This window comes from Leguminivora glycinivorella, chromosome 19 (genome assembly GCF_023078275.1).
Source record: "Leguminivora glycinivorella isolate SPB_JAAS2020 chromosome 19, LegGlyc_1.1, whole genome shotgun sequence".
Classification (NCBI taxonomy): Eukaryota; Metazoa; Arthropoda; class Insecta; order Lepidoptera; family Tortricidae; genus Leguminivora; species Leguminivora glycinivorella.
In genome coordinates this window covers 14119163-14188009 of record NC_062989.1, presented here as the reverse complement: position 1 = coordinate 14188009, position 68847 = coordinate 14119163, and the positions used below count along the sequence as shown (strand labels likewise).

Genomic DNA, 68847 nt, shown 5'->3' with positions numbered 1-68847 from the left:
ATTCTATTATATAACTCCTTATGGTGGCTTTCAATTATTTATTTATTTATTTATATTCCTTAAATTAACATTAACAGCCCTAAACATGTCAATCGCACAGCAGGGCTATTATGCTGCCAATTTTATCACTTATCCACGTGGATAAGACATTTGTCACTCTCAACGTACTTGTCAGAACGTGACGGATGCTTTATCCACGTGGATAAGAGATAAAATTTCAAGCATAATAGACCCACAGGAGGGTATAAACATGATAGGTACACTTATTTACATAAAATAGTACTCACAAGTGGATCGAGCTTGGAGTCATGATAGACTCCAAGTGACGGGCGCTGATCGCAAGGAATTGTGACTCCGTGCTGTGAAACATATCCAGTTTCCTGTCGCTGGCCAGTATGTCATTGAGAGGGTTAAATTAAACAAGAGCTTCTATGCTTCATGTGCAATATCACTATGTCATATGACAGGTCTTATGACTAGGCTTAGAATAATTTTAAAAGTGGAAAATGTATGCCTTGTTTGAGATTTGAACTCATGGCCTCTGGGTCGATACTGCAGCGCTCTGCCAAATGAACCACCAAGACTTCAACCAAGCCAGCGAAATTTTCCACCGTTTAGGTCAATGGGACCAATGGGACCCGTAGCATCTAGTGGCATCGATTGCAGACGTTTCTGCTAATCAAACGTTAAAAAAAGGTCATGTGACTGTTCCCCTTTAAAAGAGGCATCGGGTTGTTGTAAATAGTTCCCGTGACCTGTCGCTACTATTCCATTTTATGCTACTAAATCCCATTTTTCACATCCCGGTCATCCCGGTCGGTACTTGAAGTAAGGTTTACTCGGCTAATTCCGAAATTCGGGATATTCCGAAAATTACTAATATCTACTAAACGCGGCTACATAATTTGCTCTGGCAACGCACCCTATGACGTTCAAGTATCTCCCTCCCACCGTAAGTTGGCTCGAGACGCTAGCGGCGAAACTACGCTTGTGGCGCATCAGATTAGTGAGCGAGTGAAAAATTCCCGCTTTTTTGTCATTCGGAATTAGACGACCATCGCTAACTCTGTACTTTGGTGAGTAAATAAATTGACTGCCTTTGTGTTTGAGAGATTTTCGTTTTTTAGCCATTTTAAATCGGCTTAAACTATTCTAGCTTGAATTTTATTACATTTTCAGATTAACCCGAAGTGGGGAATTCCGTGTCACAAAGTGTACCGGAATTACCCGACCTTGTTTTCTCAAAGTAATAGCCAGTGGTTCTCAAACAAACAAAATTAAGTTCTTCTGTTATTTGAATATAATGATTCTAAAATATACATTACAGTACATTTGCCTTCAGGTCCGTTCGGTGAATTTCAACGAAGCACGTGTGTCATCAACATGGATTGATAAAAGCCTACTCGTAGGAGGTCTTCCACCTAAGTTTATGTGCATTACTTGCGTCTTATTACAGGTTAAAGACTAAGCCTTTAATATGTGGATTTTTATTAAGTAGGTACATTATCATAAGGCGACCCCTTGGAAACTATTGATGGTGGATATAAATGTGTCATTAAACTTTGAGTACCACAGATTCCTGATCGGGTAAATCCGAAATAAAAGCTTGACAAACACATGTATAAGTACTCCTATACGCCAAATCGTGATAAAGAGCCGGGAGGGTAATTTCAATTAAAAAAGTAATATGTTTCTTATGCGACATACACATAAAACTCGTTTTCAAGTGTATTCGGATTTACCCGAACCAATTCGGAATTGCACGTTTGCAACGAAAAATCAAACTAGATTTGAAATGCTTGTATTTTAAAAATCTTACATTATTTATGAAAAATTCTGTAATCCATTGTTAGGCTATTCCATCTAGTAAGTGTGTTATTCACTATTTCCGTCTAAAAACTTTGCTATACTGACTGGTTCATGGAAACACATACACCTTATCAACTAGTACAAAAATCATTCGGAAATACCCTAGTGCACCTTAGGTAAAATAAAAACGGAATAATACCCACTATATTCTGTGATAACATAACCATCAAGTTCCTAAAATGTAGAGTTTCATACATACATACATTTATAATCACGCCTGTATCGGATACTCGTAAAGGTGTAGGCAGAGCACATGAAGTACTAAGTTTCAGTGCCACTCTTGGCAAAAAGGGGTTGAAGTTAAAGGAAAAAAGGTAAAAAGGGTTGAAGGAAATCCAAATTGTGACATTGCAGTGACAGGACAGTGAATGGAAAGGACGACAAGGCCGAAGTTGCAGCTCACTGTTTCAGTAATAGCCTATTCACTCTTGACTTGAATACACCCAGATTGTATTCGGCCGGATATACAGATGAGGGGAGCATGTTCCATTCCTTAGCAGTTCGCATTCGGAACCTCATTATAGTAACGTTCAAAGATGATGATGATGATGATGAGGATCATGATTATGATGATTAGATCCTGTTGCTCTTAGGAACTTTCAAAAGGTGTTAAAGTAAATTCTGTTTAACCCCCGACGCTAAAACGACGGGGTGTTATAAGTTTGACGTGGCTGTCTGTCTGTCTGTTTGTCTGTCTGTCTGTCTGTGTGGCATCATAGCTCCCGATGAACCGATTTAGATTTCTTTTTTGGTTGAAAGCTGAAGTCGGGAGTGTTCTTAGCCATGTTTCGTGAAAATCGGTCCACTATATCGAGGTCGGGGTTTTTTTCAAAATTTTAATTTTGTGGTTAGGTTATTTAATAATTATTCATCGATTAGCTGGTTTGACATCGGAATCTAACTCGCAGCACAGGATGGTACCCTCTCTGTCGTGCGCCTCCAGCCGGCGTAGCAGCCGGCCATACTCCCGGAAAGGCATCCAAGAGTGCTCCAGCTTGTTGTAGTCCACTTCGAACACGTAGGAACCCTGGAGAAAGGGATAATAAGGTGGAGGTACTGGAAGTACTTTAGTGCTTAACATATCAACAGAAAATATTTATTTGACAGCAAAAGTAAGCAAAAAGCAAGGTACCTAAATACGCTTTCCGTGGTGAATGACATACTTACAACACAGAAGGGTGAAACGCCGGAGTGGGTTTATTGGGTAAGGCCAAGTTTCTCCCCTCTCGCTAGAGGAGGGGAAAGAAACGGCGAGTCCCACACATCGTGCATAACTGCATTCTCCGTCAAAAAAAGGAACTAGGTCTTATTGGGAATTAGTCCGGTTTCCTCACGATGTTTTTCTTTCACCGAAAAACGACTGGCAAATATCAAATGACATTTCGCAAATAAGTTCCCAAACACTCTATGGTACATACAAGCTGGGGTTCGATCCCGCGGCCTCCGGATTAAAAGTCACACGCTCTTTCCGCTAGGCTACCAGCGCTTTTGAGGAACAATGCTCATACCTTTTTTAGGGTTCCGTAGTCAACTAGGAAACCTTATAGTTTCGCCATGTCTGTCTGTCCGTCCGTCCGTCCGTCCGTCCGTCCGTCCGCTGATAATCTCAGTAACCGTTAGTACTAGAAAGCTGAAATTTGGTACCAATATGTATATCAATCACGCCAACAAAGTACAAAAATAAAAAATGGAAAAAAAATGTTTTATTAGGGTACCCCCCTACATGTAAAGTGGGGGCTGATATTTTTTTTCATTCCGACCCCAACGTGTGATATATTGTTGGATAGGTATTTAAAAATGAATAAGGGTTTACTAAGATCGTTTTTTGATAATATTAATATTTTCGGAAATAATCGCTCCTAAAGGAAAAAAAGTGCGTCCCCCCCCTCTAACTTTTGAACCATATGTTTAAAAAATATGAAAAAAATCATAAAAGTAGAACTTTATAAAGACTTTCTAGGAAAATTGTTTTGAACTTGATAGGTCCAGTAGTTTTTGAGAAAAATACGGAAAACTACGGAACCCTACAGTGAGCGTGGCCCGACACGCTCTTGGCCGGTTTTTTATTATTATAAATAAATGGGCTTACTCTTGGCCAGGTTGGCCACAGATTAGCCAAAGGCAAAGACGTTGTCTAGGATAAAGTGAGCTCGCCCAGAAGATGCCTCTTCACCCTAGATTTGAAGATTGCCAGGTTATATGAGCTCGGAAATACAGCCCCCGGCAAGGAATTCCACTCCTTGGCAGTGCGCGTAAGAAAAGAAGAAGCAGAGCGCTTCATGCGGATTCGCGGAATATAACATAACATACATAACATACAATCACGCCTGTTATATCGCGTAAAGGGGTAGGCAAAACACATGAAACCACTAAAGCTTCAGTGCCACTCTTGGCAAATAAGGGATTGAAAGAAAACGAAACTGTGACATTGCAGTGACAGGTTCGCGGAATATCTACCAAGTAAGGCTGGAAACTGGTGGAAGCGAAAGTGGTGAGCGGCGGCCATACATTGGAGCGAGACACAGCGATGGTACTTTTCATTCGCACGTATGGTTGCCGCTCATCGCTGTCGCGCTTAGACCAATGTCGTGGCTGGGCCGTAAATGAAGAAGAATGGGGACTGTGGAATAAGCTCGTGTAGCTCTTAAGCACACTCCCTCAGTTTACCTTAGGAACTGCACACGTCTTCTTATTATGTTGCACGCCGAGGAACTCGAGCATTATACTGATCCATTTGCTGCGACAGCTCATGTTCTTTGCAATGAAGGTCGTCTGCCATTGGCCGTCAATGTAGTACATGTCTTGCATGGTCACCTGAAGGAAGCGAGAAGATAAGATTAAGATTATAATATAAGATTAGGGTAAACGCAGCTATTAACGCCCCCCTTAAGGCAATTTTACAATCGGGTCTAATTATTAAGTATACACGTTGTTCAAACATTTTATTTTCCTATTATATGTGATACTATGATAATTAAAAAAGGTAAATATTGTGTTACTTGTACTCAAATTAAACATTATGATATTAAAAATCTATTTTTAAATTACTGAGTCGATTGCTACCATTAGCGACCCATAAAAATGCATATGAAGCTATCAACGATTTTTAAGCAAGTACAGCAACACCTAGTATAAAGCCTTTAGCTTGCTCGAGTATCATTATTAGATAGTAGGTATCAATATTTGTACGTGCGGTTAAACAACAAATTTGCCCCCTTGTAAAACAAATTTAACTTTTGTCGTGATATTTTTTCCTACAGTGCTGCAAGAGAGGCACAACTCAAGAGGCTGTATTAGGCAACTCTTCTTGGTACCAAAGCCACATTTTTGTTAAAACTTGTATGTTTGTAATAATTGTATGGCTTTAATAATATCCTTAATATTATAACCTACTTATTTAGGAACGATCGGTCATACCTTCTCATGGTTTGTAATAGCGATTTCTATGAGTCGTTGAAAGAATATGTAAGCACTAACGTAAAATGTATGACCGACCCATATTAAACAACATTATTATTGTTATTTTATTATTGTTGTGAAATTTAATTTCATGTTTTATGTATGTTAATGGATGTTTTTTAACAAATCGTGATAACCAATCTATAATTTATAAATGACTGAATATAATTAACAACAAAAGTAAATGTAAAATAGTCAATTGTTAACATAAACGTCTTAGCCAGATATGTCAAATCCTTACTTGAAAGTGCAAGCGCCAGTATGGAATGTCCTTCTTCTTCGGTACCCACGACTTGATTGACGTATTATTATGATTTCTCGAACTACCACTCAAACTAATGTAACACTACCCTATACTCAAGAAATAAACGCTTTTAGAAAATAACCTACCTACCCTCACGTTACTAGTGGCAACGGATAAATGCCGAATTACTTATTAGATCGGTAATACCTTCCGATTTTCGATGGAGCGTTAATAGCTGCGTTTACCCTATGTCTGAGTGGACGCTCGGTGCGAAGCGTAATGCGGGGCGTTTTTAATTTTAACTGATTCTGAGTAAGAAAAACATAAAATTTACCTACCTTAATTTTTTTTTCTACCTTAATTTTTCTCGCGAAAATGCCCTTAACATTATTACCTTTTACCCAACGTTTCGTTTCGGCCAGTACTAGCCGTGGTCGCGGAAGTTTGACGTCCCAGCGAAATGTCAATGGAGATGTAGGTAAGCAACACCAAATATCGGGTAGTGTAGTTTGGTATCTATGTATGTGTCTTAAAAATGAGCTTCCATTGTTTGACATGCACTCCTCACGCCGTGAGATGCAGTCATGATGAAATCGATACTACTTAGACAGTGTATTGTACCAAATCAAAAGAGCAGCAATCTCTTTGGCATTCAAATTCTATGTTTATTTATGTTACTTGCCTGTAGATTTTTATTGGTCCCAATGATAGTGAAGTTTCCTTTAACGATATTGTTCTTTAAGCTGATATCTAGCAAACTTTTCGTTTGCTTCACGTACGGAACCACAGGGTTCTTGCATGATTCTATAGTTTTCAGGACAGTGATATATGAACCCTGAAACATCGTATAAATAAGAGATTGTTTTATATCTAAGGCGAGGGCGTAGATACAATCTACATAAATATTGAATCCTCAATGTAGCAAATAAGGTTTCATCGTAAATAGTTATTTGTTTTACAAGGGGGCAAAGTAGTTGTTTAACCGCACGTGCCAATATTGATACCCGAGCAAGCGAAAGATTCCAATATTGAACCGCGAGCGTAGCAAGTGGTTCAAAAAGTGGAGTCTTGAGCGTTGCGAGGGTTTCAAGGTACGAAGGTTAAACAAACTTTGCCACCGAGTGAAACACAAACTTTTTCACCACACCAACACGTACAAAATACTGACTATAAAACATGAAACTAAATCAAATCCATTAAATAATTCAATATTTATGATTCAAAATCATCATTTATAAGTAAAAACTACCAACCCGCTTAAGACCTGAAGTTAAAATTTGTATGAAATTACTTTGCACTCTTGTGGATAAAAAGCAGTTTTGCTATCTGTTTTCCAATAGCAAAGAAAGCCTTTATCGGTTGGGGTGGTGAAAATAATTTGTTCCCTACATCGGATGGTTTCAATAGTTGAATCCTGTCAACCTAAGTGCGTTTTCACATTATCCCATCCGATATCGGATGTCGGACCGATATCCCATGAGTACATTACAGGCGTCATCTTGATTTTTTTCCATTGAAATCCTTCCGACATACGATATCGGATCGGATAATGTGAAAACGCACTAACGCTCAAAGTGTATTGTATTGTTTTGCGTTTCTTTCTCAACAGTTCCAAAATATTTTTAACATTTATTTATTTTATTTTAATTTTAACATATCCAAAAAAGAAAAAAAAATCTTTCTTAAAACAGATAAGTACTTATTACCTTGATTCCTTATCATATTAAAATTCGTGTATAATATCTATTTCAGTTATAATAAGTATGAGTTCAATTTATATCAGTATAATAATGACAACTCCATAGCTCTCTTACGTCCTAGGACGGTCCTATCGTGCAATAAATCAACACTTACCGATGTCTCTTTAGGTTTGGAACTAGTCTTAGCTGCTGAGACGAATACTAATAAAAAATCACAAATTGTTATAACAAGTAACCATTTAAAATTCATTTTTCGACTGTCCGCTAAAGCCTCAAATAATGCTCGTTTAACGTAAAATGATATTTACAATGATATTAAAAACATATTAGACGTAGAATTTTGATCAATATCAGTGCTTGCATGCGGAAAAAATGGTTAACTTAATGATATAATAATTTTTCTTTACAGTTGCTATTTTTTTAATATAACCTGTCCGGGATAAAAATTTGACCACCCCCTTTCTTCCAGTGAGTGTCGTAGATACCGACTATGGGATATGGGTTCATTTGTGGCATAGGCGATGGGCTAGAAACTTGTCACTGCAGTACCTACCACAAAGGGCGTGCCAGCATAAGCTACACAGTAATTAATGTGCAAATTTTGAGCATTCTAAACTTTACAGTTTTTGTATTAAAAAAGAAAACGAAAAAAAATTATTTTCCTTTGATACTAACCTTTTTTCTAGTTAACCGATTTTAGTATAATTTACATACTTATGTTGTACATTTAGCCAAGATAATTATATCACATAATAATATTTTCATTGTGTCATAGCAAAAAATAAAAAAAGCTGACTAAACTTTTTTTTTAATTACTTACAGGTTAGAGACTGCTCTAGTTTTTTCGCCAAGTACCTACAACCACTAATAACCTACAACATATATTTTTTTCAAAATTTTATCTGAGGGAGAACATAGAGATATCTTTACATAAATTACTTTACATGCATTTCCTAAACTCGTCTTTATATAACATAGTATGAAATGTATGCAACCTCTTTAGAGAAACGTGCAGATTGCAAACCTACATAAGACTGGCCAGTGGCCACTTACATTTCGTAACGTTAAATTAAAATAGTATTTTCTCAAACATGCAATGAAATATTGTCTTTACGTTCTTTAAAATGGGCTGGGAAGTATCGCTTTTTGGGCGTAACAACTCGAGAGGACTGTAAAGGGATGTCATATTATTTTTTAGGCCTAGGCCTGCAAAGTAACTTTTTTTTATAAAATATTGTCCTTTAGAGCATTTTTTATTTATTTCATTGTATGTTTGAGAAAAGCACTATACATGCCTCGGCGTGAAAACGGATTCCCGGCCTCGTATCCCTATCCGGCCTATATACTCACTTGGCCGGAAATCCTCATTTTCCCGGCCTCTGATGTAATGTACTATTTATGCAACAGGCGTTTAAAGGAAGTCAAAAAAGTCGAGTGGCGTGGGTAACAATTTGAGGCGAAGCCGAAAATTGTTACTAAAGACGCCACGAGTATTTTTTGAGTTTCAGTTAAACACCGTTGCATACAATACTTTTTCTACGACCATGCACTTAGTTTTTAATAGTTTTCTTGAATAACTTCGTAAAATTCACACTGTTTCCTTTATTTTGACATTTTTGACGCAAAGGTTTGCACTGTCAGCTCAGCTGCCTGAAGCCTTCCCGCGCACGCGCGCAGTATCGTAATAACAATGCGTTGCCATGGTTACAGAGCCAAACAATGCGTTTTCAGTTTTTTCGATACTGCGCGCATGCGCTGAAAGCCGCCGGACTCTGGCTTTGGGAATAGACTTTTATGTACGGTTTTAAAGGTCTATGCACGACCCTGTAAATGATGAATAACAGTTCGGGAGTAGAAAAAAAGTTTAAAAGTACAAAATATAAAAAAACTAATTGTTTCTTACTACTCCTAATTCCTTTCGATTATAATACATTAATTGACCTAACCACAAAATTTAAATTTTGAAAAAACCCCCGACCGCGACATAGTGGACCGATTTTCATGAAACATGGCTAAGAACACTCCCGACTAACTCAGATTTCAGACAAAAAAAACGAAATCAAAATCGGTTCATCCATTCTAGAGCTACGATGCCACAGACAGACACACACACAGACAGACAAACAGACAGACAGTGTTGTAAGTTTGACATGTCTGTCTGTTTGTCTGTCTGTGTGTGTGTGTCTGTCTGTGGCAGCGTAGCTCCCGAACGGATGAACCGATTTAGATTTAGTTTTTTTTTGTCTGAAAACTGTGTTAGTCGGGAGTGTTCTTAGCCATGTTTCATGAAAATCGGTCTACTATGTCGCGGTCGGGGGTTTTTTCAAAATTTTAATTTTGTGGTTATTCCGAAAATGTTTCATAATGTGTTACTATTATTCTTTGACCAAAAAAAACAATAAATACCTAATCGTGCATCAAAATCTGCAACTAATGCATTTTTAAACATTTACATCCAAAACATACTCATTTAACAAAAAAATATATCTCGCTTCTTTAGTAAGGAAATGTCGTTTATTTGGTTACAATATTTTGTATTTTGCATCATTTTTGTATTTGTTCGTACAGTAAAAACTAAAGCGAAATCTCAAGAGACTTCGGTAAGAAAATCAGAATTCTACTTATCTTATCACATCACTTTTTTAACCCCCGACGCAAAAACGACGGGGTGTTGTAAGTTTGACGTGTCTGTCTGTCTGTGCGTGTATCTGTGGCATCGTAGCTCCCGAATGGATGAACCGAATTAGTTTTTTTTTCTGAAAGCAGAGTTAGTCGGGAGTGTTCTTAGCCATGTTTCATGAAAATCGGTCTACTATGTCGCGGTCGGGAGTTTTTTCAATATTTTAATTTTGTGGTTAGGTTATTCATAAGTAGTATACTGTGGTTAGGTTATATTAAGGCTGCTTTCAAAAAAAACGTCAAAAGAATGTAAAATTGATAGTTTTAGTCGGTGAAATACTACACTTTCCGTTATCCAATAGATTTATTTAAATCAAGTTCCAGTTAGAGCATCTTATTATCTTGATTTTTATAAGACTGGATTTTTGAAAACTAACTCACTAAATTAATTATGAATTTTTCTCTAATGCACGTTTAGAAAAACGCACGTATAGAGCTGAATCAGTCGATCTTATTTGTAAAATTTGGACAATTTTGAATATTAAAACGTGTAAATTTATAATTCGTATATCCTGTACCACGATCATTTCAGACTAGATTTTTATTTTAAGTTTTTGAAAAAGAGTAAACTAGCCTAAGGCAAATTCAATTTTTTTCAGAAATTACCTAAAATTAAGTGACAATTTCTTTGAAAATCTACATCACATCGAAGTAAGTTTTGTACTTAATTAATCTGCAACGTTTACTTAAATTGCTGTTATGCCTTAGTGATTATAAATTTCTATTATTGATTTTTGCCAATTTTTTGAAAACGAGCCTTCACCGGTACAATTATTACCACTTTTGGACATTTTCTCATATTTTGTTAGACCAAGTAGAAAAAGTCCTATAATGTGATATATATTTATAAACTACTCGCAAAGCCCTTTAATTTGATACCACAAACAGTATGATCGAGCGTTCGGTTGCGATTTCACTATTTTTAACACGAAAGCCCTCTTAATAACAGCGCCCTCCTGACAATAGTCATAAATTTCTGGTCAGGCTTTACCTTCGATAAGGATTCTATGTATTTTATAACTCTTTGCTTCGCTCAGAATTCAATTTGAATTCTTTACTTCGTTAAGGACTCAATATACTCCCTCGCCTGATATTTTGCTCACATCACTTATGACACGGGAAGTAATCAAAGTGGCACTTTTCTTCCCTGCCATCCCTTGTGATCGTGGCCCGTTTCTCGAAAGGTACAAACAAGCCTTGTATTACAAGTGTGTTTCCATGACAACCCATACGATTTGACAGTTCGCGCACTTGTAATAAGGCTTGTACCTTTCGAGAAACGGGCCCCTGGGGGCCGATTTTTAAGTCTCACGCGTTCGAATTCAGAAAATTGTCACTGAAAATAATAATCAACTCACCGTTTTCAACCGGTATTTTAGTGACAAAATCATGCGGGATTCAAAAATCGCCCCCCTGGGGTACATTTTTTTCTTTTTTGCATACATGCATACAATCACGCTTGTATCCCATAAAGGGGTAGGCAGAGCACATGAAACTACTCAATTTTCAGTGCGACTCTTGGCAAATAAGGGGTTGAATGAAAACGAAATATGACATTGCAGTGACAGGTTGCCAGGCTCTCGCCTACGCTACAATTTAACCCATATCTTACAGTCGACTTTTACGATACCCACGGGAAGAAAGGAGTGAAATTCTTAACCCGTCACCACACGGGACTTTTTTATTCAAATAATATCGGTATTAAGGGCGATTTCAAAAAATCGGCCAAGAGCGTGTCGGGCCACGCTCAGTGTAGGGTTCCGTAGTTTTCCGTATTTTTCTCAAAAACTACTGAACCTATCAAGTTCAAAACAATATTCCTAGAAAGTCTTTATAAAGTTCTACTTTTGTAATTTTTTTATATTTTTTAAACATATGGTTCAAAAGTTAGAGGGGGGGGGGGACGCACTTTTTTTCCTTTAGGAGCGATTATTTTCGAAAATATTAATAAATTAATAATATCAAAAAACGATCTCAGTAAACCCTTATTTATTTTTAAATACCTATCCAACAATATATCACACATTGGGGTTGGAATGAAAAAAAATCAGCCCCCACTTTACATGTAGGGGGGGTACCCTAATAAAACATTTTTTTCCATTTTTTATTTTTGCACTTTGTTGGCGTGATTGATATACATATTGGTACCAAATTTCAGCTTTCTAGTGCTTACGGTTACTGAGATTATCCGCGGACGGACGGACGGACGGACGGACAGACAGACATGGCGAAACTATAAGGGTTCCTAGTTGACTACGGAACCCTAAAAATTGGTAACCGAAATTAGTGACAGTTGTTAACAAAAATTATCTCAATGTCAGTTTTATTTGTACTATTCTATATTCTGTGGTTTTATGACGACAATTAAAGCTCGGCCACAGATGCTGGCGTTGCGCCCAGCGGACGCCGGCGGGAACTAACGAGCGCGGATTGCGAGCGGAATGCGCGCGGATTGCGAGCGGAACGCCAGCGTTCCGCCGGCGCACCGCTATCAAAACGCTTTATGTGTGGCGGAGGCTTTAAGCATGAAATTTAATAGAAATATTGCTTTTGTGTTAATTACAGTAAACTATAAGCAATAATCTACTTTGAAAAGATGAAAAAACTTGGTTTTTACACAAATATTCTTAATTTTGTTATAAAATTTACATCGGGTTAATTTTTGTTAACAACTGTCACTAATTTTTTGTCCAATTTCTGAAAATGCCCTTAAAACTTAAAATAAAATTTCCTCGATGATGTATATATTAAAGATTTTTTTTCAGAGTTCATACATTAATGTACTTACTCGTATAGTGCCATGCGAGAAGACTGTCGCACCCCTCATGAAGAACCCATATGGTTTTATGGATGTTCGCGTCAAAGATAATAAACTTACAGGAAATGTCACTTTTACTGGGAAAACTAATAATATACAGGCAAGTAAAGTAAATATATATTTTTCTCCTCACTAGCACGGAAACACGTGTTTTGTCCTTTAATACCAGCGGGTAAAAACGCATTTTATCCACTAGTAGGTAAAGTAATTTGACCTTGAATAAAGTCAAATTAACTGCTTTAAAATTGATAAAAGTAGGTGAATCTAGTCATAAAGATGATTTACCACCTGTGGAACTACTGGAAGCAGTGATAAACGCATTTTTTGCGTTGTAGTTTCCTCGCTATAGTGAGGGGAAAAGTTTTGTGTTACACTCGGGTGCAAATGTATTTTACTTCTCGTGTGTTAAAAAATTCGCAAGTTCAGGATTCTATTCTCGAACCACTCGCTTCGCTCGTGGTTCAACTATAGAATCCTTTCACTTGCTCGTAATGCTCGTTTTTCAATTCCAAACTCGGCGTTAAAATACAACTTTGCCCCCTTGTATAACAAATAACTATTGTCCCACTGGTCGCCAAAGGCTTCCCCTGTTTTCCGCCACTCGTCACGGCTTTGTGCATGGTACCGCCAGGGGCCTATTTCTCGAACGATATTAGGCTAATATTATTAATTAAATCGTTTGGGTTACCATGGCAACACACTAATATTATTAGACTAATAACTTTCGAGAAATCTCTGCCGCCACAAAATTAGTCCAGAATTCCTGATATTTCCGCCATCTCCTCGGGTAATTTGTGCATTATATTAGATGCATCCGATCCGACAGACGTGTCCTGCCCAATCCCACTTAAGCTTGGCTGCCTTCACACCCACATCTGCGATACCTACCTACCTGTTTTGGAGCGCAACCCCGTGTTCCTTATCCAATCGGACTCCGAGTGTGCTGCCATGATGCGCTTCATAGTTTGCTGGAAAATCTTGAGTCGGGACTTTTGAGTTTCTGTTTGGGCGCCATAGGTTACGATAGGCAGGATACACTTGTCAACCAGATTGCGTTTTAGTTACATTGGAAGGTTGCCCTTCATTAACGCCTTCATATACCTCTATTGCAGGCATTTTATCATGTCGAATTCAAATTATGATTTGGACATTTTGGACACAGTAGTCTGTAAATTATTCCCTCCCTAGTTATTTTTTTCTTAAATTATTGTTAATTTATTTTTTATCCTCAGGCCACTTTAAGAGACATGTACTACATAGAAGATAAATGGGAGACGACGTTCATCGCTAGAAACATGAGCTGTCGCAGCAAAATCATTGCCATAATGATGCAGTTCATAGGTTTGCGGTTTGACAAGAAAAACTGTACGATACCTAAGGTACGTGGATTAGTTTCATCACCATTTCGGAAAGGGGTCTTTTCTTCTCTGCTAGGAGGCAAAGTGGCACTTTTTTCCTTGACACACGGAAAGGACTGGTGAAATCAGAACCTAATGAGTAAGGGTATTTACGTAGCCGAATGGCACAAACGCTCACAAAACGAAACGCTCGTATCTCTTTCCCAATGCCATTCGGCGACGGCACCAGATTTGAAAAAAAATTTAAATTGAAATTTATTTATTGTCATAGAAACGAATTAACAAATTAGCAAGTAGGATTTGATTGTTTTTGTTTGATGTGATCAATTTGTTTGATGTTTTTAACCTCATGGTTATCAATAAAGTTAGCAAATGAACGAAATCTAATTAAAACTAAAACCTAACCTAAATCGCCGTCAGTGGGCAAGGTATCCAGAAGGCTGGCCGTATAAATTTTCTCGCTGTATTGCAGTACTTAAACGTTGTGTGAAATACTGGCCAGCTCTCTGCGTGCGTAGCTCTCGCTCACGAAACGAAACGCTCGCAGATATCTATCTCTGTTGCTCTTTCGTATTGGCGCGACAGAGCCAGACCACTTTTCGCGGCGTTTCGTTTTCGTTTCGCGTCGTAGAAATGCCATTCGGCTACGGGGCTTGGTCACCCGAGGTCTCTATGAGACGAACCGTTATTGGTTAATATTTTTTTTCCCTCACTAGCTCGGAAACACGTGTTTTGTCCTTTAATACCAGTGGGTAAAAACGCATTTTATCCACTAGTGGGTAAAGTGATTTGACCTTGAATAAAGTCAAATTGACTGCTTTAAAATTGACAAAAGTAGGTGAATCTAGTAATAAAGATGATTTACCACCTGTGGAACTACTGGAAGCAGTGATAAACGCATTTTTTGCGTTGTAGTTTCCTCGCTATAGTGAGGGGAAAAGTTTTGTGTTACACTCGGGTGCAAATGTATTTTACTTCTCGTGTGTTAAAAAACTCGCAAGTTCAGGATCCTATTCTCGAACCACTCGCTTCGCTCGTGGTTCAACTATAGAATCCTTTCCCTTGCTCGTTTTTCAATTCCACAATCGGCGTTAAAATACAACTTTGGCCCCTTGTATAACAAATAACTATTTCAGGGTTCATTCCTGTTCGAGATCGATTATAACAAGTTGGATCACCTCTGGGTGCCTCTTCGTGCGTACGGACGGATGGTACGGCGTCTGGAGGTGTGGTGTAAAGCTGGAACCGTCTTTTGCAAAGATTTCGAGTCTGAAGTCAAGCCTGCTAATTAATAAAGAATGAGATACAAGCTGTCTTTTTATAAGTCTGTTTATTTTTCTCCTTTTTCGTATCCTCATGGCTGAGGGATGTGCGACTGAAGATAATATTCACCAGTGCTCTCCTAGACGGAGAGCTGGCAGGATTTTAGAGTACGTCCTTGAGGCAACCTGGAAATGTGCTCAGATGCTTCTCTGGTCATAGCCAACATCAGGTCTGCGAGTCTGGCAGCTGGGGAGAGGGGCTTTATCTAGCTATGAATTTGGGGCCCAACAAAGGTGTTTGAGGCAATTCTGGGCCCTGTGCACGCTGAGAGAAAAACAACCAGTTTTCATGTTCGTTCAACAAGTTTTTTGGTTAAAATAGCGCCTACGTGCTCTTTGGTTCAAACAACAACTTAGATTTTGTTAAGTATGTAACTTGGTGTAACTAGTACATTCTACAAGGTACTCGTCATTTGAATCAACAATATATTACAACGTGACACATATTGTTTTAAACATAATGTTTGGCTGATTCCATCAAATATCTTTTAAGAAGTTTGACCTTGTTGCTCGAACAAATTCTGCTTGTACAGTTACCGGCATAAATAAGTGATGATTTATGTACCTTGTCACATTAACATCTTGTTTGAAATGTCATACAAAGTTGTCAAATGATTAAAAGTGACAAGGTACAGAAATCATCACTTATTCTTTCCGGTGACCGTATCATCAATGTTGTGATTTATTCCGTTTACTAAAATATATGTTTCTTTCAAACATATATTCCCACAACAATTCAAACTTGTTAAATTCATAATCCAAACTCTCAATGCATGCTGCCGGCGTACCATGCTTCCAATTTTATCACTTATCCACGTGGATAAGACATCTGTCACTCTCACACTGACATACTTGCTAAAGCGTGACAGATGTCTTATCCACGTGGATAAGGTGACGGACCCAATCATGGACAGTTTAAGAAAAAAATTCGCCTGTTTTTGATATTTCACTGATAAATGTAAAAATTCTACCGCCAAGCGTGTTAAATCTTGAATGTCCTATCCTTCTTCTACATTTCAAGCGTATTGCAGAATAGATACTCCTATTGGTACCTTCATAGTTAACAAATTAAAACTAGGTGTTTTTTCTCCAATTATGGACGGCAGTTCTCCAGTAATGGATCCCCCATTATGGACAGTGAGATAAGTTTAAAATTTTACTTTTAAAGCCAACTGATACGCAATGAGTCAATTTTATATACCATAAATACAATTAGTTTGGGTTATTTTACCATAGGATTGTTTCTTGTAAATTTTGGTTTTGTAAATTGTTCCTTGTCCATCATAGGAGGTAGGCAGTTTTTCGGGTCCAGTAATGGACACTCGCAAAATAACGTCATTTCTTTATATCTTTGGAGCAACAAACTAGTATGTTTTATACCTTATCTCATGCTTAATGCAGTAAGTAAAACGCATTCAAGATTACACCGTGCGTTATTTTTTTTATTATTTTATACATAAACTCATCTCTCTTAGCAACATTACTAAGAATTCGGCTTGATATTTTTTTCAGTAAACTGGTGAATTTTATCTTGTCTCCAAATCTTTCAGAAATAACCGAATTAATTGAAACTTCAAAATTAAACAGTTCTAGAACTCTAGTTTATGGTACATAGCCGTCAGTTTTTAGAAACTTATTTTAGATACTTATTTTTAAGGATTTGTGTTTTTTTGTCCATAATGGCATCACCATCCATTATGGGGTATTTTACCTTAAGTGATAAAATTAGAAGCATGATACGCCGGCTGGCCTACAATGTGGTATGTCATAGACGTCAAAATATGTTTCTTTTCCTATGGCTGAAAGTAAACTCTCATATGTTTATCATAGAAATATGATCATAGGTCTGTATGCCTCCCTTTTTCTCCGTGAAGAAAAGACGGCATCTTGCCTATGATCATATTCCTATATGATATATATGATAGTGGACTATCGGCCTACGAAAAGATATTGTAGGTAGCTATAGTTATAAGCTATCTCTATTGATCTCTATCTTCCGTACTGGCGCAACAGAGCCAGACTGCGTTTACTATCAGCGTCTAGCGTCAACGATTGTCATTTGGCTAGGCCTGGCTGAGCTCTTTCTAAGAGTGGTTTAATTTAAGTATCTCACATACGGAAGTGGCACTAAAATTATTGCACTGCATGGTCATATACCAAAAGTGAGTACGGATTTTTTTTCTTTTTTTTCCTATTTTGTTTACAACTTAGCCCCAAACTAAGCAAAGCCTGTACTATGGGTGCTAAGCGATGATATACATACTTAAATAGATAAATACATACTTATATACACAGAAAACATCCATGACTCAGGAACAAATATCTGTGCTCATCACTCGAACAAATGCCCTATCGGGATTCGAACGCAGGACCGCGGCTTAGCGGTTCCCCTTGTTTTGGCATAATTTTTCAATCGAGAATTCTTTTTGGCATAATCTATATTGGCATAATTCACCTTTCGCATAATCTGTTATGGCATAGTATAGTTACGCATAATTTGTCTAGGCATATTTTTGTTTGTCCGAATATATTTCATGCATAAAGGTTATTCGCCGAATGGTTTTTATGCATAAATTATTTCTGCATAACATGGTTTAGTGGAAATTTACTACGCAGAATTTTTAGCATAGGTAATACTACTATATTAATGTTGCAGTTCTAACCTAACCTAACCGAAATTCTTGACAAAATGTTTATTTGTTGAGGTCGCAGTTCTAACCTAACCAAACCGACTCTCTTAACAGCATTTAGTATGGGTGGATATTCTGATTTTAAGAAATATGCCAAATACAATTATGCGAATTAATTTTATTCATAAAAACAATCGGCGTAAACAGAATTATGCGAACTTATTTTCGGACAATGTGTTATTCGTATTATTTTCGATTATGACAAATAAGTTTTCTGCCAAATTAACATTCGGCGAAAATCGATTATGCGAAGTCTGTTATGCGAAAATCGTTTCGGACAATTAAAGTTATGCCAAATAGAGGGAACCCCGGCTTAGCAGGTAGGGTCACTACCGACTGAGCCAGACCGGTCGTCGATGTAATGCGGAAAGAGTTTCCTTCGTATTTTTCCGCAAACGTTCGTATTTGTCATGCTAGTTCAGTCAATGTCAGTACATCTTGTACTGAGACTGACTGAAGTAGCATGATGCGTTCGTACGTTTCCGTAACAATACGAAGGCTCTTCTCACACTACATCTGGGTGGCTAGCCGAATGGCACAATCGCTCACGAAACGCTCACGAAACGAAGCGCTAGTAGATATCTATCTCTATCGCGCTTGCGGATTGGCGCGACAGAGCCAGCGGCGTATCGCTTTCGTTTGGCGTCGGAGAAATGCCATTCGGCTACGGGGCCAGGGTGGCTAGCCGAATGGCACAATCGCTCACGAAACGCTCACGAAACGAAGCGCTAGTAGATATCTATCTCTATCGCGCTTGCGTATTGGCGCGACAGAGCCAGCGGCGTATCGCTTTCGTTTGGCGTCGGAGAAATGCCATTCGGCTACGGGGCCTGTAAAGCGATGAGTTATCGGCGGTAGAAACGAACAAAAGATAGTCGCTCCAGTGTAAACATAACCTAACCACAAAATTAAAATTTTGAAAAAAACCCCCGACCGCGACATAGTAGACCGATTTTCATGAAACATGCACACATAGAAAAGATATTTTAGTTTAAGACGGAAAACTCTCTCAAACACTGTTATTTAAAAAGAATAATATAATTCTTCATCTAATAAAATGGTCTTAACCTAAAGGGATATTTCATTTTCAAAGAAGAATCAAAATTGTTCAGTCGTAACTTTATATACATGGCTAAGAACACTCCCGACTAACTCAGCTTTCAGACAAAAAAAAAACTAAATCTAAATCGGTTCATCCTTTCGAGAGCTACGATGCCACAGTCAGACACACACAGACAGACAAACAGACAGACAGACAGACCCGTTTTTGCGTCGGGGGTTAAAAAGAGAGAGCGAGTGATTTATAACTAGCTTCGACGGTATTATCGTAAGCGTTTATGCATATTTTTTCTCAAGCGATATCGAGTCATGGTCATCAGGCCCCGTAGCCGAATGGCATTTCTCCGACGCCAAACGAAAGCGATACGCCGCTGGCTCTGTCGCGCCAATACGCAAGCGCGATAGAGATAGATATCTACTAGCGCTTCGTTTCGTGAGCGTTTCGTGAGCGATTGTGCCATTCGGCTAGCCACTCAGATGCGGTCTGCGATATTTTGAGGTCCTAAACGACTTATAATTTGATGTGACTATATCTAGTTATTCTATCGATGTTTTGCCGATTTGTTATGGATAACGATAAAGCATACCGATGAAACATCTACTAGGTACTAATGTAATTTTAAACATCTGCATTCAAAACATCATTATATAGACTAAAACTATCGTAAAATCGTAAACAATCGTAGTAAAGAGATGTCGTTTGGCTGTTTTAAATTTTTAGTATTTTGTACTTTTTTGGTGTTTGTAACCACAGGGAAAACTGGCTCAAAACCTGAAGGATATATGGTAAATAATTTTTAAGAAAAAAAAACCGCCTCTGCTGGGGTTTTGGTGAAAGATATGTTTGCGAATGTTGGATTATGTAGAAATGTGTATTTTTAAAACTGCTTTTAATGTAAATATTTGATTATTTGATGGAAATACAAATGAGTATACGATACGTATACCGTTTAGGGTTGAGGAGTTGCCTCAATTCCTGATGAATCCGACATCCAAATATAAGAAATCGAGCTTGACAAAATTTGTCTTGAAAACTCAATATGCTTAACAAACATAACAAAAAGAACAACTCTCCTAACATTAGCTATGCGTCGCTGAGGAGTAACGTTCTGATCATCATCAGAAGTTCCACTTCATCAAATGTCACTATTGTTCATCTAAGTACTTGGGTTTCTGATAAAAATACCAAAGCAACTATAGGTGTACCGTTCAGATTTGAGGAGTTCCAATGTGATCATCACCCAGCAGTTCCACTGCTGACTGCACCAAATGCCACTATTCTGAACGTTTATGCATGCTGTTCTGATAAAAATACCGAAGTCACTATAAGTGTGCCGTTCAGATTTGAGGAGTTCTGATCTGATCATTATCAGCAGTTCCACTGCACCAAATGTCACTGTTCCAAACGTAAATGCATGCTGTTCTCATAAAAATACCAAAGTCATTATAAGTGTGCCGTTCAGATTTGAAGAGTTCCGTTCTGGTCATCATCAGCAGTTTCACTGCACCAAATGTCATCAAATCACTATAATGTATGCCTTTAAGATTTGAAGAGTTCCCTCTATTTCTCCAGGATCCCATCATCAGAACTGGTTTCTGATAAAAATGGGACAAATCTGTATATACATTCCATAAAAAAAAATATTTTATAATAAATTTGTGCAGTAACGACGGAGTATCGAATAAGAAACATTAAAAAAAACATACAGACGAATTGAGAACCCCCTTTCTTGAGATTTGGGGCGGCGGTTAAAAACATGATTGTTTTTCAAGGGAGCAAAGTTGTTGTTTAACTGCACGTGCCAATACGGTTTCACTTTTGTGGATAAAATGCAATTTTGCTACTATTCGTTTTTGAAGTATCAAGAGAGCCTTTACCAGTTGGTGTGGCGAAAACGTCTTTTCCTCCACTAGCTCGGAAACACGTGTTTTATCCTTTGATGCCAGCGGATAAAAACACATTTTATCCACACTAGTGGATAAAGTAATTTGACCTTGAATATAGTGAAATTTTCTGAGTTAAAATTGATAACAGTGGGTGAATCTAGTGATGAAGATGATTTACCACCTTGTGGAACTACTGGAGGCAGTGATAAACACGTTTTTTGCGTTGTACTTTCCTCGCTGTGAGGGGAAAAGTTTTGTGTTACACACGGGTGCAAATGTATTTTGCTGCTTGTGTGTTGAAAAATTTGCAACTTCAGAAATCTTTTCGCTTGCTGGTTTTTCAATTCCACACTCGGAGTCAAAATACAATTTTGTACCCTTGTATAAAATAACTATTATCTACCTAGATTTTATGTTGACAGTTTGCTTTAGAACCTTAGGTGGGTCTTAAATGTAATTCCATGATTGTACAGTCAACCAATTGGAACCCTAGGCCGCTGTGGAACTATGTCATAGTGACGTTAAAAATCAGATTGTAAGCAATTTCTTATATACCGCTTGTCATTTTGACATAGTTGTGGAGTGGCTTGGTTCCAATTAGTTGACTGTACCTATTATTGTTTCCAGGGATCGTACATTAATGTCCTACATCGAGTAGTGCCATGCGATCACCCTATTAAACCCTACATGAAGAACCCAAAAGAATTTATAGATCTTCGAGCCAAAGGCCAAATTCTCATTGTAAATTTAACTTTCACTGAGAAAACGAATAATGTCGTGGTAATTAAATTTTTTATTACTCATTAATTATCATTTTGGAATAAGCTTTTCTTCGCTAGAAGAGATCAAAGTAGTATTTTTCTTCTTTGCTACGAGGAGGTGAAGGTAACAAGAACACTGCTTTTATCTGCCGGCGTATCATGCTTCCAATTTTATCACTTGTCCACGTGGATAAGACAACTGTCACTCTCACACTGACATACTTGCCAAAGCGTGACGGATGCTTTATCCACGTGGATAAATGATAAAATTGGAATCATAATACGCCGGCTGCTGTACCACAGAACATATAGTCACAGTAATAACTCTTCTAACAAATTTTGCACCGCGCGGTTTGTCCTTGAGTAGCGCTCGCACGCAGCCACAACGCAGCGAGGTGCAGAGAGTACATGCGGAACCGGAGGATGCCGGTCGCGTCAGTTTGCGCGCCGTTGCGTGGCGCTGCCGTGTCGCGAGGAAGCCAAATACCGATCGCGTGACCGCTGCAGGAGATTAACTACTAAGTCGTCCTTATACTGTGATATAGCACAAGTACAGAAGGCTCACTGTCAACGGACTGCACGTGATCAGTCGACATTGAGTTCTATTGCGCAGTAAGAAAGTCGTCACAAACTTTATGGGCCGCGACGTCGGGGCCGCCGGATATACGAAGGAAAAGAAATCGAGTTCCCTATGTTACAAAGTGTTAATTCAACAATTCCCGAAAAGTTTGTACATTTGGATTACGTGAAATTACGAACAAGATTAGGTTTCCCAAAATGTCCCCGGTAGTTTGTATGAAACTTTCCTTTTTTGTTACCGAGAATGTATAGAAATATGGGTGCGTAGCCGAATGGCACAAACGCTCATTACACGAAACGCTAGTTGATATCTATCTCTATCGCTCTTGCGTATTAGCGCGACAGAACCAGACTACCTTTCGCGGCGTTTCGTTTTCGTTTCGCGTCAGAGAAATGCCAATCGGCTACGGGGCCTGGTAACAAAAAAGAGGGTTTCATACAAACTACCGGGGACATAATGGAAAACCTAGTGTATCTTGCTCAGTATCATAGACTCTATCAACCTACCAATATTTATCATAATCGTAGATGTACTGCAAATGTACAAACTTTTCGGGAATTGCTATATAGTAGCTTTATATTTTCAGGCCACTTTGCAAGACTTTTACTATATCGGCGGCAAATGGCAGAGGACCTTTTTCGCCAAAAACATGAGCTGTCACAGCAAAGCGATTGCTGTCATACTGGAGTTTATGGGTTTAATATATGACAAGAAAATGTGTTCGGCACCTAAGGTAAGTAGAAAATTGGTATTCATGAAATTATATGAAATTTTCAAAATGCGAAAAGAAGAACAAATGATATGCTTCTTTATTTTGATATCATGACATCACGTCTATACACATTTAGAAAAATTAAATTTATAGGCATCATCAGTGTACTTAGATGATAAATAAACAAATACAAAAATACAAATACAAATAGTATTTGATATGTGGCGCTAAAAAACCGAGGTACGATTCTTAGTATGAAGTATGTAAACCCTATATTATAAATCATTCTTGCTTATACTATTGTTTCAGGGATCATACTGGTTTGAGGTAGATTACAATAAGTTGGACCATCTGCTTTGGGTATCGCAGCAACGCACGTATGGACGGATGATACGGCGAATTGAGGCGCGCTGCATGGGTGGGACCATCTTTTGCAGAGACATTGAGTCCGAAGTCAAGCCTGCCAGTTAATAAAGTCACCATAAAAGTTTAAATATAAATATAAATATTAAGTATAGGACATTCTTAAGTGGGACTGGGCAGGGCACGTTTGTCGTATGCCGGATGACTTATGGGCTAAAACGACAACCAATTGGGTCCCATCAAATCGAACCCGGGGTCGCGGTAAACCTCGACGGCGTTGGCGAGATGACCTTGACGCTTTTCATGAGAACTGGTGGGAAACGGGTCAGGACCGGGATACGTGGAAAGGCCTTTGCTCAGCAGTGGGACACTCTAGTCTAGCCTCATATAAATAAATAAAAAAAGGACATTCTTACACAGATTGACTAAGGCCAACGGTAAGATCAAGAAGGCTTGTGTTGTGGGTACTCAGACAACGATATATATTTATAATAAATACTTATATACATATGTACATAGAAAACATCCATGACTCAGGAACAAATATCTGTGCTCATCTCACAAATAATTGCCCTTACCGGGATTTGAACCTGGGACCGCGGCGTAGCAGGTAGGGTCACTACCGACCGACTGCGCCAGACCGGTCGTCAAAGTTTACGTAACCTTACGCCGGACTGAAATATCTTAAAGGTCAATCTTCAAGAAGAGATCGCGTTCTTAATGGCCGGCAACGCACCGCCAACCATTCTGGTGATTCGGGTGTCCATGGGCGGCGGTGATCGATTACTATCAGGCTATCTGTCTGCTCTTTTGCCTCCTATCTCATTAAAAAAATATTTTTTGCCTTTCTAAATCTTAAAGTTTTTCTTTTAATGTTTGTGTCCAAAATTTTTTTCGTTGGTTAAAATAATTTGTAAAACCTATTAATAAATACTTTGAAAACTTACATGTGGCATTACTTAAGTACTTACATACTTTTACAATTAGAATTATAGACGGATATAGAAATCTTCCCAAAAAATGGCGCGAAATTCAAATTTTCTGTGCATAATTTAAAAAAATTGCCGAGTCGCGTCGCAGAAATGCCATTCGGCTACGGGACCAGTTCGTCGAGACTTCCAGGGCAGACTTTGGAGGGCACTCCTGAACTACGACATATATGGACACAATTATTATGTTGAACGGTTTGCAATTCGGCGCCACAGTCACACCTAGGCGAATCAATCCAGCCACAGATTGAGCTGAAACTTTGCATACCTACATATGTACATACGATGACAATGCTTATGAAGTTATGATGACGTAGCTGATCTGATGATGGACATGGGAGATGCTTATAAGTACCTACTCTATGATAAAACAACGTAAACCGTTTGAGGTTTTTAGAACCTTTAATCTTTAAATCCTGATGTTGTGGAATCACTGCTTAAGATAACGAAGAGACGTGCAGATTTGTTAATGTATTTAACTTCATTATTGTTTATTGATTCTCATGCGCGGATCCAGGGGGGGTCATGGGGATCATCCCCTCCTGGGGCCCCGGGCCTTTACCACGTGACGCCCCCCTGAGCACGAAGCTTGATCCGCGCTTGTTGTTTCTATGAAACACATCGTTTATGACTTAATAGTTATTGAATTGCAATTCTTAACTTACTGGAATTGGTGGAATACAGTTTTCAAATTTGGATTATAACCGATATAGTGGACCGATTTTTATGAAATAGGTATGGCTTCCGACTAGTTCAGCTTTCAAATAGAAAAAAACTAAATCCAAATCGGTTCATCCATTCGGGAGCTACAATGCCACGTCTGTTTGAAGCCCAGGTAATATTTTAGTTTGAGAAAAGCTTCCCATTATTTCATTAAAACGTTAAAACTTAGTCCACTGATATTACTCATAGTGACCAAAAGTGGTATTTGGAATACGACTCGAGAAATCATTTGTTTACGTTTTTGTTAGTAGATTAGTTAGTTAGTACTGTTAGTAGTTAGTAGAGAGTTAGGTCTTGGCATAATTTGGTCCCAGCTCCCAGGTACAGGTATAACGTATAACGGTCTAACGTATAACGTTAGACCGTTTTGGGACGACTTTATCAACTGACAGGCTTGATGAGCGGTGACATTATTAACTGACAGGCTTGACTTCGGAATCAAAACCTTGGCAGAAGATGGTCCCACTGATCCCACCTACGCAGCGCGCCGTATCATTCTTGGGTGACTTTATTGATTGACAAGCTTGACATTTGGTGACTTTATTAACTGACAGGTATACAATACAATACAAAGTATTTATTCATGATAAACAGTCATAAAATACAAACAAATAGTTAAAAAAAAACAATATAAATAATGTTTACCACGAAATGGTCCTGCCTCAGCATATTGCTAACATTTGATATTCGGTGACTTTATTAACTGTCAGGCTTGACATTCGGTGACATTACCAACTGACAGGCTTGACATTCGGTGACTTTATTAACTGACAGACTTGACATTCGGTGACTTAATCAACTGACAGGCTTGACATACGGTGGCTATATTAACCACGGAAGTATAACTAAAGCATGGAAGCCATGCTAAAATAAGAGCATGGTGATATGAATCTTACTCACAACACACTATTACGTTTTGTTTATGAGCGAATGCGATAAAAATCCGGAACTTCTTTCGTTTTCCCGAAGGTGGTCACTAAACGATTGTCAAGTGGTTGCCTTTTGGTTGCCTTTTAGTAGTTACAATACGGCTAAATTAAATATGTGTTTATCTTTCACAGTCGGTGTCCACCTTTGACAACTGTACATAGTCGTATTATATTAAGTCAAATATCTTGGCGGTCATCTAGCTGATTTTTAATTATATTGTGTTTATTCCTAATATATAGTCGATTAACCTGCTATGTTACTATTTGTGATCTATTCAAGTTCCTTATGTGACTGTGGCCTGTGTGATTAAGGACTGTAATTCACGTACATGGTGAAAAGAAAACTGCCAAGAACATGTAACCTTTCATTAGTGAATTTCGTTCAATTATTGATAATATTATTTGTAGGATCTAAACGAAACATAAAAAACGATATTGATAGTTTATATATAACTAATGCCGTATTAAATTCTGCATAGTTTTATTCATGTTTTTTCGATATTTCTTCAAACTGATTTTAGGTTATGTTTATATGATAGTGATGTGTAAATTGTGTAATTTTTATCGACGTCAAGGATAATAACCCTATCGACATTCATTCAATAAAAAGGACATGAATGTTTATTGGTAGGCATCACGGACCTGGTAATGTAACAGGTCTAGCGAACACAACTATTAATATTTTTTAGTTTTTCCAGATATTCTCATAGATGATTAAAAGAAACTAAAAATAGTTGAAACTATTGAAATAATAAATTATGTCACCTACACTGCCGTTTGTTTTATTTTCCATTTGGTAGAGAAGATATTATTGAGGTAAGTAGTTTCTGAGTGGTGGACTTCACATGAGATAGATGCTAAATAAAAGCATTTTACTTAGGTCTTTGCGTAAAGAGAAAAGAATGTATTGATTTCTCATATAATCGTATTTTTTACACATACTATTTAGGCCGATATTGCACTATCATTAGGGTGTTTCATATTTGTATGGGAAAAATAAAATTGTGATATTTTTTCTGACTTCGCTCGGCTTTCGGTTCTAGCTTATCTTAAACGCCTATATACCAAATTTTAAGTGATTTGGACGTTGTTTAGAGGTCGCACTGTATGAACAGTTTGAAAAAAAGTCGCTAAAATGTAATGTTACTCAATTTTATTCTCAAATAAAACAATAGAGTAGTTGTAACTTATTTGAAAGTAAAAGTAAACTTATTAAACTTAAAATACAACAGTTGTAACATCCATTCTTGATAAAATAAGTCATCATCATCATTTAGCTTACATTTGTAAGCCGCAACCTTATCTTTTCTTCGCAAGTAGTAACGTATTTTCTGTGATGTTCGACGACTTTCAGCGAGAACCGTTTTGCTCTTCATCTTTGACTGGAGCGTTAATTTTTATTATTAATATATAGGTATACTTACTCTTCTTTGCAGTATGATAGACTATTGTTAGACTATCGACCAAGTCTGGTGTTAGGGCTACAATAATCGCTAACATCCTGGACATTAAATAGTTCGAAGACAAAAATCAAAAGGATAAGTAGTAGGCGGTCAATATACTTATGTCAAAGAACGATCTTGTTTTCTTCTTTGTCGTCACACTCTTGGCAGAGTGGTCGTGGTCGTCACATCAGGGGTGGTAGCAAGCTTAACAATGCATCGACATTCCTTACGCATTCGTAGAGTGGGCCACTAAGTGCAGCCTTGACTTGGCTGGTCCATCGCATCTGAACCTTGTCCAGGTTACTCTTAGCTTTCTTTTGCAGCACCACATTTCTAGGAAATCTATCTTCTTTTCCCTTGAAGTCCACGACGGGAAAATTGGGAGATACTAATGCCCTGACAAGTCGCATTTTAGTGGCATTACTGGCATTTGTGATGAAGATTCTCCATATTTTGCCGAGCCGGTCCATGGCGGACCTGGTGATATCCAATGTGCCGCTTGATATCATCCACCTATCCTGTTATCAGTGTCCCGAGAGGGCCGAGAGACCACTGCTTCATGCCAAAAACAGGACAAAAAACCAAAAAAACTTGTTCCTTAGAAGGAAGTCGAGCGTCCAAAAAAATACCATAAGGAACCTTGCCTAGAAACTAAATGCCACGTCAACTAGTAATTTTTTTAAAAGAACTTGCTTCAATATAAAAAAATTTCATTAAAATAACTTTTAAACCACCTACTACAAAAAGTTACATAAGTTTTGTTTCTAGCCTTTCCTGCGCCCATACTAACTTCTTCAGACAAAAGTTGCCACAGTGTGCGACCTCTAAATATTGTCCGATTTCCCTGATTTTTGGTATATGGGCTCTGTATAGGTGTAGAAACAAGAAGAAAAGCGAAGTCAAAGATAAATCAAAATTTTGGAAAAATGAAACACCCTAACTATCATAGAAATCACATGATCACAGACAACATGCCGTCCTTTTTCTTCGCGTTAAAGAGGAAGGGAGACATACACATCTATGATAAAATATATGTGATAATGTGATATGGGCCTTAGTAAGAGAAGAATAATGAGCGGTTATGTAGGTATTGAGTACATAAACAAACCATTTATTTGCAATCCGTAGGTATGGTTAGATTGGTTAGCCAAAAATACAGTATGAATATGTGACTTTCATGGTCAAAAAGCCATAATAATCCTAATGAAATATTTATAGATAATAGATATTGTATGTTTTCGTTACTTTTATATGTATCAACTTTATATTATTTTTAAGGTGAGAACATGAGTAAGCGTGTATTTTATCGATAATAGAATCGACAAAGTAACATCCCTAGCAAAACAAGAACCTACTGACCACCTACCAAAAAGAGAAATAACTAGCACATATCCATCCCTTTTCAATACATTATCTAATTCATAAAGAAGTCAAGGATGAGTATATGCATTTCACAAACTTTGTTATTAGGGAGGCTTGATATTAACTGACAGGCTTGACTTCGGACTCATACTCTTGGCAGAAGATGGTGCCACCCACGCAGCGCGACTCAATACGCCGTTTCATCCGTCCATATGAACGCTGCGGTGCCCACAGCAGGTGGTCTAACTTGTTGTAGTCAGTCTCAAACTGGTATGATCCCTGAAACAAAAAATAATGTGTGGAGTCCCTCCTCACGGAAGAAGTGACACTTCGTTACATAACCTCAAAAACATTCTGTCAAGTGACTGTCACGTTTTGCGTTTAGTTACTTCCATATTTTTACATACATACATACAATCATACATTTTTTTTTTTTTTTTTTTTATTATTCACAAAAAATAAACTTATAATTAACAGTTTACAGGAATCCTCGCCAAACTGTAACGTTTGATGGCGAGAGGCGCTCATTGTTTTAGACATTAGTTACTTAAATACAGTTTTGATATAAAACAGAAACGTAACTTAATACTCTAAGATTAATATTTAACGTTTGTATCTTAATACTAATTTAAACCCTTTTTTTTTTTTTTTTACTTTTAACTATCGAAATTATTACAACTCCTGGTTGTCCTCTGATAGATAGGACTTAAGTTTAGTTTTTAACATAGTTTTTGACATTTTTGGAGTATGTCTTAAAAAATTAATTTTATTATAAATTCTTGGCACTATATATGAGGACATTCTTTCACCATAGTAGTTTTTAGCACTTTTTTGTACTAATCGCTTCTCTCTTACACTTCTGGTATTATACATATTTTTAACAGTTAATTTATACATATCTTTGTAGTAATACTCAATGGCTATTAGGTACTTTACCTGTTTGTCTATCGGTAATATTTTACACAAGGAAAACAATAAGTCATATTTCTTATTACACTTGTCTTTGACTTTTTTCGTAACTAAAAACTTTAAGAGCCTCATCTGAATGTTTCGTATATCATTGATATATGTCTTAAATGTTCGACCGTAAACAATTAGCCCGTAGTTAATTAACGAGTCAGCAAGTGCGTAGTACACCACACGCAATGTTTTTTTATTTATTGCACCATTTAGCTGATAGAACTTTCCTAAAACAGATCTTAACCTATTACAAACCTCGGTGACGTGCGGCCTCCAGTTAAAGTTTGTGTCAATTAATAAACCAAGATATTTAAATGTTTTGACGTACTGCAGCTTATTACATATACAATTTGCTTTTTTGTCATGTAAGCATTCGTACGTATGCCCTATAATATCTAAGTTTTGCGCACTAGCCATTTTAGCCCGCTGGTTGTATGGCGAGTGTATATGCATGCATTTTGTTTTCGCAAAGTTAAGAATGATTCCGTTATCATGTGCCCATTTGTGTAATATTCTGACCCTATAAATACCTAACTAACATCAATTACCTATTTAGTTAACCTATATAACCATACAAAAATTGAAACTCTAAAATTTATTAAATAAAATTAATTACCATGAAACGAAAACAATCAATTAAGTTAATATCTTAAATTGGATCAGTATTTTGACCTAGTGATCGTTTAGTGTCTATGTAGAACCCAATGTTGTAGCCGCAAATAGTAACCAGTCCTTTTCGCATATTATGAAACAGTAATGTCCTATTACTCCTAATAACCCTAAAAAGTCAATAGCCAAAATAGATGGATTAAGTCCACAACAACAATCAGAGTGAATAATAAATTATAATTAAAAGATGGGGTTTAATCAAATATAATCAGATTGTTTTAGTTAAATAAAACAAATAAACAAATGAGCATAATTATGTCAAAATTAAAATAACTAATGTTTGTCAGTAAATAATCTAAAATGTCACCATATTATAAGAAAGCCAATAGCAAATGTAATATATTTTAAAATATTTTATTTTTGGGGTTATAGATGTCGCTCCGCCTCCGCGACAGTCCATGGCCATCATCCAGTTACGGGTCAGACCCCTGCCCCAGTTCTGAAGGAACTATTTTGTGGTCCTGAAGGGACATCTTTTCATAATGACAGGACTACTTTCATTTGCCCGAGCCATTATGTTGTGACACTTTCATCACCACAGAGAGGATTTTCAAAGGGACACTTTAAAATATCAAATACTGGTAGTAGAGCAGTGTATCTGACTACTCCAATTCTCCAGAATTCTGTAATTTTGTACATCATTGTTTTTTGTAGGTATTTATCAAAATAATATTATCCAAACTGTTAATGTAGTCATTTTGTATCACCTTTCGGACCAAAATAAACCACGATCTTGCAACTTTCTGCCTCGATCCAGTCTAGACAAATCATTTATGATAAGTATTTGGAATAATATGACTTTATATTTGAAAGCCATTATGTAAAAATCACAGGTTCATAGATAACAGAATAGACAGACAAACTGCTGAGGGACAAGCTAATTAAAAATAATCATTTTTATTTTAAAACAAAATGAATTTACAATCTTACATTATATTGTGAGCTATTTATTTTAATTTTCCCACAATATATTTATTTACTACCAGTAGGTATACAAGGGACCAAAAATATATATAAAGTCATAAATGTATATGTCGAGTTTGTCATTTTGTCATAAATAAACATAGTTAATATAAATTCCTATAAGCCCTACTAATCCCAAATCAATAGTTGCACATTATTAACTGTAAGCCTTCCTGAACCTACCATAGGACTCATACAATCCGTGTAAGAATGTCCTATAATATTTATTTATTTATTTTTAATTTATAAATTCACTCACACAGTTAAAGTCTAACATATTAAGTAACCAAAACCCGTGTTAAAAATATATAGTTAGTTTAACTTTTTAGAAAATGAATAAAGACTTGAAAAGGAGAAAACAATTTTAATAATAATATTTCCTATACCAAACAAAATCCTAGCACTAACAGCTAAACTAATCATCTACTCTACCGACATATTAGCAAACTAGCGATCCGAATCGCACATTTAATTTACTCGCGTGATTTTCCGAAAGTGCAATGGAAAATCTCTAGCTAAAGCTAACTAAGACGGGCGAAGAATAACCCTTTGACCTGACACCCTATTTCTTCACGTGGGCTGGTTCTCACACTAGGGATTGGGACAGCAAGAAGTCAGCCAGACGGGTAAAATAAAATAGGAAAGTTGGACAAGAACCTGGCAAATTTAAGAAGTTTAGATAACAACTCAAATCGTCCAGATTCCAGGAGCAAAATCCTGTCTTAATAAACGCAGGAAACTGCCAAGAGCTCACTTGGACTCTACTAAAATAACCCAAGAAATGTCCCTTGGTTGACTAGGGCTGTAGTTGAACACCGTTAGGTTACCCGCCCTATCCCTCCAAAAGACAGCAAAATATCAGACCAGTTCATCCTACTAAAATCATCTACCCCAATATTTATTTACAAAAGTTATTAATTAACTAACAGAACTAAGTAATATATGAAATCCTTCAACAAAGATTATTCTAGCGTAAAATAACACTAAAGCAATCCAAGCTAAAACATTTCACACATTAAAACACAATTAACTCTTTAACTAATAAGAAACACTCACAAATCTAACAAAACTTTAAAACTTTAGCAACACTATTGTTCTACAACTCTAAACTCTACTAGTACACTTTATAATACTAGCAGTGATCGAGCTCCAAAACAATAACAATTAAGACACTTAAATTTACACCAATTAAACACTGAAATATACGCTTATTAACAAAATACTCTATATTATCCTCCAACCCAAACTATACCAGTATCATGAAATACTAGCAAAATCTAGGCTAGGGCATAATATAGGTAATCTAGATTTACCCAAATAAACCTAAATAGAACCAGTCTGACGGTCGAGCGGAAGGCTCTCTAATCCCCGAATACCAATGAATGAATCCTCATGCAATGCCTTGCATCCCATTTCAAACATCCCTTCCAAGACTCTGAAATCCCCACTAGCTCCCACTTCCTCACTCCTGATTGGTATTTCTTAACCAACGCTGAAATTCATAATTTCATACAATATTTAAATAAAACATGTTTTATTTCCTGATCAGAATAAGGTCCAATTTGATCTACTCATAGGGCGTGGCCGAACTAAGTTTTTTCCACATGTTTGGACACAGGATTGGCTCACTAGACTTTTTTCCATTTGCACATGCTTTAAAAATTGTCTCAATCAACGCTCTTTGTAATATGGTTCAATATGGCTTAAATTTGTTTTTATTGGCTAGTATCATTTAATTGTACAGTTTGAAATTTGACACATCTTCCTGTTGATTTGAATTTGACCAGGCAGCATTTCTTAAAATCCCTACTGCAAAACCTTTATGACTTTGAAACAAGACTCAAATTGGGCTACAAATAAGCATCTAAATATTTTGGTTCACTATAAATCTCCAAGCTCTCCATCTCGTATTTCTAAAATACGATCTACTTGAGACAAACAAAATTTTAATTATCGTGAGACCGAAACAGGAATTTAATCAACTAAACAAAAAATATAATTATTATGCTTGCATATGATGAAACATGGAAGCAAGTTTCTGACATGTTACAATCGCCTCCCAAAATTTACTGTAGCTTAAATATATTAAGGATATATATTTGCAGAAGTAAATTTTCGAACAAAAGTATACAAAATTCTGAACAAAAATGATAAATTACTGCAAGTAAAACTATTAATAAAAATCTCTTTTAACATTCTTCCCTTCGTGTAAGCCTTTTTTTTTTGTTGCGGCTGTGTGTGTGTGTAGTGTGTGTTTAAACCAAACTGAAGAATGAACATTTCTGAAGGAATAAGTTTACAGGGCCATTCATGTTAGAAATAAACAATTAAAAATGCAGCCAGTTAATTTTGCCTCAACAAAAGAATAGAAGTTGTGCTGTGTATGCCAATGGCCTACCCTTCTACCGATCCGACTGATACATACGAGAGTTTCCGACTTGAGTCTATATTTTAGCGACCAAGAAAGGAATCAAACGGTATCTCTTTTTAAGACAAAATTGAACCTTTTACCAAGGAGCATTCTATGCCACTCGAGGGGTTACTATCTTTAAAAGATTTAATTCCAACACCGTATCTGATGACTTATTTCCCCAAAAAGCCTTTCCTAGTCTGGAGCATGTTCATCAATAACGGGATGTCAATTATAAAAGTTTAAGCTATGCTATGCTTAAACTTTTGATTTCCAAATGAAATGACAAATAAACTGATAAATAAACTGTTTGTTATACAATCACTAAACAAATAGTACTAACCAATAAAAAGCACAACTAGATTGCAAATCGAATCTTTCGAAACGAGCTAAATTACTGAATATTATAAGAAAATACTAAGCTCACTTCATGATTATGCTTTTCCATATGAGAGAGTACTAAACATCTCGTTACTGATGGGTGTGTAGTGTTTCCTGTTCTGATGTTGTGTGTAGTATAGAGATAACACGGCGGCAGCTTAAACCTGCTAATATGCTCTTTTTTTTTTAGCGAGCCTAACCTAACTCCAAACTACCGTATTACCTCTTTTGTGTATGTGTGTGTGTTCCAGTCAGAATGTCAAAAGAAATATCGTTGTTTAGTTTTGTTATTTTTTCAGGGCCCTGCATAAATAAAATATTTTTTTTTTTGCAATTTAACATGTTTTCTGACAACCATCATATTTATTCATCTTCATTCTCATTTTCACACATCCCCGAAAATGTACCAAAACTTTTGCTTTTTCAAAAGTTGAAACTAAAATAAAAATTAGGTACAATTATTTAATTTTTAAGAAAATCTACAATTAGCAAACATATACTTAATATATTTATAATAGAGATATACTAAAAAAACAACTATTTTTTTTTTTTCATATCTATTGGAAAATGTTCCTCAAAATGATCTGTTTAAAATCAAGAAGAAGAAGGAAGAAAAAAGAAATATGGAGAGCCCAGTTCAATAGCAATAAACCTTTGTAAAATAAGAAATAGCTAAATATAGTTTAAATATTCAGAGAAATATTTTTTTAATTGAAATTATTTTAAAATAGTAAAAACAGTATTTTTTTTAACTAGGAATGTATTTTGTCTAATTTGAATATTATTATTTTTAACATACTGTTTTTAAATATAATAGAAATTTTAAAAATCTACGTGTTTGAAGAAATAAAATGCTGCTATATAATCTATATAATAAACGCTTCATTACTAATTATGTATTAGCATTAAAAGTCAGTTATGAATATGTGTATTTATTTTTATATATTTTAATAACTTAAAATAAAATTGAATTTAAAGATGGAATGAAGCCGCCTCACAACCCCTCCAAAAACAGTTAATACACACTAATGAATATAGAGTTCTTGAATAACTTTCTCAAATAAAAATAAACGTTAATATATTATGTATAACCCACATAAGCAAAGGACCTTGCACAAAACAATAGCATTTTAACTACCTCAAATAGCAAAGGACGTTTACAAAAGTATATATGATTTAAAGAAACAAAATTTATATAGATAAATCGTAAATGTTTTATGATCGCAATTATGAACCTCTAATTCAAAACAGTAGCTTTTCTTAATTTATAAAATTTAACGAATTCACTAAACGAATTCTGTACCGCTAATACCAATTTAACCAGTAAGCAAAAATCTACCACCATATATATTACCATATTTTCAATATTTTGAGTACCTAACTATAGATTGCCAAGATCCTACTTTTTTTTAACGACATCGTTTTTTACTAACTGACAGTCATGACACGCAAGGATAACTCGTTTTACTAAAATGGTGTTTTGCTTTTCTAATAGAACCGATCCCTAATATACTTAAAACTTTGTACATGCCTCGGTGACTCATTACTTTATGTATCTGCTCAATAAATCTATTCTTAAAACTTCTGGCAAATAGGTGACATTTTCTTGTGAATTATCTGGATTGAAATATAATATATAATTATCAAAACTGTCACTCAATGCTTAGCTATGAAAACCTTTCAATAAAAAATGTAATTTCTTCCTTGATCGTCTAATTGGTATAAAACCCCTACTAAAACTATGGTAGTGCTTACGGTTTGCAAATAAAATTCTTTACTAAAGTCTGGGTTATGTAATTGTATTAATACAATACGTAATTACGTTATACAATATTATACGTAATTGCATTAATAAATTTAACTTTTACTTCGTAAATAGAATACTACCCTAATTCCAAAAATCATTTTTTTTGTTAATAATTCAAATAATATAAGTATTGTATTATATATATTTCCTACAACAACTACTTATAAACCGTCGATAAAAGTTCATGAGCCTATAATGTTTTCAATTGTTTTATATCTTTAGGTACTGTAAATTATGTAACCGAGCATATTTACTTCATTACATGAAACACAAAGTGTTACTAATCAACTAAATATAACCTTCCCTTTGTCTTTACTTCACAAACTGAAATAAAACATTCGTTTAAACTAAACGCAACTACTATTATTACTATAACTGCAACTATTATTACAATTATTTTCTGATTTCAACATAAAACAGGCGGACCGTATGCTTGCTTGCCACAGACGTAGTATATAAAAAAAACCGGCCACCTTGTCGGCGTGATTGATATACATACTGGCACCAAACCCCAGCCCTCCAGCGCCCACGGCCACCGAGACCATCCGCGGACGGACGGACGGACGGACGGACGGACGGACGGACGGACAGACGGACAGACGGACGGACGGACGGACGGACGGACGGACGGACGGACGGACGGACGGACGGACGGACAGACAGACAGACAGACAGACAGACAGACAGACAGACAGACAGACGGACAGACAGACGGACAGACAGACAGACATGGCGAAACCATAAGAGCTCCCAGTCGGCTACGGAACCCTAAAAAATACTAGATTAAAAATTGGTATCCCGCTGTCCAAAATAACATACTGAATTTAGTTATATATTGAGTATCTACAAAGTAATCAATAGGTATAACGAAATTTAAACATGTAAGAACAACTATAAAACATAAAAAATAATATTCCCTACTCGAAAATAATCAAGCTAACTAACAAACGCTAACGTTTTTATGCAAAAACCATAATATAACACTTGTTCTATCGTCGACAAATGGTCAAGTGGTTGGCGCGACAACTTTTTGTTAGATTACAAAAACAAAGGGACTTAAGATGGTAACACGTCTAGTCGAACTATAAGTGTTCTCAAGAATTTAAGTGACGCCAACAAAGATGCCATAAATAACAATTCAGAATGGTAACTTTCATTTTAGACTACTTCAAAATGATAATTTCACACGCAAATATACTAAAATGTACGACGTCCATAGTATCCTATTTAAAACACTTTCTATGTAACTACGTCCATAACGTAATAAACTATTTAAAACACTTTTATGTACGAACGAAATGTAATAAACTATTAAAAACACTTCTATGTACGAACGTAACGTAATAAACTATTTAAAACAATTCTATGTACGCCTCCCCATGTAGGAAACTTTACTTAAACTTGAACAATATCTGATACAAATTACAATATGAGTATGAATGAATTACAGTTGACTTGGTATACCTACTAAATAGACGTATGAATAAAATTTAAAATATTAAAAAAGTACCTATTTCATAATATGCTATCCGTCTTCACAACAACAATTGTGTTGCTATAATCAATCGACTACACGAATCAACTATAACAACAGCTTTGATCCAATATAAGATATATAACTCAATACTATAAAAACTAAAATGAAGAAATTAAAAATAATGAATACCACTGTAAATGAACTCTAAGATTTATAAAAGACTAACCACTTTAATCAAAATCTATTTATCCTAGTTACGCTGGCGTCACCAAATAAAATATATGTATATCGTGGTAACGCTAGCGCCAATTGCACTATTATGTACATCCCGAGTCACGACAGTAAATAAAAAATATATATATACATACATCCTGGTCACTGCACACCAATTGTGATATTCTGACCCTATAAATACCTAACTAACATCAATTACCTATTTAGTTAACCTATATAACCATACAAAAATTGAAACTCTAAAATTTATTAAATAAAATTAATTACCATGAAACGAAAACAATCAATTAAGTTAATATCTTATATTGGATCAGTATTTTGACCTAGTGATCGTTTAGTGTCTATGTAGAACCCAATGTTGTAGCCGCAAATAGTAACCAGTCCTTTTCGCATATTATGAAACAGTAATGCCCTATTACGCCTAATAATCCTAAAATGTCAATAACCAAAATACATGGATTAAGTTCACAGCATAAATCAGAGTGAATAATAAATTATAATTAAAAGATGGGATTTAATCTATTATAATCAGATTGTTTTAGTTAAATAAAACAAATAAACAATTGAGCATAATTATGTCAAAATTAAAATAACTAATGTTTGTCAGTAAATAATCTAAAATGTCACCATATTATAATATAGAAAGTCAATAGTAAATATAGAATATTTTAAAATATTTTATTTTTGGGGTTATAGATGTCGCTCCGCCTCCGCGACAGTCCATGGCCATCATCCAGTTGCGGGTCAGACCCCTGCCCCAGTTCTGAAGGAACTATTTTGTGGTCCTGAAGGGACATCTTTTCATAATGACAGGACTACTTTCATTTGCCCGAGCCATTATGTTGTGACACTTTCATCACCACAGAGAGGATTTTCAAAGGGACACTTTAAAATATCAAATACTGGTAGTAGAGCAGTGTATCTGACTACTCCAATTCTCCAGAATTCTGTAACTTTGTACATCATTGTTTTTTGTAGGTATTTATCAAAATAATATTATCCAAACTGTTAATGTAGTCATTTTGTATCACCTTTCGGACCAAAATAAACCACGATCTTGCAACTTTCTGCCTCGATCCAGTCTAGACAAATCATTTATGATAGGTATTTGGAATAATATGACTTTATATTTGAAAGCCATTATGTAAAAATCACAGGTTCATAGATAACAGAATAGACAGACAAACTGCTGAGGGACAAGCTAATTAAAAATAATCATTTTTATTTTAAAACAAAATGAATTTACAATCTTACATTATATTGTGAGCTATTTATTTTAATTTCCTCACAATATATTTATATACTACCAGTAGGTATACAAGGGACCAAAAATATATATAAAGTCATAAATGTATATGTCGAGTTTGTCATTTTGTCATAAATAAACATAGTTAATATAAATTCCTATAAGCCCTACTAATCCCAATTCAATAATTGAACATTATTAACTGTAAGCCTTCCTGAGCCTACCGTAGGACTCATACAATCCGTGTAAGAATGTCCTATAATATTTATTTATTTATTTATTTTTAATTTATAAAATCACTCACACAGTTAAAGTCTAACATATTAAGTAACCAAAACCCGTGTTAAAAATATATAGTTAGTTTAACTTTTTTTAGAAAATGAATAAAGACTTGAAAAGGAGAAAACAATTTTAATACTAATAATATTTCCTATACCAAACAAAATCCTAGCACTAACAGCTAAACTAATCATCTACTCTACCGACATATTAGCAAACTAGCGATCCGAATCGCACATTTAATTTACTCGCGTGATTTTCCGAAAGTGCAATGGAAAATCTCTAGCTAAAGCTAACTAAGACGGGCGAAGAATAACCCTTTGACCTGACACCCTATTTCTTCACGTGGGCTGGTTCTCACACTAGGGATTGGGACAGCAAGAAGTCAGCCAGACGGGTAAAATAAAATAGGAAAGTTGGACAAGAACCTGGCAAATTTAAGAAGTTTAGATAACAACTCAAATCGTCCAGATTCCAGGAGCAAAATCCTGTCTTAATAAACGCAGGAAACTGCCAAGAGCTCACTTGGACTCTACTAAAATAACCCAAGAAATGTCCCTTGGTTGACTAGGGCTGTAGTTGAACACCGTTAGGTTACCCGCCCTATCCCTCCAAAAGACAGCAAAATATCAGACCAGTTCATCCTACTAAAATCATCTACCCCAATATTTATTTACAAAAGTTATTAATTAACTAACAGAACTAAGTAATATATGAAATCCTTCAACAAAGATTATTCTAGCGTAAAATAACACTAAAGCAATCCAAGCTAAAACATTTCACACATTAAAACACAATTAACTCTTTAACTAATAAGAAACACTCACAAATCTAACAAAACTTTAAAACTTTAGCAACACTATTGTTCTACAACTCTAAACTCTACTAGTACACTTTATAATACTAGCAGTGATCGAGCTCCAAAACAATAACAATTAAGACACTTAAATTTACACCAATTAAACACTGAAATATACGCTTATTAACAAAATACTCTATATTATCCTCCAACCCAAACTATACCAGTATCATGAAATACTAGCAAAATCTAGGCTAGGACATAATATAGGTAATCTAGATTTACCCAAATAAACCTAAATAGAACCAGTCTGACGGTCGAGCGGAAGGCTCTCTAATCCCCGAATGCCAATGAATGAATCCTCATGCAATGCCTTGCATCCCATTTCAAACATCCCTTCCAAGACTCTGAAATCCCCACTAGCTCCACTTCCTCACTCCTGATTGGTATTTCTTAACCAACGCTGAAATTCATAATTTCATACAATATTTAAATAAAACATGTTTTATTTCCTGATCAGAATAAGGTCCAATTTGATCTACTCATAGGGCGTGGCCGAACTAAGTTTTTTCCACATGTTTGGACACAGGATTGGCTCACTAGACTTTTTTCCATTTGCACATGCTTTAAAAATTGTCTCAATCAACGCTCTTTGTAATATGGTTCAATATGGCTTAAATTTGTTTTTATTGGCTAGTATCATTTAATTGTACAGTTTGAAATTTGACACATCTTCCTGTTGATTTGAATTTGACCAGGCAGCATTTCTTAAAATCCCTACTGCAAAACCTTTATGACTTTGAAACAAGACTCAAATTGGGCTACAAATAAGCATCTAAATATTTTGGTTCACTATAAATCTCCAAGCTCTCCATCTCGTATTTCTAAAATACGATCTACTTGAGACAAACAAAATTTTAATTATCGTGAGACCGAAACAGGAATTTAATCAACTAAACAAAAAATATAATTATTATGCTTGCATATGATGAAACATGGAAGCAAGTTTCTGACATGTTACAAGGGGTTGAAAGAAAATGAAACTGTGACATTGCAGTGACAGGTTGCCAGCATCTCGCCTACGCCACAATTTAACCCATATCCCATATTTTTACTGTTTTAAATATTTTTCATTGCTGATTGCTCAAATTACTTATTGAAAAAAAAAAACTCATTCCGTACCTGATCTTAATATAAAACACACACATTACAAACAACCATTCCACCATTCAAAACTAGAGATGGGCCGAATACGGACTTTGCCGAATACGAATATTCGGTTCAGCTGTTACCGAATCGAACATTCGGCCGAATATTAGGTTGAGCCATATTATAAATCCTGGCTTAGAGTTTTAACCTTTCAATGATTGGTAATGGGTACACATTTATAATGTTCCTATAATTTTGTGCATAAGAAAATTTTGGTTTTTATTTCTTAAGATACGTTACTTTACCTTGTTTACAAAATTATTGTATATATTTATAGTATTTATATTTTCATTCATTTTAACTCATTTTTACGAAACAATACGCTATTGATTTACTTTGTTTATTCGGTAAATATTAAAAAAGTAACCGAACTATTCGGCCGAATATAAATTAAAATTATTCTTATTAGAGAAAAATTATTATAGTGTTGATGACTTTGTTGGTTTTATTTAATGTTTGGTAATCATGATTTTTATTATCGCTACTCTTGACATGTATTTAGTTGTATTGCTTTATATTTATAAACTATTGTGATATTACTTAAGTGGTTTGAAATAGTGAGTTTAGATAGTAGTGTTTTTTTTCTTGCATGAAATTGTAAAAAGGCATGTTTTATTAATTAAGTACTTACTTATCTAATATTCAAACACAATTTATTATTGTTTATGAATAAATAAATGAAATGAAATGAATACGAACATTGAAAAACTTGCCGAATTTGCCGAATACCGAATATTTACTGAATATTCGACCCATCTCTAATAAAAACCAATTTTTACCTACCCTAGGTACGGAACACATTTTCTTATCATATCTGAGACCCAGGAACTGCAGAATCATCACAATCACCTTGTTGCGGCAGCTCATGTTTTTGGCCATGAAAGTCTTCTGCCATTTGCCGTCGATGTAGGAAAACTCTTGCAAAGTGGACTGAAACCAAAAACTAAAACTAAACTGAAACTAAAGCTATACACCATGAGCCTTTTTTACGTTGGGGAAATGCATTTACGCATGCCAGTCGGTCCGGGGGAACCAGAGGCGATGACGGATTAACAACCAGTCTAGGACTACCGTCTAAAACCACCAAAGAATTCCCTCTCCGCCTTGGGTGGCGTCACATCTCGGACACTACGGATCAAATATATCTAAGAGGCGCGTTCCTAGCACACAGTGGTGGCGTACCGCAGGGTCGCTATATGCATTCCACCACGTATAAAAGTTTCACTATTGCCTGGGTTCGAACCTGGGACCTCTTGCTTACTATACGGTCAATGTAACCAACTGTTCACTTCTCTGTGGGCCTGAATAACTCGAAAACGGAGCATTTGCGTAAACTTCCTAAAAAATGCTATAGTATGCTATATGTTCGTGAATCACTCAATGATCCCTTTCATTTGATACCCTTTTTTTCTTTGTATGCCATCTTTAATTGCCGGGATGGGGGAGAGGATCCATTAAAATGGTTGGCAACATCTGTTTATAGGATGTCTGGGTGGCTAGCCGAATGGCACAATCACTCACGAAACGCTCACGAAACGATGCGCTAGTAGATATCTATCTCTATCGCGCTTGCGTATTGGCGCGACAGAGCCAGCGGCGTATCGCTTTCGTTTGGCGTCGGAGAAATGCCATTCGGCTACGGGACCTGGGATCTATACAATAATATAATATATTATATCAGAAGTCAAAATGAGGTGCGCTATTTTTGCAAACGAACATACCCTTGGAGCCTCGTACAAGTTTAAGACGATACAGGAGGGGTCAAATTCTCCATACACACGCTTTCGACTATTTCTACCCTGGTTTTTGAAGATAGAGCACTGATTTTTTCAACACAGATTATTATTATTTTTATCTGTGTCGGACCGTTTTGATTTTTTTACTATTTTTATTTTAAATACGCTAGAGCCAATCAAACATTTTTAAAAACGCCCTTTTTCAATATGGCTCAAAAAAAGGTGTGATACTCAAGATCGGTAACAATTAGCCAAAAAATCTAAACGGTACGACACAGATTATTTAATTGTTATTCAGATTCTCAAATTTCGTTCCGATTAAGTAACTTTTGAAGGAGGAAACAGTCGAGAGCGGAACCTCAATTTTAAAGATTTTTTCGCAATTTCTTTAAAACTGAGTTGTTCTGAATGGATTTTTTTTCGATAAATCTAGTTAATAACACTAGTACTTATATTTAACGTAAATTCCTAAATTGAAAGGGCTCCTTTCCATTTTAGCATTTGCGCTTCTGTAGCGTCTTAATTATTTTAAATATTTTACTTACCACGATATTATTCGCTTTCTCAGTAAAAGTTAAATTTGTAAATAGAATTTGACCTTTTACTCGAATATCTATAAAAAATGTCGGGTTCTTCATGAAGGGTTTTATGGGTTTCTCGCATGGAACTACACGGTGCAGTACATTAATGTAGGATCCCTGGAAAACAATAGTAAGGTCTGAGTCAGCAGTTCTCGAAAAGTTTGTACAAAAATTAAGAAAAAACATTTTGTTTTTATATTCCTATTTTGTTACCAAGATTTTTTTTAATGAATTGAGATTTTAGTAAGTTTTATTTCGTTATTAAGGTTCTCTAGTATCTATATTTTCTTAAATATATCAATTATCCTGTATATATCTTATGAAAGTCGACTTAGAGTTATATTACTAAATGTTGGTAACAAAATAGGATCAATTAAAATTTGCTGACGTGGCTATGTACAAAGTATTCGGGAACTGGGGGCCGATTTTTGAGTCTCACGCGTTCGAATTCAGAAAATTGTCACTGAAAATAATAAGCAAGTCACCGTTTTCAACCGGTATTTTAGTGACAAAACAAAATCCCGTATGCGAGATTCAAAAATCGCCCCCCTGCTCGAGTGGACGCTCAGAGGGGAGCGTTCGACAGGACGTGGAGGGGGTCGAGCGTGCGTCCACTCTATGCAGTGCCGACTCTCTGTCGCGCCAATACGCAAGAGCGACAGAGATAGATAGCAACGAAAGAGATATTATAGTGAGCGTTTGTGCATTCAGCTACGCACAGACACTTCGAGCTTCAATTGTTTGACATGCACGCCACACGTCCCGCCTCGCTGCACGCCCAATATGAGCGTACTCTCAGGCCTTACGCCTGACAGTACGCTCATGACAGGCCTTAGGCAAGACACGGCGTCATACTTCCATATCGATAAGGTTTGATTACGTATGCATCGCATCGCCGTCGCGCGACCATCGCGCGACCGTCGGCTACGCAAGACACAGCGCAGGTCAAGTCGCCATTAAATATATCGGACCTGCCGAAGCTCTCATAATTATCGGAACACTCATCCTCTATTGTCAAGAGTGCATCTTCCGATCTTTGTAAGCAAGAGCTTTTTCAGCTCCGTTACTCATATCTGATAAGAACTGTACTTATTGTACCTTTCTAATAAAGAGGAATGTATGTACATATTTGACGACCAGTGTTGCCTGTGTGGTGACGGGTTAAGAATTTCACCACCCCCTTTCTTCCCGTGGGTGTCGTAGAAGGCGACTGTGGGATATGGGTTAAATTGTGGCGTAGGCGAGAGGCTGATGGCACCCTGTCACTGCAATGTCACAGTTTCGTTTTCTTTAAAACCCTTATTTCCCAAGAGTGGCACTGAAGCTTTAGTAGTTTCATGTGTTCTGCCTACCCCTTTATGCGATAGAGGCGTGATTGTATGTATGTATGTATGTGCGTAGCCGAATGCACCAACGATCACGAAATGATCACAATCATATCTCTTTCGTAGCTACCAGTGGCGGCTGGTGAAAATTTCTGCTAGGCAACACTGAGCAAAATACTTTACTAGTAATCAATTTTAGGCGAGCCGGTGGGAATCGGCTTGTATGGACCAGCCGCTGCTGGTAGTTAAATATCTATCTCTATCGCTCTTGCGTATTGGCGCGACAGAGCCAGACTACATTTCTGCGGCGTTTCGCATCGCAGAAATGTCATTCGGCTAAGGGGCTAGTAGGGACGTTTTTATCTAAAAGCAGAAAAAAGCATAAACATGAAATAAAGTAGACATCCATCCGGTAAACGAAGAACGCTGGTTCGATTCCAGCTCGGGACACTTGAGGCCTTGGTCACTTTTTCTTAGTATATGACAATATGACATTTATTTCATGTTTAAAGTATAATAGTAGTGTGACTACTCAAAATATACAAATTAATAGTACATTATGATACGTGTGAAATAATAATGTGTAATATAAGTGTGAAAAAAAAGGAAGTTCGAAACGAGTGGCGATAAATTAAAACACGACCGAGTATTTTAAATTGACACGAGTTACGAATTTCCTTTTCGCACGTGTATCGTACGACGTTTTTCAGTACAGATGGCACTCCGAAGTTTCAACCTGGCATATAATGAACTACTTTACGCACTACACACTTTTTTTACGCACTAGTGCGAGAAGTGGTTCATTATATGTTAGGTCGAAACTTCGGAGGGCCACCTGTACTGAAAAACGTCGTACGATACACGTGTGAAAAGGAAATTCGCAACTCGTGTCGATTTAAAACACGACCGAACACTCGTTTCGAACTTCCTTTTTTACGCACTTGTATCGTAATGTACTATTCTGTGATACAAATTTAATTTGTTCTTAGAAATTAAAGGTTAATGAACAATTATGTTTTTTTACCAAATGTCGGTCATTTTTCGCGCCAGTTTTCCCTGTAGTTACAAATACCAGAAAAGTACAAAATACTAAAAAATTTAAATAGTCAAACGACATCTCTTTACAAATATAGTTTATGTAATGATGTTTTGAATTCAAATGTTTAAAAATACATTAGTCGTATAGATATTTGATAGGTAGGCACTTATCGCTATCTGTAAAAAATCGGCAAAACATCTTTTTAGATATTTTACGATAAAACAAAACTATGGATACTTGTTTTAATATGTATTCTGTGCTATGGAAATGGATTCCATCGCGTATAATGAATTTACAATTCATCCCGACATTTCGAACACTACAGTACTACAGCGTTCATTTTACGCAATAGAATCAGTTTTCATAGTTTTATTTCACGTTAATTAATGTCTTGAATTCAAAAATGTTTAATAATGTATTTTTTTAAGGTAAGTACCTAACGGTTTTATCCAATCCGAAACTGTATATATAAACGAACACATAAGTAATTGACGAAGATGGCTACCATACCGCTATGTACTTTTTGTCCGTTTTCACATTCTCCGATCCGATATCGGATGTCGGAAGGATTTCAATAGAATAAATCCAAGATGGCGACTGTAATGTATGGGATACGGGGCCGACATCCGATATCGGATCGGATAATGTTAAAACGCACTTTCTCTACCAGAACATAACATTTCTTAATAAAATATAGCCAAATACCACCGTTGTATAAAAATGTATTCCACGGGGACATGCATTTCATTGCAGAGTAATTCTAAGCGAAAATGTTGAATACAAAGACTTGAAAAGACAAGTATGAAACCATAACGAGCACACGTTTCTGCACATCGCATCGTCTCCAACCCGCTAAACGCTCACATCTCAAGAAAACATTTTTTCGAGAAATCGCGTCTCAAAGTTTTGACATATTTGTGCATAATAACATGAGTACTTAATCGTGTATCAGGGCCATTTTTTTTTTTCAAAGTTGTCCACACCACTTTTTTTGTAACATGGGTATTTTTTACGCAATTCATACTCAGAATCGAGAAGTCTTTCGATCCTGATAGGAGAAAAAAATGTCCCAAGTTTTCCACATTTTTAGACCTTCCATTCCGTTACCATCATACAAAATGTATGAAAACATGGTAACGGAATGGGAAAAAACCTTGGGACACTTTTTTCTCCTATTAGGATTGAAAGAGATCGCGATTTTGGGTGGAAACCACATAAAAAATTCCAAATAAAAAAAAGTGGGGTGGACAACTTTGTAAAAATGGCCCATCACACGTTGGAGGTAGTTTAATCCTTCCGCTGACTATGTCTTTTCTGCGGCAGTGGTATGGCGGTCGACGTACAGACCTAGTGTCAGCGAATGGGTTAATATGTATTGTAGTGATACGGGATTAAGTCCTGATTTGAAAGATTTTACATATTTGTGCGTCATTCAGTGAAATAGCTCTAATTGGGTTAATCCTGTTCTATTTGGGCTTGGTTTGTTCCCCAAAATAGCGACAATCTATAGTTACATGATAATATTTAATTAATCTAGGAAATGTTTCTTAACTATAGGATAATTGTACTATGGGCCACATTTCCTTATATAACATAGTTTTTAAATTAAAGGAAAAATGGAAAAATTCACACCTCCGGCACGACTCGAACCTGTGACCTCTGGCCTTGCCGGGGCCATCTCCCCGATAAAAAACAAACAAATTTATTATGGGTTAGCACATTGTTACTGGCGAATTCTGAGACTACAGTGCCTGTTAAGATCTATTCTTACGGGTAGATGTTTGCTATAACGTCACCCTAAGGCGGTTGAGAATTGAGGGATGGCATGGATGAATTCGTACACATCCAGCAGGCCTTCGTGGCACAATTGGAAGCGCGATGGCCCCGGCAAGGCCAGAGGTCGCAGGTCGAGGTGTGAATTTTTCCATTTTTCCTTTAATTTAAAAATATATAATATAGCTCGCAGACGTTTCTGCATGATAAAAAACAAATAAGGACATAACTCAAAAAATCTCAAAAATCTGTGCAATACGGTTACAATAAGTAGGCTAGTTTCCTATACTTAAAGTATTTTATGCATTACCCGAAATAAAGCATCACATAATTAGAAGAAATATATGGACAGTAGTTACGTTTAAACATAATTTATATTTAATAAGTCAATGAGAAAGATATAAATAATATAGGTACGAATTGACCGTGACGTCCCTCCTCAGTATTTCATAGTAATTCAGTTCAGTTCAGTTTTTAAAATTAAATGGCTTCAGTCCATTGGGACTATTTCGCCAGTGTCAAGGTAATGTATATGAGCTAATATTGGTAATATTTGTACGGTAAGTACGACATTGTACGACGGTGACTTAGCACTTGTAAATTGATAGCTAGATTTTACAAGAGCACTTGGACTAACGGCCGTTACGACAAATAAGAGGCTAAACGCGTTTCGAGAACAATTCTACATCAGCTTCTCACTACACCATTAGTTTACTGCATAATAAGCTATCAATATTACACTTTAAACAACATTAATGAGTAAAAGAAAAATAAATTATTCACGACACGAAACTGCTATGATGGCGTCCCAACCGGAAGTCTCCATAGTAATTCCATATTATCAAATCGTTTTGACAGTTCTTAAAAAGAAGCTGATTTGACTAGTAGGAAACTAGCCTATTCAAAAATAATTATCATAATACAACGGAATATTTGGATTTCTGGCTGTAGTGGAGGAAATAAGTTCTTCTCCAAAACAAACTTTTTTATATATTTTTTGAATTCGTAATTTTATGATTCTGAAATCTGAACCCAAATCAAAAAAATCAAATCTGAAAAATCAAAAATCCCAAATCTCAAAAATCAAAAAATTTGAGATGTGGCCTTTAGCCCACGGGGCATGTTTTGTGTAAAAATTTTAGTCAAAACTTCGCGCATAAAGTTTGTACGTGACGGTCTGAAAGTGTACACAGATGTCGAGGAGAAGGCTTAAAAATATAATGCAACCTGGTAAAACCAGGGGCGGCTCACTCCGCGATTCTATCGCCACGCTACAAGTACATCCTGGCGTTACTTTACGTCGCGAGATTTTTTAAGGTTCATATGCGATGTCCGGGTGTCGAATGGCTAATAATACTTAGTTAAATAGACATCATGAATAAAATAAATACCATAGGACATTCTTACACAGATCTACTACTAATTAAGTCCCGCGAAAAAGTTCAGTAAGGCTTGTAATGTTGGAACTTGAAAAAAATATATAAATACAGTATATATACCTAGAAAGTACCCAAGACTTGAATATAACAGTATAACATTTTATGTGAATATTAATTCGTTTTAATCCATAGGTAACCCTATCGCCGGACGCCGCGCACGTGCGGCTCGTTTCTTTGTAAGAATTTTGTAGGTATTTAAAAAGGCGGCATTTCGTAAACATCAAAGCATATTCTGTGGTAAAACCTGGATACAAATTACCCGAAAACTACGTTGACAATACTAAAAGTAAGAAAATCCTTGTACTAAGTACTAAAGTTAAAATAACAAAATTATAGCGAACTAGCCTTTGTTCGCGGCTTCGCTTGCGTTAGAAAGAGACAAAAAGTAGCCTATGTTACTCCCCATCCCTTCAACTATCTCCACCTAAAAAATCACGTCAATTCGTCGCTCCGTTTTGCCGTGAAAGGCGGACAAACAAACAGACACACACACTTTCCCATTTATACTATTAAGTATGGATGTTCCTAAAATTAATGCCAAAATGAAGAGGGGTGATAGGACATCTCATGAGGTATCACATTAAGGGAATTTAACCTTAATAAATATGAATTCATCATCATCATATCAGCTCTTTATCGCCCACCCGAACCCTAAAATCGGAACAATCAATTTTCTCTTTACACTTTCAAGGTGGGTTACCTTTATCTGGCAGAATAATTTTAGTCCGAAACACACTTCGCATTAAGATGTTTCGTAGAAACACTTTCACTCTAATGGTAATTTTGCAGAAAACTTAGTTGGCATTATTACTACTACGCATAAAACACATTTGGTGGAATATTATTTTTCAGAACTTTACTTTGGTCGACTTTGATTTAGCATAATTGTACATAATAATCTTATAGAATAATATTACATTAGTAGAATTATTACACGCTATCAAAAAATAAAAACTACCCCAGAGTCACCGTTAGGTACGACGACGAGCGAAGCGAGGAGGAGTATTAGGTATCTTGCATCCCCAACACATCCAACTCGCTATCGAATAGCAAATTGCAACTTTATGCCGCCTAAATATTATGCACAAATATTATCTGCAACAGTATTGTTCGACTAGAAGACTTATGCTCATCAACATTATGACGACAGACGATTCGGTATTACAAAAATATGCAAAATGAAATATGCCGAAGCATATTCTGCGTAAGGTGTTTTTGCCAAACGTGACTCCTGGCAATAACTATACGAATCAAATATATGCGTAAAAAGTTTCTGCCAGATAATAGTGAACCTTTCAAGGTACAACTATGAAGGACTCTACTATCACGGGTATCACGGGTGCACACAAGGAATACAAACTAGGAAAACTTACACGTCGATTTATGGCTCATGGAAGTTGCGACATACTGAGCACACTAATAGCACACCTCGGACACTGGCGATCAAATATATGAAAGAGGCGCGTTCCTAGCACACAGTCTAAGCTCGTGTAGATAAACGCGTACCATGTTTGTATGAGTAAGTGACGAATTATCAAAAGCGGTGACTGGTCGACCCAAGTATCGCTGGGCCGACACACTGTCGGCAAATGTGCTTCAGCTTCAGGCCAGTGACTGACAGGTGGCGATCTCTCATTTCGAAGGCCAAACTTTGGGTCACTGAGCCAAAACAGTTTAGATTGTGACGTTGGCTGAGTAGGTTGTACCCTGAAGTATAATTATATTCTGTTTGAAAAGTTCCTACTCCATGTGTAGCCCCAAACGCCACCCTTGCAATAGCACAAGTTAGGAACTCCGATTAATAAATGACACTACATTAGTTCTGTTCTTACTAATAAAGATTGGTAGTTGTTCCCCGCTCCGCCATTATTTAGGCGTCAGATTGCAATGGATTTATTTTATAAGGAATTAGCTTTTGTCCGCGGCTTTGCTCGCGTTAAAAAGAGACAAAAAGTAGCCTATGTCACTCTTCATCCCTTCAACTATCTTCACATAAAAAATCACATCAATACGTCGCTCCGTTTAGCCGTGAAAGAAGGACAAAGAAACAGACACACCCTTTCCCATTTATAATATTAGCACCTATGGATTCATTTCGTTACAAGAATTTTAGTTTTGATTCTGTTTCATCATCAACGTCCTTGCGTTATTCCAGCACTTGCCAAGGCTCATGGGAGCCTCGGGTCCGCTTTGACAATTAATCCCCAGATTTGGCGTAGGGACTGGTTCTGGCCTTCCAATCCGAAGGGTAATTAGGCCTTATTGGGATTAGTCCGGTTTCCTCATGATGTTTTCCTTCGCCGAAAAGCGACTGGCAAATTTCCGAAAAACTCATTTGTACTAGTTTAGGACCGGGGTTTGATCCTCCGGGTTGAAATTCGCACGCTCTTACCGCTAAGCCACCAGCGCTTCCAGCGCTTTGCTTAGTTTTAATTAAGTCTAGGTATACTACTTATACCTAATTAATTAAGTCGATTGTGGGATATGGGTTAAATTGTGGCGTAGTCGAGAGGCTGGCAACCTGTCACTGCAATGTCACAATTTCGTTTTCATTCAAGCCTTTATTTGGCAAGAGTGGCACTGAAACTTTTGTAGTTTCATGTGCTCTGTCTACCCCTTTATGTGATACAGGCGTATGTAGTATGTATGTATACTACTTATAATGTCTAGAATCTAAAAAATCACTTCAATTTCCTTGGTCGTGTGATTCATTTCAGTGAAAAGCTTTGAAAACAGCGATTGGATGTAAATTGCATTTGAAATCGGACAGTCCGCGATGGGAGCGCAGTAAATCAATTAACTAGAAATTGTTTTAGCTGAATATTGTGGGTTTTACATCCCTATCGTGGATTTAGAAAGGGTAGAACGAGGCGAATCGTATCAGTAACAAAAATCTGCAGATATCTGTAATTTTGCTGGGGAGTTGGGTTACGAATGGGGAGAGAAGGGACAAATGCGGGGTGTTGGAATTTTAAGGTGACTACTACAGACTACAGATGCTATAGTAATATTCATAGAAAAAAATCGATCTAACAATAAATTTGTATGAAATTCTCACCCCAATTACGAGGAATAATCCGGTGAGGTGGGATTTCCTGTTTATAATCGTTATGAAATTTGGAACTACCCTCAATAAAAATAAAACTAAACTACAACCGTCCGGAAGACTTATTACACCATTTAGTTTGTTGTTGTTGAAGATTGTCCTAGGGTACCCCATAGGTGCACAGGGCCTCCACAAGACCCTTCCACGCCTTCTATCTTGAGCCACCGCCTTGGCCTCGTTCCAACTCAGTCCGAACTCCCGCAGCTCGTTCTCTACGCTACGCCTCCAGGTGTGTACGGGGCGTTTGCGGGCTCGCTTTCCTCCTTGAGGCCGCCACTCAAACGCGATACTGGCGCTGTTGGTAGCTCCTCTTCGAAGGTTATGACCGATCCATCTCCATTTCCGCTGAACCACTTTCTGTGCGGTCGGAGCTCGGAGGTTGTCGGCACATTCTCCACAAATCCTCGTTTCTTATGGTCTTCGGCCAGAAGATACGGAGGATCGACCGGAGGGACTTACTGACACACACCTGAAGTTTTAGTTTTTATTTAGTTTGCGTAATATAAAAATAAAATATAATTAAAGGCCGAAAAGTCAGTTTTGGCCTAACTCACCCCAAATTACGGCACTGAATTTATTTAAAACCCGCCACCGTAACTCGATAAGGAGCAATCTTTCAATGCCCCGAAACACTCCAATATGTATGCAAATGCTAAGACACCTACAAATTGTGTTGGCGTGAGTCAGAGACACGTGACAGCGCCATCTTGTGGGGAAACGGTGGAAATACAACGAAAGTTACACTGTATCGACTTAGCTATAAGACAAGCGCACTGAAAAAGCTGCATAAGTACATATCCATACTAATATAATAAATGAGATTTGTTTGTCCGTCTTTCACGGATGACGTGACGAATTGACGTGATGTTTTAAGTGGAGATAGTTGAAGGGACGGAGAGTGACATAGGCTACTTTTGTCTCTTTCTAACCCGCCACTTCTCTAAAATGGGTGGGGGGAAATTTGTATTTTATGGCGCATTCGCGAGCGAAGCCGCGGGCAAAAGCTAATAGGTAAGTAAATATTACAGGACATTCTTACACAGATTGACTGACATCGTCATTTACTACTCAAGTCACAGTTAAATGAGTATAAATTATAAACCAAATTTTAGCACGTCTTCTTCTTCCTCGTTCCCTCAATGCTGAGGATCGCGACCACAAGTAGCGTGTCCCCATTGAACGCGGTCATAAGCCATGTGGACTGCACGATATAGGCTGCCGCCAGTCGACTTCTTCATACAGTCGGACCATCTCTTACGAGCCCCACCCCAAGCGCGTTTACCATCTTAGCACTAAAAAGGCGGCAATTTTGAAAAATGTAGTGTCACCGGCCAATTGTGTTAAATAAAGCGCGTGCCTTCCTAAATCTTGACGTTGGCGAAATCATCGACGTGCCATAACACTTAAAAACCGGCCAAGAGCGTGTCGGGCCACGCTCAGTGTAGGGTTCCGTAGTTTTCCGTATTTTTCTCAAAAACTACTGAACCTATCAAGTTCAAAACAATTTTCCTAGAAAGTGTTTATAAAGTTCTACTTTCGTGATTTTTTTCATATTTTTTAAACTTATGGTTCAAAAGTTAGAGGGGGGGGACGCACTTTTTTTTCCTTTAGGAGCGATTATTTCCGAAAATACAAATATTATCAAAAAACCATCTTAGAAAACCCTTATTCATTTTTAAATACCTATCTAACAATATATCACACGTTGGGGTTGGAATGAAAAAAAAATATCAGCCCCCACTTTACATGTAGGGGGGGGTACCCTAATAAAACATTTTTTTCCATTTTTTATTTTTGCACTTTGTCGGCGTGATTGAAATACATATTGGTACCAAATTTCAGCTTTCTAGTGCTAACGGTTACTGAGATTATCCGCGGACGGACGGACGGACGGACGGACGGACAGACAGACATGGCGAAACTATAAGGGTTCCTAGTTGACTACGGAACCCTAAAAAACTATTGAAAATGTAGGGGCGAAGGTTTATCGTCCATAGAAAATATGAAATTCGCGCCAATCTTAGTGGATTTGCTTGACACATTTACTTGCGCCGGTGGCCTAGCGGTAAGAGCGTGCGACTTTCAATCCGGAGGTCGCGGGTTCGAAACCCGGCTCGTACCAATGAGTTTTTCGGAACTTATGTGCGAAATGTCATTTGATATTTGCCAGTCGCTTTTCGGTGAAGGAAAACATCGTGAGGAAACCGGACTAATTCCAATAAGGCCTAGTTACCCTTTGGGTTGGAAGGTCAGATGGCAGTCGCTTTCGTAAAACTAGTGCCTATGCAAAATCTTGGGATTAGTTGTCACTGCGGACCCCAGGCTTCCATGAGCCGCGGCAAATGCCGGGATAACGCAAGGAGGAGGGAGGCTTGACACATTTACTTTTTTATATTGATGCATAAATTTAATATCCTTTCACCGCTTTTCCAGCTACATTCCGCATTCAAAAACTCCATTCTTTCCATTTTACTAGCCAGGGAATAAATACGTCCGGCAGAATGACATAAATCGGTGAATATTTCGTTGCAAATTTCACTTTGCCAAGAATGAGCGGTATTAATGTCGGATTCCGGCATTTTGGGCTGAAACCGAAAACCGGATTAAATGTAGGTAGTTTAGCAATATAATTTAGGTTAAATAGGGTTTTGGGCAATGATATAAATTGCGAGCTTCAAATCAAGAGTGACCGGAACCCTCCATTGAGGGTTCCGTAGCTTTCTGTATTTTTCTCAAAAACTACTGAACCTATCAAGTTCACAACAATTTTCCTAGAAAGTCTTTATAAAGTTCTACTTTTGTGATTTTTTTCATATTTTTTAAACATATGGTTCAAAAGTTAGAGGGGGCGGGCACTTTTTTTTCCTTTATGAGCGATAATTTCCAAAAATATTAATAATATCAAACAACGATTTTAGTAAACCCGTATTCATTTTTAAATACCTATCCAACAATATATCACACGTTGGGGTTGGAATGAAAAAAAAAAATCAGTCCCCACTTTACATTTTTTTCCACTTTTTATTTTACTACTTTGTCGGCGTGATTGATATACATATTGGTGCCAAATTTCAGCTTTCTAGTACTCACGGTCACTGAGATTATCCGCGGACGGACGGACGGACGGACAGACATGGCGAAACCATAAGGGTTCCTAGTTGACTACGGAACCCTAAAAAGAGCTGTGACTACACGACTAGCAATGCACCGAAGAGAAGTTTCTAAAACGAATGCTCTCATGAAAAGTTCTTTTAGCTTCATTTCTGTCCTTGGAACCTTGGTCCTAGGAGCCACCGTTTTGAAGATACGATTTTTTTCCTTATTAATACAAAATCTCTATATTAAAATTAGGTTAAATTTATATTCAGTTTATTTATAATAAAAAGACCCATGTGTTCGTTTTATGCTGTTATTTGTAAGACTATCAAACAAGTTATGCATACAATCCACACCACAAAAAAGTTATGGGGCTTCGAATATAACATTTTGGATGATTTAGGAAGGAAGGAATAAAAAAATCGTATCTCCAGAACCGTGGCTGCTAGGACCTAGGTCCAAGGGCGAAATAGTGCCGAGACATGGACGCTCACTAAAAAGATACGGGTAGCACAGAGAGCGATGAAGCGCACCATGCTCGGCATTAAACTCCAAGATCGAGTGAGGAATGTCGAAATCCGACGCCGCACCAAGGTGCGGGACGTGGGTGACGTCATTTCCAAACTCAAATGGAATTGGGCGGGGCATGTTGCCAGGCAGAGTGATGGCAGGTGGACTAAAATGTTGACCGAATGGTGGCCGCTATCGGATGTAAGAAGCGCCTGGCATCCGTTGGCTCGTTGGGTGGACGACATCCGAAAAACTGCGGGGCACTTCTGGATGAGATTAGCCCAGGACCGGGATAAGTGGCGTACACGAAGGGAGGCCTGGGTGAATTTCTCAGCGTGATTTTTTTGTGGCGGAGCTGAAATTCATTGTATGGGCTAATTGTTTCCGGGTTTTTATTTTTTTTTATGAAAACCTATCCTAAAATACTATTTTCGGCAACATTGCAAATGGTTACAAGTTTTATGTATATTTATTTAAAAATAATTTTCCATCGAAATTCTAATTTTGGTGTAGCGTCCAGAGCCTGTTTTTAGCGGATTATTGCTATGGTAAATCCAGTAAATCCGCAGCTATAAAGATAACTTGCCATAACTTCATTCTTTATTACATTAAGTAGTTTTTAAGATGACATAAGTCAATATTATTATACAATTTGACACTTATAACTGAGCACCAAAAGTTGTCCGGGGGAAAGAACCAATTTTGGTGGTAAGTATTGAAATCATTTTTATGGTTAAACGAGACGCAGCAAGACGAACAAACGTGTCGTAACATGACCATTCAGGTTCGTTCCTGCATTTAGACATGACACAAGTGTCATACCTTGCTGGATTGGTCCGCCCCACACAAAAATATCTAATTTTGGTGGGTCGTAATACTTTTTCCACCAAAATTGCATAAATTTTGGTGGTGAACATATTGAGGGCAGTAACGTTTTTGTTTCTTTTTGAAAAGTATTTATTACATGTTAAAAGTTTATTATTTCAAGTAGAAAATAATAGAAAAATGAATAAAAGGCTTTATTTTTGATTTTATTTTTTATTTTTGTGGGTAGACCAATTTTGGTGGCGACCATGTCATTGAAATCGTAATTTCTCTAAAACTACTTATTATTGTTAAATAAAAGACTAGGTGTGGTATTGAAGATGACCATTTAATGACTAACTGTCAAACGATACTTATGTCTACCTACATACATAACACCTCCACCGTTATTTTAAAGATTAATTTTATTAAATTAAATCAAATTACACAAATAACTTTTATCTGACGTGGTCAGTCTAAATAGGTACATACACGTTTACCGCCACCTATGCTTATCACTTGTTTACCTTTTAATTGTTGTTTACCTTAAAAGGTAAATATCTTTTAATTATAGGTACCTATTTCCCAACTGACCATATAAAAAAAAAAACATGCAACGCAAACACTGCGTCGCAAAGAAAACAAAAGAAGTTTTGTAAGTAAATACATTATTTATCTTATAACTAATTAAAGTTAATAAACAGGTAAGTATGTACTACCTAGAAGGTACATCATACATAGTTAATTATTCTAGGGTAAGACTGCGCTTAATATTTATTAGGTAACTATTACTCTATCCATGACAATAAATAGTTTGGCCACTACATATTTAATGTTGCTAACGTTATCTCCAACATTCGCTAAGTAGGTACATAAATCTTACATTCTACAATTTACTTATAGGTAGTTTGCTACCCTAATATTATTATCTAAACCCCAGTATACATAGTTATGCTGTTGATATAATATTGATTTATATGTTGATGTAATATTGTATTGTACCCTAATTATGATAATTTAACTTTAACTTTGACATGTAAAATTGTTAATTTTATGAATAAATGAATATGAATATGAATATATGAATATAGACACTTTGGTATCTTTAGATTATGTTAGTCTCCATACAACATTATATAATACCTATATAGCTAAAGAATTTTGACCCCAGTGGTATATTTTTCACTTGAAATGGATAACACTCTAAACTTAATTTTAATTACGAGAAAGAAAAATGAAATTGCTCTAGTTAAAAAAAAACACTTCTTCAAATCCATATCGTATTGGTGGATTTCGAACCCTAGGAGGCTGATACCTCGCAGGCGGGTCAGGCGGCGGCGCTCGGGCCCCGCGCTCCCCGGACTGCTCGAGCCCGTGGCTCCAGACTGGGCCTCGCCACCCGGGAAAAGCCACAAACTATTACGTGAACGCCGCTTTATTTGGTCGACATGCCGATGTACAATTTCCCCTTTACTAGTTTCTAATGCATAATCGGAGCTACCTAAACTTTCTTTAATAGTACCTTCGAGCCACTTGTCCGCATTCCTAGAACTGTAATTTCTGTACCAAATCGTATCCCCTGCGAGGAAGCTACGGTGGGCACCGCCGGCGGCGCGCTGTTGCCGCGCCTGCGCCTCGCGCGCTTGCGCCCCTCTTTCTGGTTTTAAACAATCCAGCCGCGTGCGTAAACCTCTACCTTGTAAAATGTTGGCAGGACTGTCTCCCGTCGTACTATGTACTGTATTTCTATAAATTAAAAGGAATCTACTCAGAGCTACTTCTGCATCAAGTTGCTGTTTTTGTGCTTTAAGCAAAACGTGTTTACATATCTTTACAGCGCCCTCTGCGGCCCCATTCGACGAAGGATGATAGGGGGCTGTAAATATATGCTCTACACCATTATTTTTCATGAAAAACCCGAATTCCTGGCTAGTAAAGGGAGGTCCATTGTCCGATACTACTTGTTTGGGTATACCAAATCTAGCCCAAATTTCTCGCAACTTAGAGATGACCGCGGCCGCAGTGGTACTCGCCATTTTGATGACTTCAATCCATTTAGAGCACGCATCTACTATTACCAGGTACATAATACCTGCGAGGGGCCCCAAAAAGTCTATGTGCAACCTGGTCCACGGGCGCTCCGGCCACGGCCAGGCGCGCGGGGCCTGCGCCGGCGGCGCGCTGGCCGTCGCCGCGCACACGCCGCACGCCGTGCACGTCCGCTCGATCGCTTCATCGATGCCCGGGAACCAGGCATAACTTCTCGCTAAAGATTTGGTCTTTACAACCCCCATATGTGTTTCATGAAGTTCCCTTATAACCTTGTCCTGGCAGCCCACCGGTATTACCACCCTGTGACCCCACATAATGACTCCAAGTTCTAAATAAAGTTCATTTCTACGGTTGAAATACGGTTTCAATTGTTCAATATCTACGGCATCTGGCCACCCATCTAAAATAAAACTAGTTACCCGAGACAGTAACGAATCTTTTTTTGTTTCATTCTTTAGCACTTTGTAATCTAATAACAGGGCGTCGGACGCAAAGTGAAGGTAAGTTTGTTCGGGCTCTCTTTTCTCATTCTCCACTTCACTTAGTTTATGCGCTTTAATAAGCCTTGATAAAACGTCAGCCACGTTTTGTTCTGATTTCACATATTCTATGTCGAAATCATATGCCGATAAACATAAAGCCCATCTCTGTAACCTACTGGCTGTCATACTCGGTACACCTACATTCGGTCCAAAAATACTAACCAAGGGCTTATGATCCGTGCGCAACGAAAACCGCCTACCATACAAGTATTGATGAAAGCGTTTCACTGCAAAGTATATTGATAACGCCTCTTTATGAATTTGGCTATAATTGCGCTCGGCCGCGGTGAGCGCGCGCGACGCGTACGCCAGAGGGCGCTCGGAGCCGTCCGCGTAACGGTGAGCCAAAATAGCCCCTACTGCGAAGGGGCTAGCGTCGCTCGTGACCACCACGTCCAAGCCGGGGTCGTAGTGCGCGAGCACCTCGGCGCTTGACAACATACTCTTTACCCTGTTAAAAGCGTCTATCTGTTTTTCTCCCCACTGCCATCTAGTATATTTTTGTAACAACGCGTGAAGTGGCGCCAAATAGTTACTAAGATCCTTTACAAATTTAGCGTAAAAATTCACCATGCCTAAAAAAGATCTAAGTTGACTAACATTACTGGGGTATGGCATTTCTAAGATCGGCTTTATTTTAGATTTATCCACACTTAACCCACTTTTGTCAATAACGTACCCTAAATACCTAACTTTATCCTGTAAAAATACGCATTTTTCCTTTTTTAATTTTAAGCCATGCGCCTGCAATCTATCTAATACTGTATTTACCGTTATTAAATGTTGTTTTAAATTACTTCCCGTAATTAATATATCGTCGTAAAACACAACAACGTTATCAATGCCCTGCAACAGCGTACTCATTAACCTTTGAAAAATACCAGGGCTCGATGCCAAGCCAAAAACCAATCTATTGTAGGAAAATAAACCTCGGTGCGTGTTAATGACAGTATATTTTTTTGATTCATCGTCTAGTACTACTTGCGAATAAGCTTGAGACAGGTCCAGTTTGGTAAAATAAGTACTACCGCTAAGACTACTAAACACATCTTCTAATCTCGGAACGGGATATTTGTCGACCAATAAAACTTTGTTCAATGTTACCTTGTAATCGGCACAAAGGCGTAAGCTGCCATCCGGCTTACGTATGGGAACAAGTGGCGTGGCCCAGTCGGAGGCGTCCACAGGCTCGATGACGCCGGCGCTTAACATGGAGTCGAGTTCCGCGTCCACGCGCTCGCGCAGCGCGTAGGGCAGCGGGCGCGCGCGGTGGAACACGGCGGCGGCGCCGGGCCGCACGCGCAACGTCGCCGTGCCGCCCGTGAACCGTCCTAGCCCGCCATCAAATAACTCTTTATGCCTGGAAAAGATATCATTTACAATTTCATTTTCCGTTCCCGACTCAACAAAGTTTAAGGGTAAAGGTACTTCGGCACGTAACCCTAAATGTGCCATCCATTGCCGTCCCAACAAATTAGTTTCACGATTCCCCCCCTTAATGACATACAAATCGAGATTCTTTTTGATATTATTGCACTCCACTGGTACATTAATATAACCTAATGGTCTAATTTGACCGTAATCATATACTGTTAAAACTAAATCACAACTCCGTAACGGTACCGACTGGAAACACTTCTCGTACACCTTGTCACTAACACATGATAAAGCGCACCCCGAGTCAATCTCCATTATAAGACGAATATTGTTTACACTGATTGCTATGCTCACCGGTTTGTAATCTGCTAAGGACATCTGATTAATACACTCGTCCTCAGGAAACTCTTGCTCCTCCATGGGTTGATATTCGTTGTTTTGTAGCCAATATGCATTAGTACTGCGGCGTGGGCCTCCGCTGCGCCCGCGCGGCCACCGCGACCGCGCCCCCGGCCAGTGGAGGCGCCGGCGTCTCGCCGCCTTCCTGCCGCCGCTCCGCCGATATCCTCCATCGGATTCGGACAAACGCGTCTTAAATGACCCATCTTTCCACACCTACTGCACACGAAACTCTGGAATCTGCATTCACTAAAGTTATGATAACGGTCCCCGCACGCCGTGCACCCGTTTTTAAAATGCACTGCCGCCATGTTTGCATGTTGTCGTGAGGCGCCCGCAAATTGCGATGTGTTCGGCCTGGCTGTGCTCGTACCCGCATGATGCACCCCCTCCGCCGACGTCCCCGCGCCCCCGCTAGGCTCCACCGCTAGTGCATCTCTTTCCGCCGCCTCCAGGTTCGATGCGATAGATACAGCCTTTTCGAAATCTAACTCTGATTCGGTAAATAATCTTTGCCGAAATAAATCATTATTTATTCCACATGCAAATTGATCGCGCAAATTATCATTAAGTGTTGTTGAAAAATCACAATAGCGAGATAACTTCTTTAATTCTGCTACATAATCCTTTATAGACTGACCTTTGACCTGACGACATTGACGAAAGCGAAAACGTTCCGCCAATACAGACGGTGGCGGTTGGAGATGATTTTCCATTGTTTTCACAACCTCAGCGTATGTTAATTCTGATGGCTTTTTAGGGCTACATAGGGTTACCATTAGCTCATATGCTGCATCACCGATGGCCGAGATTAATATCGGTAGCTTCATGTCGTCCGTGACCGAGTTGACCTTGTAAAACATTTCCACTCTGTCCACATATACTCGCCAATTCCCGTTGGTTAAATCAAATTCACTTAACTTGCCGATAGTCGATACCTTCGACATGATGTACACGCGCGATCTTCAAGAAAAAAACTGTATTTTTCCAGCCCGTCGCCAGTGTTAAATAAAAGACTAGGTGTGGTATTGAAGATGACCATTTAATGACTAACTGTCAAACGATACTTATGTCTACCTACATACATAACAATTATAATGAAAGGTCATTGATACAAAACATTGCTAATAATTAGTTATGTAACATCAGTACATAATTTCAACAAAAATTACAAAACTAAAAAAATCCACCAAAATTAGGCAAATTTCGAGTATGTTGAAATTCACCCGCCTATGCTCAGCAGTGGGCGATTAATGGCTGAAATGATGATGATGATGATGATGTCAATCCTATATAAAATTTATCCTTGATTCGAAGTTGCTTTTTTATAACCGTACCCATATTACCCATCAACCCTGCTTTATTACAACTGATAATATAGGTATTTTAAGTTTTAATAACATTTTATTTTAATAATAAAACTACCGTGAGACACTGACTTAATATTAAACATATATAAACGCGGGTCACTCACGTCTAAATAGTCGAAAAACACTGGACATGTTTCGCTCCGTAACAAGTCATCGGTCGCAGCGAGCTGCGGCCCGCAGTTTGCGTCGGGATACCAGCGGCACCGCGCGAGCTCAATGAAAATGCTCCTCCTTGCGAAGCGAAACATGTCGAGCGTTTTCGACTATTTACACGTGAGTGACCCGGTTTATAACATTTCATTTCCTTTACAGTAACGCCAAAGGAACCTTTCGAGCCCGTTGGCGTCATCGGCATAGACGACATAATAGTAGACCAAATAGATCGGTCCGTCAGCCTCATCCACCCGAGAGAAAAATTCTGCCACCCAGCTTACAGCGCTGCTGGTAACGGTAACGATATATGCTTGTTGAAACTGAATGATACCCTCACGTTTGGAGACAAGGTGGCTAAGATCACGCTGCCTGAAGCTGATTTGGTAGTTAATGCTGGGACCCTGCTGAATGTTACTGGGTGGGGAAGGACTGAAGTATGGCCTAAAACTATAGTAGAGGTAAATCGAAAGCAAGATGTAGGGGCGTAGTGGTAAAAGATATGTCTACGGGCAAAGTATCCGGAAACGACGTCATGGATAGGTCGAACTGTTTTCGGAACTTATGTGCGAAATGTCATTTGATATTTGCCAGTCGCTTTTCGGTGAAGAAAATTATCGTGAGGAAACCGGACTAGATATAGAGTGAGACACTCAAATGTCTCACTGCTGGGCAAAGGCCTCTCCCCATGACTCCCGATTCTCCGTTTCCTCCGGCCAGTTATTCAGGAAGGCGTCATGATCGTTTCGCCATATTTTCCTGGGCGTGTCCGATAAACGCTTCTTCGTCGGCATCCACTTGGTAGCTTTAACAAGTTAGCCCACCTTACTTACTTCTTACTTCCGATGGCGCTACAACCCTCTGTGGATCTTGGCCTCCTCCACTATCTTCCTCCAGTTGCCGCGATCTCTGGCAACCCTTCTCCAGTTGGTATATTTCCTCATTCTCCTCAGGTCTCTTCCACATAGTCAAGTCACCTATTCCGAGGTTTAGCCCTGGGCCTTTTTTGTTGCGGTGTCCACCAGCCGGCGTATCATGCTTCCAATTTTATCACTTATCCACGTGGATAAGACATCTGTCACGCTTTGGCAAGTAGGTATGTCAGTGTGAGAGTGACAGATGTCTTATCCACGTGGATAAGTGATAAAATTGGAAGCATAATACGCTGGCTGGTCATAAAATGTTAGCCCACCTATCCGGATGCATGCGATGGACGTGGCCGGCCCAGTACCATTTAAGCCTGGTGTTTTTTTCGTCAACATCAGCAATGCGAGTTTTTGAGCGCAGCGTAGTGTTACGGACGCGATCAGTCCTTTTGATACCTAAAATGCTGCGCTCCACAGCGCGTTGGAAAACCTTACGTTTGGACTTCTGAATCTCTTGTTTGGGCACCGTAGATTAGGACAGGCAGAATGCACATGTCGACGAGTTTTCGCTTGAATGACAGTGGAAGGTTTCCCTTCAAAATAATTGTATTTAGATAGCCTACATGGTGTCCCACTGCTGGGCAAAGGCCTCCTCCATGGATCTCCATCCGTCACGGTCTTGAGCAATCTCCGGCCAGTCGCTAAGATATTATGCGTCTAGGTCATCCCGCCTGGGTCTGCCAGATCCTCGCCCGTCTTGCGGCACCCAGACCGTGGCAATTTTTAATTATGTATGTAAAATGTAAACTTTCAACAGGCTTCAGCTATATCGTACCTTCGGCAAGTGTCGGTACCTCTGATGTCGGATGCAACCTGTAAGGCGAATTATCCTGCTGTGGACACTGACATACAGATTTGTGCGGGGGCTACCGGTCTAGACGCGTGCCAGGTGAGATAATATTTTGTATGTTTTAGGAAGATACTTATACTGGGACTGATAGTCCTCATTCATGGATAAAACTTGATGGCGCTGTTTCACATCAAGGCATCCATTTAAAAATTAAAATACAATTTTCTCATCCATTTAAAATCCGTTTTCAAAGAGATTCGTTTTCTACTTGGTGTGGTAAAAAGAAATAAGTTCAGTGTAAATAAAAAAAGTTCACACAGGGCCTACTAGATGGCGCTTGTACTTAGTCTTAAATGAGGAGGCACTCAAAGGTTAAGTATGACAGATGGCGCCACCCTATTAGTACATTGTACAGATAAAGAATTTCATACGCGAGAGCGAGACGCCGCCTGGCGGGATAGAATGTCAGCAAATATTTTATCTTTCTCGTAGTTTTCAAAACTTATTGCTTGTGTTACAGAAACATCTAGTAAACTTTTTTTTTCAGGGTGACAGCGGAGGTCCCTTGACCTTGGTATTAGTTGTGTGCACGTGCAGATCGGTGTGGTGTCCTACGGGCGTCGCTGCGGAACAGCGAGTGGAGGAGTCTACACCAAGGTCACCAGCTATCTGGACTGGATTCACGATACTATCAATAACAACCTTTAGATTTCATACCGAATTTAAAATAAATATGCAAAGAAAAAAGGACAAAATGATGTTTTTTTTTTTATTTTACTTATGGCACATGTATGTAATTAAACCAGAATGTTTAGCAATCGCGGCAGATGCCTAAACCTCTCGGCCACCCGAATCGCCTCATGGATCGGACTTATACATTTTATCTACTGAAAAAGCTACTCCTACAATGGGCAGGCAGAGCCAGTGATGGATAGTGCTTGATATGATATAAAGAGTATTATTTAATTGGCAACAGTCATCCTCTTAGCTACATGCCTCGATCTAAAGGGTCATTGACATCCATGAGGTCACTGATCTTGGGTAGCGTGCAGATCGGCGTGGTGTCCTACGGGCGTCGCTGCGGAACATCTAGCGGAGGAGTCTACGCCAAGGTCACCAGCTATCTGGACTGGATCCACGATACTATCAACAACAACCTTTAGATTTTAAAACGAAATAAATTACTAACATGTTTTTTTTTTTAAATTATAAATGGGCATACTCTTGGCCACAGACTAGCCAAAGGCAAAGACGTGGCCTACGACCTACGATGGAGTGAGCTCGCCCAGAAGATGAAGTGTTTTTTTTTACATTTATGGCACAGTGCTGTAATTGAACTAGAATGTGTAGCAATCGCGGCAGATGACTAAACCACTCTGCCAAGGCAGAGCACATGAACTACTAAGTTTCAGTGCCACTATTGGCAAAAAGGGATTGAAAGAATTCCAAATTGTTACATTGCACTTTGCAGTGACAGGTTGCCAGCCTCTCGCCTACGCCACAATTTAACCCATATCCCACAGTCGGCTTCTACGACACCCACGGGATTTGATTATACTAAAAAAAAATTAGTACCTAGTTATTAGTTAGTTTATATTTTCTATATTACCAAGTTTCAACACAACTTAAGAAATGAAACCGAAATAAATTATATACACATAAGAGCAAGGAATAATTTATTGCCTTTCAGTTATATATTTACTTTATATTTATTTATACATATTTAAAAGAATGCCTAAATCTACCACCACGCGATCACAGCGATATATCTGCTAAAAAGTGGCTCTATTAATGGATATATAGACCCAGTGATAGACACTAATTATAATGGGACTCAGGTTTATGCATTGCCAGTTGCATCAACCAAATTTGACAGACACATCATCGTCACGCAGCAGACGACTATGGAACTTCCCATACAATAAAATTTAACGAACGCTTTAACGATGACAGACGGTTTGATGCAACCGGCCGTTAATTTGCAACAATTTAATTCATAATCGTGGGATATTTCTAGAGCGTGTCGGGCCACGCTCAGTGTAGGGTTCCGTAGTTTTCCGTATTTTTCTCAAATATTACTGAATCTATCAAGTTCAAAACAATTTTCCTAGAAAGTTTTTATAAAGTTCTACTTTTGTGATTTTTTTCATATTTTTTAAACATATGGTTCAAAAGTTAGAGGGGGGGGGGGACACACTTTTTTAGGGTTCCGTAGTTAACTAGGAACTACGGAACCCTAAAAACTAAGATATTGACATGTCTGTCGCTTTTCTGTAGTCGTATGCGTGTAGCGTGTAGCTTATCGTTCGCCTCGAAGCGTCAACAGTACTCTTGGCTACAGACCCTCACCGTGAGGAAACCGGACTAATTCCAATGAGGCCCACTTTACCCTCCATGTTGGAAGATCAGATAGCAGTCATTTTCGCAAAAACTAGTGTCTACGACAAATCTTGGTATTGGTTGTTAAAGCGGACCCAAAAACCTGGGGGCGTGAGCCGTCATAAACTGCAGAAATAACACTAGAATGAAGAGGCAAAGGTCGTTTTGTGTAGGTACGATTGTCCTATTTTTTTTTAGATAGAGGTACTTAGAAACTATTTTAATCTTGGCTAGACTGTTTATCAGTAGGCATAATACCTTTTGTTTATCAAATTATCACATACTTATTGAGAAGATTATCACCCGTGATACTGTAACAAATCTATTGACGGCAACCTTCAAATCAAGAGTGAACAGGCATCTTCTGGGCGAGCTCACTCCATCGTAGGCCACGTCTTTGCCTTTGGCTAGTCTGTGGTCAAGAGTAAGCCCATTTATATAAAAAAAAAAAAAATTGAATCAATCGATAAACAGATAAAAATAAATATAGGCGGAAATAATATTTTCCACTGCAATTATTTGATAAATAATCAATACGAAAAAATAACTTGCCGAAAAAAAAGAAAATTTATATTTTTGCTACTTACACACATTTCACAACATATCTCATGGGATAACTTTTTAAACAATCGGCCGGAAGAAACAGTAAATTAGGAGTTGTGCAAATCAAGGGGACGGGCCCTTACCAATCATTGGGACACTCGAATAGTCTAGGAAAAGGTCTAGATACAATATGCCAGCCGAATTCATATATTAAAAAAAAACCCTGTGTTTTTTTATCTTATTTTGTTAGAACCTTGAAGATCTAATGCGAGATTTGGTACCAGCAAAATATTCAGACAACCAGGTTCACCATTCATTGACTCTTAAGAAGCCTGGCGTAAATTACAGAGCATTTTCATTATGTGGTTTTCGATACTGATGAGTCTGGGAAGCTAAGGTTATCACCCTAACGTGTTATTGTTTTATTTTGGTGAGACTAATTATCAAAGGATCATGCTAAATAGTCATACTAGTTATGAAAAAAAAGCTGCACTTTTGGATGGAAGCAAGCCGCTTTGCATGGTGATAGTAGACATCATAGTAAACGATTTTTTCCGAGGATATCGAAATTTCATCCCTTAGGAAGCCGAGCGTAGCGAGGTGTTTTATGAAAATTAAAAAAATTCTATCTTTTTATTGTATAGTCCGATTTTGACGAAACGTATCTCAAATGAAAGGTATTAATTTGTGTAATTAAAAAAAAATACAAAGAAAAAAATTTTGAAAGAAAAGTAAGAAAAAAATAAAAAAAAGTAAATTTACGTCTCGCACTGAATAACTTCAAAGAATGACAGACAAAATGTACAATGTCGATATACGAGTTTTTTTAAATCGAAGACAGATAAATTTGTAGTTGAAAACTAAAGACCGCATTGAAATCGGATTAGCATTTTTTAAGATACAAGTTGCCAAAGTTGGGAAAGATCGCTTTATATGGCCACTTTGAAATTCCTTTGCCAGAAAGTCAGAAATAATATGTTTTTCTGACACAGAAAAATACATAGTAACAGTACACATCAAAATAAAATTAAAAATTCCGAGGTATATTATAATTTCATCCCTTAGAACGACGAGCGTAGCGAGGTCGGTTACGAAAACCGAAAAAAAATCTCATTTTTTTGTACGTCGTCCGATTTTGACAAATTATATTTCATTTGAAAAGTATTGCTTTATGTAACTTAAAAAAAAATATTGAAAAAAATTGGAAAAAAAATGTAAGATTTAAAAAAAAAACCTTAATTTTCGTATCACTCTGAATAACCGCAAGAAACGGTAGACACGGTGTATAATTTCGATATATGATTTTTTAAAATTAAAGATAAATAAATGCATGATTATAAACTAAAAACCGAATCGAAATCGAATCAGTAGTTTTTAAGATGCAAGTTGTCAAAGTTGGCTTAGTTTGTTTATATGGTCGCTTATAAATTCCTTAGGCAGAAAGTCAGAAACATTATATTTTTCTTACAGTTAAAAGTATGCATAGGTAATAGACATCATAATAAACAATTTTTTACGAGGATATAA

At 37.6% G+C, this 68847-nt stretch overlaps 2 protein-coding genes across 2 annotated transcripts; one reads left to right on the top strand and one right to left on the bottom strand.

Moving 5' to 3' along the window:
• Positions 1 to 29069: 29069 nt before the first annotated feature.
• On the bottom strand, positions 29070 to 61267 carry LOC125236779 (uncharacterized protein K02A2.6-like). The gene is made up of 5 exons (XM_048143705.1): positions 61118 to 61267; positions 58315 to 60746; positions 58092 to 58177; positions 42167 to 42313; positions 29070 to 29228 (listed from the first exon to the last, which is right to left on the bottom strand). The coding sequence occupies exons 2-5, from the start codon at positions 60596 to 60598 to the stop codon at positions 29070 to 29072; spliced, it is 2676 nt and encodes an 891-aa protein (XP_047999662.1). The 5' UTR covers positions 60599 to 60746; positions 61118 to 61267.
• An 840-nt stretch (positions 61268 to 62107) lies between these two features.
• Positions 62108 to 65561, top strand: LOC125236778 (chymotrypsinogen B-like). Its single transcript, XM_048143704.1, has 5 exons — positions 62108 to 62141; positions 62845 to 63143; positions 64366 to 64497; positions 64946 to 65055; positions 65375 to 65561. The coding sequence occupies exons 1-5, from the start codon at positions 62108 to 62110 to the stop codon at positions 65559 to 65561; spliced, it is 762 nt and encodes a 253-aa protein (XP_047999661.1).
• Positions 65562 to 68847: the final 3286 nt, after the last annotated feature.

Coding starts and splice junctions, on each gene's coding strand:
- LOC125236778 (XM_048143704.1), top strand. CDS start 62,108: ATGATGTACACGCGCGATCTTCAAGAAAAAAACT. Junction 63,144..64,365: donor GGCCTAAAACTATAGTAGAG/GTAAATCGAAAG, acceptor AACTTTCAACAG/GCTTCAGCTATATCGTACCT. Junction 64,498..64,945: donor CCGGTCTAGACGCGTGCCAG/GTGAGATAATAT, acceptor TTTTTTTTTCAG/GGTGACAGCGGAGGTCCCTT.
- LOC125236779 (XM_048143705.1), bottom strand. CDS start 60,598: ATGTTAAGCGCCGGCGTCATCGAGCCTGTGGACGCCTCCGACTGGGCC. Junction 42,314..58,091: donor CGAGGTATCAGCCTCCTAGG/GTTCGAAATCCA, acceptor TTTTGGTTTCAG/TCCACTTTGCAAGAGTTTTC. Junction 29,229..42,166: donor AAATGTGTTCCGTACCTAGG/GTAGGTAAAAAT, acceptor TTTTTGTTTCAG/GGATCATACCAGTTTGAGAC.